The 72,089-nt window shown below is 45.8% G+C and overlaps 1 long non-coding RNA gene and 1 pseudogene across 2 annotated transcripts; one reads left to right on the top strand and one right to left on the bottom strand.

Moving 5' to 3' along the window:
- Positions 1-38,816: 38,816 nt before the first annotated feature.
- Positions 38,817-42,631, bottom strand: LOC141097979 (uncharacterized). 2 transcript variants are annotated; one of them, XR_012234104.1, is made up of 2 exons: positions 42,575-42,631; positions 38,817-39,676 (listed from the first exon to the last, which is right to left on the bottom strand). It is a non-coding gene; the product is annotated as an uncharacterized lncRNA (long non-coding RNA). The 2 variants fall into 2 exon arrangements; XR_012234103.1 differs by lacking the exon at positions 42,575-42,631 and adding an exon at positions 40,207-40,804.
- A 23,873-nt stretch (positions 42,632-66,504) lies between these two features.
- Positions 66,505-68,333, top strand: LOC141098118 (olfactory receptor 5A2-like; annotated as a pseudogene).
- Positions 68,334-72,089: the final 3,756 nt, after the last annotated feature.

Here is a 72,089-nt window from a genome sequence, read left to right as displayed (position 1 = left end):
ACCATGCTTACCAGGATAGGGATGAGGGGTACCATGCATACCAGGATAGGGATGAGGGGTACCATGCATACCAGGATTGGGGGGTGAGAGGACCATGCATACCAGGATAGGGATGAGGGGGCCATGCATACCAGGATAGGGATGAGGGGTACCATGCATACCATTATATGGATGAGGGGGCCATGCATACCATTATAGGGATGAGGGAGCCATGCATACCAGGATAGGGATGAGGGGGCCATGCATACCATTATAGGGATGAGGGATAACATGCATACCAGGATAGAGATGAGGTGTACCATGCATACCAGGATAGGAATGAGGGGTGCCATGCACACCAGGATAGGGATGAGGGTTACCATGCATACCAGGATAGGGATGAGGGGTGCCATGCATACCATTATAGGGATGAGGGGGCCATGAATACCAGGATAGGGATGAGGGGTACCATGCATACCAGGATAGGGATGAGGGGGCAATGCATACCAGGATAGGGATGGAGGGGTACCATGCATACCAGGATAGGGATGAGGGGTACCATGCATACCATTATAGGAATGAGGGGGGCATGCATACCAGGATAGGGATGAGGGGGCCATGCATACCAGGATAGGGATGAGGGGGCCATGCACACCAGGATAGGGATGAGGGGTAACAAGCATACCAGGATAGGGATATGGGGTGCCATGCATACCATTATAGGGATGAGCGGGCCATGAACACCAGGATAGGGATGAGGGGTACATGCATGCCATTATGCGGATGAGGGGGCCATGCATACCAGGATAGGGGTGAGAGCTACCGTGCATACCATTATAGTGATGAGGGGTACCATGCATACCATTATAGGGATGAGGGGGGCATGCATACCAGGATAGCGATGAGGGGTACTATGCATACCATTATAGGGATGTGGGGGCCATGCATATAAGATAGGGATGAGGGGGCCATGCATATCATTATAGGGATGAGGGGGGCATGCATACCAGGATAGGACGGGGGCAGCACATACCAGGATGGGAGAACATATAACAATAAAAATTCTCCCCACCCGGGCGTAGAACGGGTTCATAGCTAGTATAATATAATAGGATTTCACTATTTTTATATTGAAGACGTATTACACTAGCTCATAAGAGGATGTTCCACAGATAGGAAAAACGGAAAATATAAGAATAAATGGGAAGAATGTAAGTACATCTCATTTTTATGAGATTTCCCCCTGGGTGAGTAACATTTGTTTTGGTTTCAAATTAGTAATGGGCATCATAAAAACACCCTTGCCAAAAAGTGGACTGCCTGTAGCAGCATAGAACACGTTAACCCTGGTGATCTTGTGGCGGAGAATGAGGAGACATTGATGAAGGCCTCATTAAAAACTAGGCCCAATGCTAAGGAGCGGGTCTCCTAGACTTGTAATGCCCATACACGCAGTTCATGGGCTGAAAAACATTTCCCCATGGGGGGTACATTTTATAAAAATTAGTTATGGGGATCATAGACACCCTTTGCCAAAAATGGAATGGCTGTAGCAGCACATAACCCGTTAACCCTGGTGATCTAGTGGTGGAGAATGAGGAGACATAATGATAAATCATACTGAAATCACACAAATAAATAAAAAATGTGAATCCACCTATGAAAGAAAATAACAAAAGGGAGGGGTGAACACAGGTTCATAGATATGAAGCCTGAATGTGTCCAGCGAGATATGTTTGTCCCTAGCAACAGCTCAGACACAGGGATATAAATTAAAATTTAATAGTATTTCAATATTTTTCTATTGTAGAGGTATACACTATGTCCTAAAAGGATGGTCCAGAGATAGTAAAACTGGAAAATTTAAGAATAAATGGGAAGAATATACGTACGTCTCATTTTTATGACAGTTCCCCCTGGGGGAGTAACATTTGTTTTGGTTTCAGATTAGTAACGGGTATCATAAAATCACCCTTGCACAAAAAGTGAGTGACTTTTGCATCAAGGAATATGTTCACCCTGATGTTCTACAGGTTGTTGATGATGAGGATGAGGATAAGGAGGAGGATAACACCAAATAGACCAAATCAGGAAGCGGATACCCATGTGTGGTTATGAAGAGGTGCATGAAAATACACCTCCACAAAAAAGACAATGTATTTGAGGTTATGTTTCGCTGTTTCCATTCGGTCGTGGACAGAAGTCTTGCCCAATCCAGCCCTTGTTTATTTTTATAAGAGTCAGCCTGTCAGAGTTGTCAGTTGACAGGCGGATGCACTAATCTGTTATAATTCTACCAGCGGCACTAAAAACCCGCTCTGACAGAACACTAGCAGCATGGCAGGCCAGGACCTACAAGGCATAGAGAGCCAGTTCATGCCACGTGTCCAGCTTTAATACCCACTAATAGAGTTGAGCGATACCGTCCGATACTTCAAAGTATCGGATCGGAATGGATCGGCCGATCTTAAAAAAAAGTATCGGTATCGCCGATTCCGATACCGGAAGTCCCATTCAAGTCTATGGGACTTCCGGTATCGGAATAAGAAAAATCCTGTTTTTCCCTTGTACAGCCTCTCTGGGGTCTGTACGGGCCTTTCGGGGGGCTGTGCCGGCCTGCCAGGGGGTCTGTGCAGGCTCCGGTGGTCTGTGCCGGCCTGCCGGGGGGCTGTGCAGGCTCCGGTGGGCTGTGCCGGCCTGCCGGAGGGCTGTGCCGGCCTGCCGGGGGGCTGTGCAGGCTCCGGGGGGCTGTGCCGGCCTGCCGGGGGGCTGTGCAGGCTTCGGGGGTCTGTGCAGGCAACGTCCGATGGGACTACAAGTCCCATCGGGCGATGCCTGCTACCATGACAGTGATTGACACATTAGCCAATGATGGGACAGTAGTAGTCCTATCATCCGGCTAATGTGTTGAATGTAAAAAAAAAAAAAAAAAATTACATGCTACATACATACAACATGCATACTACATACATGCTACATTCATACTACATATATACTACATGCAACATACATACTACATACATACTACATGCAACATACATACTACATATATACTACATGCATGCAACATGCATACTACATACATGCTACATTCATACTACATATATACTACATGCTACATACATACTACATATATGCTACATACATACTACATATATACTACATGCATGCTACATACATACTACATACATACTACATATATGCTACATACATACTACATGCTACATACATACTACATATATACTACATGCATGCTACATACATACTACATATATACTACATACATACCACATACATACTACATACATACTACATGCTACATACATACTACATATATACTACATACATACTACATACATACTACATGCATGCTACATACATACTACATGCTACATACATACTACATATATACTACATGCATGCTACATACATACTACATGCTACATACATACTACATATATACTACATACATGCTACATACATACTACATGCATGCTACATACATACTACATGCTACATACATACTGCATATATACTACATGCATGCTACATACATACTACATGCTACATACATACTACATATATACTACATGCATGCTACATACATACTACATGCTACATACATACTACATACATACTACATGCATGCTACATACATACTACATGCTACATACATACTACATATATACTACATGCATGCTACATACATACTGCATGCTACATGCATGCTACATACATACTACATACATACTACATGCTACATACATACCACATATATACTACATACATACTACATACAATACATTCATACAATACATACATAGACATACAGTACATATAACATAGAGTAACATACTTACCAATACTTGTCACATTGTTCCCCGAAGCCATTGTCTTTTTCGGAATAAATATTAACATAACAAACCACAAAAATACTCACCCACGATCCGAAGCAGTCCACGAGTGTGTCCCACGACGATCTTGGGTAGAGAACTGCAGCATCAGCTGTTGCTGCCGTTCTCTACGGGCTGCAGGAATCCAATGACGGAAGGTAGGTATCCTTCCGCACTGTATTCCTCCGCCACTTAAAAAAAAAAAAAGTCCCTAGTCTCACTTTATGCCATTGTTGTGTGGGAAATTCCCACGCAGCAATGGCATAAAGTGAGACTAGGGACTTTTTTTTTTTAAGTGGCGGAGGAATACAGTGCGGAAGGATACCTACCTTCCGTCATTGGATTCCTGCAGCCCGTAGAGAACGGCAGCAACAGCTGATGCTGCAGTTCTCTACCCAAGATCGTCGTGGGACACACTCGTGGACTGCTTCGGATCGTGGGTGAGTATTTTTGTGGTTTGTTATGTTAATATTTATTCCGAAAAAGACAATGGCTTCGGGGAACAATGTGACAAGTATTGGTAAGTATGTTACTCTATGTTATATGTACTGTATGTCTATGTATGTATTGTATGAATGTATTGTATGTAGTATGTATGTAGTATATATGTGGTATGTATGTAGCATGTAGTATGTATGTAGTATGTATGTAGCATGCATGTAGCATGCAGTATGTATGTAGCATGCATGTAGTATATATGTAGTATGTATGTAGCATGTAGTATGTATGTAGCATGCATGTAGTATATATGTAGTATGTATGTAGCATGTAGTATGTATGTAGCATGCATGTAGTATATATGTAGTATGTATGTAGCATGTAGTATGTATGTAGCATGCATGTAGTATGTATGTAGTATGTATGTAGTATATATGTAGTATGTATGTAGCATGTAGTATGTATGTAGCATGCATGTAGTATGTATGTAGTATGTATGTAGTATATATGTAGTATGTATGTAGCATGTAGCATGTATGTAGCATGCATGTAGTATATATGTAGTATGTATGTGGCATGTAGTATGTATGTAGCATGCATGTAGTATGTATGTAGTATGTATGTAGTATATATGTAGTATGTATGTAGCATGTAGTATGTATGTAGCATGCATGTAGTATATATGTAGTATGTATGTAGCATGTAGTATGTATGTAGCATGCATGTAGTATGTATGTAGTATGTATGTAGCATGTAGTATGTATGTAGCATGCATGTAGTATATATGTAGTATGTATGTAGTATGTATGTAGTATATATGTGTTATGTATGTAGTATGTATGTAGTATATAAGTGGTATGTATGTAGTATGTATGTAGTATGTATGTAGCATGTAGTATGTATGTAGTATTTTTTTTTCTTTTTTTTAACATTTAACACATTAGCCGGATGATGGGACTACTACTGTCCCATCATTGGCTAATGTGTCAATCACTGTCATGGTAGCAGGCATCGCCAGATGGGACTTGTAGTCCCATCGGACGATGCTTGCACAGACCCCCGGACATCAGCACAGCCCCCCGGCAGGCCGGCACAGCCCCCCGGCAGGCCGGTACAGACCCCCACAGGGTGCACAGACCACCGGCAGGCCGGCACAGCCCCCCGGCAGGCCGGTACAGACCCCCACAGGGTGCACAGACCACCGGCAGGCCGGCACAGCCCCCCGGCAGGCCGGTACAGACCCCGGGCAGTCCACACAGCCCCCCGGCAGGCCGGCACAGCCCCCCGGCAGGCCGGCAGAGACCCCCGGAAGGCCCGAAATGACGGCGCATCATGATGCGCACACACCGCGCATCATGATGACGTCAGGCTGTCAATCAACTTTGAACTTCCGATTCCGATGCCGACTTCCGATATTGAAAAAATATCGGAAGTCGGTATCGGAATTCCGATACAGCAAGTATCGGCCGATACCCGATACTTGCGGTATCGGAATGCTCAACACTACCCACTAATTAAAAGGCACTGAAGAATCCCAGAGGATGTTTGTACGATCTGCAAGGTACTCCCTCAGCATCTTCCCAAACATTGCATTTTTTGTGCCAGCACCCCTTGCCTCTGTAGCGGCACGATGGGAGGGTCTGAGAAAACTGTCCCAGAACTTTGCCATTGTTCTCCTGCCTGAGCTGGATTGTACTTCTCTCTCGCTTGGACTTCTTGGTTGTACAGCAAACTCTGATGTCTGCTGCCAGCATTCTCACATGGGATTTTTTTCAGTAATTCCTCTACAAGGGCCCTCTGGTACAGTAACATTTTTGTACACCTCTACCTCTGGAAGAAGACATTGAAAGTTCTCTTTGTAGCCTAGGTCTAGAAATGTCACCAACCAGTAATGAGTGTCACCAAAAATTTTTATAATGCAAGGGTCATGGGAAACGCAGTGCAACATAAAGTCAGCCATGCGTGCCAGACTACTAACAGGCAAGACTTTCGTGTCCTCACCAAGAGAACGTCTGAATATGCTGTCCTCCTCCTCCTCATCCTCCTCCTCCCAGTCCTCAGGCCATCCCCACTGAACAGATGGTATGACAGCTGTGCTTGTAGTGCAGTCTATGGCGAATGAAAGTAGCTCCTGTTCTTCCTTCTCCTCCTCCTCCGCATTGTCTACCTATCCACGTAGTGACGACATGAGGCTGGGCTGAGTGTTATCACCCTGTATGGTTCCTTGCTCCATGTCCTCATGCTCTGCCTGCAATGCATCCTCTTTAATTGTGAGCAGAGAGGTTTTCAGAATGCTGAGAAGCGGGATGGTGACGCTAATTATGGCATCATCGCCTCTCACCATCTTGGTGCAGTCCTCAAAGTTCTGGAGGATGGTACATATGTCTGACATCCATGTCACCTCCTGAGGTCTTATGTGTGGAGTCTAAACTGAATATTGTTGGCCTTGTTGATGCTGGTAGTCAACAACTGCCCTATTCTGCTCACAAATCCTTTCCAACATATGCAGTGTAGAGTTCCAACGCATGGGGACATCACACACCAGTCGGTGAGCTGGAAGCTACAAACGCTGCTGAAGCACGGCAAGGGTGGCTGAAGCTGTAGTTGACTTTTTAAATGGGCAGACAGATGTCGTACTTTCACTAGCAGATCCGGCAGCTCCAGGTAGCTTTTGAGAAAGCATTGAACCACGAGGCTCAGCACATGGGCAAGGCAAGGTACGTGTGTGAGCTCACCTTGCCTTAGAGCCACCACCAAGTTCCGGCCATTGTCACACACAACCAACCATGCCTACCTGTAGTTTTAGCGGTGTCATCCAAATATCTGATTGCTCTTTCAGCGCTGTCCACAACTCTTCTGCATTGTGTGGTTTGTCACCTATGCAGATTAGCTTCAGCACAGCCTTTTGCCGCTTGCTTGAGGCAGTGCTGCAGTGCTTCCAGCTTCTGACTGATGTGTTCATTTCAGAGATGGAGGCTGAAGAAGAGGATGAGGAGGAGGAGGTGCAGGAGCTGTAGACTGTGGGGGCAACCCTGATTGACTTAGGGCCCGCAATCCTCGGCGTGGGGAGGATGTGTTCCATCCCAAGGTCCGACTGGGTCCCGGCTTCCACTATGTTAACCCAGTGTGCCGTCAGTGATATGTACCATCCCTGCCCACAGGCACTTGTCCACGTGTCCATGGTTAGGTGGACTTTGCCAGTAACAGCATTGTTGAGGGCACGGGTAATGTTGTGGAACACATGCTGGTGTAATGCTGGTACTGCACAACGGGAGAAATAGTGGCGCCTGGGGACCGAGTACCTTGGGACGGCCGCTGCCATCAGGTTGCGGAAAGCTTCCATCTCAACAAGCCTATAAGGCAACATTTTGAGCATAAGCACACAAGAAATGTGCGAATTAAATACTGTGTCCTGTGGGGCATTGGCTGTGTATTTCTGCTTGCGTTCCAATGACTGGGGTATAGACAACTGAAGGCTGGGCTGTGACAAGGACGTGGACTGGCTTGATGATAGCGCTGGTTGACTGTGGGCAACAACAGGTGCAGGGCCCAAGGCATCTTCACAGGCATGGTGAACTGGGGATTGGCTTGTACGCAAAACAGTGGAAGGAGCAGTATTGTCACCTGCAGACAGTGTTTCTGGAGCCTGGGGTTCAGCCCAAAAAGTCGGGTGCTTGGCTGCCATGTGCTTAATCATTCTGGTGGTGGTCAGGCTGATAGTTTTGCTACCCCTGCTGATGCGGGCATGGCAAGTGCTGCAAATGTCCTGTTTGGGGTTATTGGCAGAGTCTTTTAAAAAATTACCAGACTCGGGAAGATCTAACAGTTGGAATGGGAACTTCGGTCATGTTGGTATTACAGGGAATGGATGCAAGCCTTCTGACTGCGGCCACACTGCTTCTTCCTGCCTGTTTGGGTGATATGCCTCCTTCCCCATGTGTGCTGCTGTCCTTGCTCTGCATGTCCTCCTGCCAGGTTGGGTCAGTCACTATGTCATCCACCACCTCGACTTCCACATCCGCACCCTGCTCCTCCTCCTGACTTTCTGTGAATTGTGTCTCATCATTGTCCACCTCTTGTGACTGTGGCTACTCAAAGATTTGTGCATCGCTACATGGAATATCATCTTGCCCTGCTTCAAGTGGAGCAGGCGAGAGGCATGAGTCTCCAAATGGAAAACTGAACTGCTCTTCGGAGTGTCCGAGTGAGGGATCAGTTGTCTCAGGGCACTCGGCATGGTGGGAGGAAGGAGGATTAGGGTGAGTAACATCCGGTCCACACTCACGGCTACTCAGACTTGACCGCGTGGAAGACATGGTGGTGGTGGCTAAGTTGCTGGAATTATTATCCACTATCCAACCAACAACCATTTCACTTTGCTCTGGCTTCAATAGTGGTGTGGTGCGGACCCCTAGAATCTGGGGCCGAAAGGTCGAGCGCAAAGATGTGGGTCTTTGCTGTGGCCCACTTTTAGCTTGGCCATGGCCTCGTCCTCTGCATGCACCATCAGCATCACGCCCACTTCCACATCCCTTGCCCCTTGCCTTGCCCATTTTAAATGGATTACTTAAATATTTGAAAAGCTCAATACAAATGGATTTATTTGGAGAAAAATTATATGTGATCAGTATGCCTGCAAAGCGAAGATTTTTCCACCACAGATGCACCAGGCCTCAGCCTAAGATAACAGTCTGTATTAATTTTTCTTTAGGTTTTGTGTTAATTTTTGAAAACACAAGATAATGAGTAGAACAAAGCTAGCAGACGGAACTATGCAATGTATGCCTGCAAAGCAAAGATTTTTACACCACAGATGCAACAAGCCTCAGCCTGAGATAACAGGCTGTATACATTTTTTTTTAATTTTGGATAAAAAAGACTGCTGGATATAACGAGAGAGACAGACTACCCAAAAAAGGGAAGTTAGGCCTAAAATGCCTCAATTTTTGTCACACGGATGTATGAGGCGTGTCACAGATAGACCCCACTGCAAAATGTGTGCCCTTTTTTTTCATTTTTGGGCTAACTAGTGCTCCACCACGAAAAAAAAGAAAACTGTCGTAATCTGGCAAAACTTTGAGCACACACAGATATGATCTGCATGGAGATATCACTATGACAAATGTGTGGCCTGTATTTTTTTTTGGCTAAATACTGCTGTATTTAACTACAGTGACAGCCAGGCCAAAAAAAGAAAACTGCCGTAAACTGGCCAAACTTTGAGCAGGCACAGATATGATCCTCCACGGACATACCACAACGACAAATGTGTGCTCTGTTTTTTTTTCTTTTTGAGCTTACCAGTGCTGTATATAAGTACAGTTTCATCCAGGCCAAAAAAAGAAAACTGCCATAAACTGGCCAAACTTTGAGCAGGCACAGATATGATCCTCCACGGACATACCACAACGACAAATGTGTGCTCTGTTTTTTTTTCTTTTTGAGCTTACCAGTGCTGTATATAAGTACAGTTTCATCCAGGCCAAAAAAAGAAAACTGCCATAAACTGGCAAAACTTTGAGTACACACAGATATGAGCTGCACGGAAATACCACTACGACAAATGTGTGGCCTGTATTTTTTTTTGGCTAAATACTGTTGTATTTAACTACAGTGACAGCCAGGCCACCGTAAACTGGCCAAACTTTGAGCATGCCCATATATAAGCTGACACAGAGATACCACACCAAAAACTGTGTGGTCTGTATTCCAATTACACCTGGGGCTAGCTATATACGGCTAATATATTCTACAGGTAGCAGCAGCAGCACCAGAACACAGGAAGGGAATGGACCTTTTCTTGATGTATGCAATGATCTATATACACATACAGTGCCTGCAGGCCTTGCACTGATGTGTATACAGTGATGTACACTACCCTGCCTACCTAACACTGGAACCTATATACTCCAGAATTAGTCCGTAGAAGGACTGTTGCTTTTGCTGGATTTCAATTATTTAGGATGGTAGGCCCCACACTCACTAATAAATCCCCAATTCTGACCCTATCAAGGTAGCCGCTCTCCCTACACTCTCTCAATCCAGAGCTGAATGCGCCGAGCAGGGCGGTGTCCAGTCTCTTATACCCCTGATGATGCTGTGCGGCCAGCCAATCACTGCACGACCCCAACAAAGATGGCTGTGGAGTTTCATTGCCTGGCAGACAATCCCTGCAGCATGATTTGGTCTCTAAAGTCCGCCAAAAATGTTGGGTGGAGACCCGAGTTCCCACCAAGCAATCCTGGAAATGCTCGTTGCTCGCCGAGTACACCGGGTACCGTGATACTTGGGTGAGTAACGAGTAGTGGCGAGTATGTTCGCTCATCACTAGTAATGTTAATACACCATGAAGATTTATACCGTGTTTCCCCGATAGTAAGACACCCCCGATTGTAAGACGTATCGGGGGTTTCAGGGGGGTCGGCTAATATAAGCCGTACCCCGAAAGTAAGACATATGTCTTACTTTCGGGGAAACACGGGGGTATTGCCGCCTCCCTCTCATCTAGCTGCGCGCCGCCTCCTGCCCATGTCCGCACAGTCCCTCACCCCAGACGTCGCCGCGTCTGCCACCTCCCTCTGATCTTAATGAGCTCCGCCTCCAGCCCACTTCCGCGCCGCCCCCCCTCCATACGTCACCGCGCCGTCCCCTGCATTTGTCACTGCCGCCTCCTGCTTAAAATACGGTAATGCACACAGTATTAATCATACATCAGTAAAACATACACACTGGAATACTGGGGTATGATGATATTCCTGAGGATGATGACATGGTTGTCATGGAATAAATCTGTTTTATCTTCCAGTATTCCACTGTTCGTTCTTACCATTTTTCATTGTTTTACATGTTATGCAATGTTGTAACAAGACATTCTTGGCACTTCCTTTTATAAAACTGTTTTGTGGTGAATACAATACTGTTCAGGTTGTTAATAAATGTTAATTTTATGGTTAAAACAAAAAAAATCGACAATTTTTTTTCCAATATAAGACATACCCCGAAAGTAAGACATAGTGGGGCTTTTGGGGATAAAAAGAAAGTAAGACACTGTCTTACTTTCGGGGAAACACGGTAGTTGGTAAATAATATTGTGACATTATTGTTAGTCATGCAAATATCTCTTCCACCCTAATGGTGTGCTATTTAAGCATGACTAAGTGATATAGGGTCCTATATATTTTCTCTATCTGTAGCCACTTGGATGTTTATAAGGATAGGTATTTACCATCCAGCCTGTACTTATTGGATATATTTATAATGATGTATTTGCTATGATGTTTTATATTTTCTATATATAAATAAATTTAAACCTTTTTGATCAGTTTGTTCCTTCATTTTCTCAAATGGCCTCAATGTCAGGACTTTGCCTGTGGTTACTTGGATGACATTGTCATTTTTCGTACAACCTGGGAGGAACATCTTAAACAGTTGGGCAGAGTGCTGGACTGTATCCTTACTGCAGGACTGATCATTTGCCCTGATAAATGCCATTTGGGGATGGCTGAGGTGCAGTACCTCAGGCATAGAGTAGGGTGTGGGACCCTAAGGCCCGAGCCTGCCAATGTGGAAGCCATTAGCAACTGGTGTAGACCCCAGACTAAGAAGCAGGTACTTGCATTTTTAGGAACTGCTGGTTACTAAAGAAATTTTTCTTCTAATATCAGCACCTTGACCAATATCAGCACCTTTACCAAGCCCCTAACCCAAGTGATTCGCAAGAACATGCCTAGGTCTGTGACATGGACGATCGAATGCGAGGATGCCTTTTCAGCATTAAACCCCTTTCTCCCAGATGAAATACAATCCCATCTATGTGCCCTGGGACTTAATTCCCCAGGACAGGATTGTATGTCATCATCGATCAGCTGCGCTCCCAGGGGGAGCGCAGCTGATAGCAGCCAGGTGTCAGTTGTTCTGAGGACCTCCTCCCTGCAGGACCCCAGATCCAAGATGGCCACGGGGTCCTTCTGGGTCCTACAGAGAGGTGGCTTGTCAGTGCCTGCTGAGAGTAGGAATCGGCAAGCCACCTGCAGTGCCTGTCAGATCACTGATCTGATACAGTGCTCTGCAAAGTAACATAGTAACATAGTAACATAGTTATTAAGGTTGAAGGGAGACTTTAAGTCCATCTAGTTCAACCCATATCCTATCCTAACTTGCCCTAACATGTTGATCCAGAGGAAGGCAAAAAAAACCCATGTGGCAAACAGTAAGCTTCACATTGGGGAAAAAAATTCCTTCCTGACTCCACATACGGCAATCAGACTAGCTCCCTGGATCAACGCAATATTAAGGAAACTAGTGTATATACCGTGTAATATTATACTTTTCAAGAAAGGCATCCAGTCCCTTCTTAAATTTTAGTAGGGAATCACTCATTACAACATCATATGGCAGAGAGTTCCATAGTCTCACTGCTCTTACAGTAAAGAATCCGCGTCTGTCAGTATGCTTAAACCTTCTTTCCTCCAGACGTAGAGGATGCCCCCTTGTCCCCGTCACAGGTCTAAGAGTAAAAAGATCATTAGAAAGCTCTTGGTATTGTCCCTGCATATATTTATACATTGTAATAAGATCACCCCTAAGCATTCGATTCTCCAAACTAAATAACCCCAAATGTAATAACCTGTCTTGGTATTGCAGACCCCCTAGTTCCCTAATAACCTTGGTCGCTCTTCTCTGCACCCGCTCCAGTTCAGCTATGTCTTTCTTATACACCGGAGACCAAAACTGTACACATTATTCCAAGTGTGGTCGCACTAGTGACTTATATAGAGGTAAAATTATGTTCTCCTCATGAGCATCTATGCCTCTTTTAATGCATCCCATTATTTTATTTGCCTTTGCAGCAGCTGCCTGACACTGGCCACTAAATGTGAGTTTGTCGTCCACCCATACACCCAGGTCTTTTTCAGTGACTGTTTTGCCCAGTGTTTTACAATTAAGCACATAATTATACATCTTGTTCATTCTACCCAAGTGCATGACCTTACATTTATCCCCATTAAAGCTCATTTGCCATTTATCAGCCCAAGCTTCTAGTTTACATAAATCCTCCTGTAATATAAAATTGTCCTCCTCTGTATTGATTACCCTGCAGAGTTTAGTGTCATCTGCAAATATTGCAATTCTACTCTCTATGCCCCCTACAAGGTCATTAATAAGGCCGGTTTCACACTAGCGCATTTTCAACGCGCGCACGGCCGGGGGTAGCTCCGCCCCCGATCCGGCTCTCTGCCCGGCGTGCCCGCCCCTTCCTTGTAGCGCCGCCTCCTAGCGGACAGCGGCGCCTGCGATCGGCGCACCCTATCTTTAGCATAGGGTGCGCCGATCGTGCGCAGGCCATGCGCTAGTTGCGCTTTGACCTGCGCTGCGCACTTTTGACGGTGCGCCGTGCGCGCCAAAATCCGAAAAGTTTGATTTTGGCGCGCACGGCGCACCGTCAAAAGTGCGCAGCGCAGGTCAAAGCGCAACTAGCGCACGGCCTGCGCACGATCGGCGCACCCTATGCTAAAGATAGGGTGCGCCGATCGCAGGCGCCGCTGTCCGCTAGGAGGCGGCGCTACAAGGAAGGGGCGGGCACGCCGGGCAGAGAGCCGGATCGGGGGCGGAGCTACCCCCGGCCGTGCGCGCGTTGAAAATGCGCTAGTGTGAAACCGGCCTAAATATGTTAAAAAGAAGCGGGCCCAAAACTGACCCCTGTGGTACCCCACTGCTAACTGTGACCCAGTCTGAGTGTGCTCCATTAATAACCACCCTTTGTTTCCTATCCCTGAGCCAGCTCTTAACCCACCTACACATATTTCCCCTATCCCCATTGTTCTAATTTTATGTATCAACCTTTTGTGTGGCACCGTATCAAAAGCTTTTGAAAAGTCCATGTACACCACGTCCACTGCATTCCCTTGGTCCAGTCTGGAACTTACCTCTTCATAAAAGCTTATCAGATTAGTCTGACAGGAACGGTCCCTTGTAAACCCATGTTGATATTGGGTCATGAGGTTATTCTTCTCCAGATACTCCAGTATAGTATCTCTTAGAAAACCCTCCAGGATTTTACCCACAGTTGAGGTTAATCTTACTGGCCTATAATTTCCAAGTTCAGTTTTTGTCCCCTTTTTGAATATTGGCACCACATTTGCTATACGCCAGTCCTGTGGTACAGACCCTGTTATTATGGAATCTTTAAAGATTAAAAATAATGGTCTATCTATGACTGTGCTTAATTCCTGCAGTACTCGGGGGTGTATCCCATCTGGGCCCGGGGATTTGTCAATTTTAGTGATTTTTAGACGCCGCCGTACTTCCTGCTGGGTTAAGCAGGTGACATTTAACAGAGAATTTTTATCCCTGATCATGTTATCCGTCATGGGATTTTCTTGTGTAAACACTGTTGAAAAAAAGTCATTTAGCATATTGGCTTTTTCCTCATCCTCATCCACCATTTCACCCAGACTATGTTTCTTACTATTTATGTAGTTAAAGAATATTTTGGGATTATTTTTACTTTCTCTGGCAATGAGTCTCTCTGTCTCAATCTTTGCTGTCTTGATTTGCTTTTTACAGAATTTATTTAATCTTCTGTATTTAGTTAATGCCTCATCACTACCTACTTGCTTTAATTCGCTAAATGCTTTATTTTTGTCCCTTATTGCGCCCCTTACAGCTCTATTTAGCCATAGTGGTTTCTTCCTATTTCTCGCATGTTTATTCCCATACGGTATATATTGTGCACAGCTCCTATTCAGGATGCTAATAAACGTCTCCCATTTTCTTTGTGTATTTTTATGTCTCAGGATATCGTCCCAGTTAATTGCACCAAGATCATCTCTCATCCGTTGGAAATTTGCTTTCCTGAAGTTTAGTGTCCTTGTAACCCCTCTACTACACATCTTATTAAAGGATACATGAAAACTTATTAATTTGTGATCACTGTTACCCAAGTGACCCCCAACCCTTACATTTGATATTCGGTCTGGCCTGTTGGTTAATATTAGGTCTATCAGTGCCCCCCCTCTTGTTGGGTCCTGAACCAGTTGTGAAAGGTAATTGTCTCTCATAGTAGTCAAAAACCTATTACCTTTGCTGGAACTGCAGGTTTCTGTTCCCCAATGTATTTCAGGGTAGTTGAAGTCCTCCATAATAATGACTTCTCCTTGAGTCGCAGCTTCATCTATTTGCTTTATGAGGATATTCTCTGTTGCTTCCATTATTTTTGGAGACTTATAACAAACCCCTATCAGTAATTTATTATTTTTCCCCCCTCCCCTTATCTCTACCCACAGGGACTCTACATTTTCATTGGATTCATATATATTATCACGAAGGATGGGTTTTAAGGATGATTTTACATATAAACACACGCCTCTCCCTCGCTTATTTGTTCGGTCATTTCTGAACAGACTATAGCCCTGTAAATTAACCGCCCAGTCGTGGCTCTCGTTCAGCCATGTCTCAGATATCCCCACCATGTCATAATTATGTTCCAACAACATTAACTCCAATTCCTCCATTTTGTTGGCAAGGCTTCTGGCATTAGTATACATGCACTTTATGTATCTCTCTGTACCTCTATTCTTTCTTAAATTATTAACTGTTCTAACCCCACCCCCCATGCCACCCCCACCCCCAATTTCATTATTTGTGCCCAGGTCTCTAGCTGCACTGTCTTCCCCTCCTATAAAAGGAATACCCTCCCCCCCGTCCCTAGTTTAAACACTCCTCCAACCTTCTAGCCATTTTCTCCCCCAGCACAGCTGCACCCTCCCCATTGAGGTGCAGCCCGTCCCTAGCGTAGAGCCTGTAGCCAACTGAGAAGTCGGCCCAGTTCTGCAGGAACCCAAACCCCTCCTTCCTACACCAATTCCTGAGCCACTTATTAACCTCCCTAATCTCCCGTTGCCTCTCTGGCGTGGCACGTGGTACAGGAAGTATTTCCGAAAATACCACCTTGGAGGTCCTTGCTTTAAGCTTACAGCCTAATTCCCTGAAATCATCTTTAAGGACCTTCCACCTACCTCTAACTTTGTCATTTGTGCCAATGTGCACCATGACCGCTGGATCCTCACCAGCCCCTCCCAGTAATCTGTCAACCCGATCAGCGATGTGTCGGACTCGAGCGCCAGGTAGGCAGCACACCGTTCGACGATCCCTGTCTTTGTGACAGATTGCCCTATCTGTTCCCCTAATAATTGAGTCTCCCACTACCAAACACTTTTCCTGACAATGACATTCTGGTCAAAGAGCGCAATGACATCACGTCTGTACGCCCTCTGCCTAAACAGTCCAAGTGCAGAGAGATGGAAGATGGGGACGACGACGAGTCCAGAGTACAGGGATTCCTTAGCGAGGAGACTTATTTAATTGTTTTAAAGGTTGGGGGCATTTTTTGGGGAGCACAATACTCTGGAGAATGATATCTGGGGCCCACCATACACTGGAGCATTCCAAAGGTGGACATCAGTCACTGGAGCAGCATTTACAGGGCCCATTATATATGGAGCATTATTTGGGCCCATAAGACACTGGAGCTTCATCCATGGTGAACAACATATACTGTAGCATTATGTGGAGCTCATCATATACTGTATTGAACATTATATGGGATCAATGATTCTGTATGGAGAAATATATGGGCCTCATTACTCTGTATAGCGCACTATGCAGTGGCCATAATACTGTATGGAGGAATATACTGTGTGTTTTTGCTATTGGAGAATTTAAAATGGATGTCTGTCATGTGATGTAAGAATTGAAGTATTTTTCATTGTACTGTACCGCTATTTCTCTGCCGTATCAAAGGATCATGAATTGTGTCATGTGTTAAAGGAGCCCAGTGACACTCTTTGGCCCTGGGCCCACGAAAATCTGGAGCCAGCACTACCCCCCCAAAACTTTAGCCAAATAACCCCCAATTTTCAATGCCTAACTATTATTATAAAGTAAATTAAGGTTGAAAAGCTTAAGGAATAAGAATTGATGTTTTTGGCACTAAAATGGGCACTGTTGGTGTGTTTCCTGTCCTCTACTCACTGCCGACTTTTCTTCCCCATTGACAAACATTGGGTTTCGTGTATCAGTCGGACTTCGACTTTTCACAATAATCGGCCGATTTCGTTCCACCCGACTTTTGCGAAAGTCGGGTTTCGTGAAACCCGACTCGACCCGAAAAAAGGCAAAGTCTCTCATCTCAAGTGGTGATGTGGTGGGCGGGATTATGTGTGGTGATGTGGTGGGGGGCGGGATTATGTGTGGTGGGGGTGGAATTATGTGTGGTGATGTGGTGGGGGGCGGGATTATGTGTGGCTATGTGGTGGGTGGCGGGACTATGTGTGGTGATGTAGTGGGGGGGGCGGGACTATATGTCTAACGACTAACGACTTACTGACCGCCAAGAGCAAGCGACACTACTCTGTCCTCCTTCTCCTGGACCTGTCCTCTGCCTTTGACACCGTAGACCATTCCCTCCTGCTACAGACTCTCTTCTCTTGGCATCACAGATCTGGCCCTATCCTGGATCTCATCATACCTAACAGACCGAACATTTAGTGTCTCCCTCTCACACACCACCTCCTCACCTCGCCCCCTGTCTGTCGGTGTTCCCCAAGGCTCTGTCCTATGACCCCTACTATTCTCCATCTATACCTTCGGCTTGGGACAGCTCATAGAATCCCACGGTTTGCAGTATCACCTGTATGCTGATGACACGCAGATCTACCTATCTGGACCCGACCTCGCCTCCTTACTGACTGAAATCCCACAATGTCTGTCTGCTATCTCAGCCTTCTTCTCTGCTCGCTTTCTCAAACTGAACATGGACAAAACAGAATTCATCATCTTTCCCCCATCTCACTCTACCCCTCCACCAGACCTATCCATCAATGTCAACGGCTGCTCTCTTTCCCCAGTCCCGTACGCTCGGTGCCTTGGGGTGATCCTCGACTCTGCGCTCTCTTTCAAACCACATATCCAAGCCCTCGCCTCCTCCTGCCGCCTCAAACTCAAAAATATTTCCCGGATCCGCTCATTCCTCAACCATGAAACCACAAAAACACTAGTGCATGCTCTTATCATCTCCCGCCTCGACTACTGCAACCTCTTACTCTCTGGCCTCCCCTCTAGCACTCTGGCTCCACTCCAGTTCATCCTACACTCTGCTGCCCGACCTGTCTCCCCGCTATTTCCCAGCCTCCCCCCTATGACAGGCCCTTCACTGGCTACCTATCGCCCAGAGGCTCCAATTCAAAACCCTAACCATGACATAAAAAGCCATCCACAACCTGTCTCCTCCATACATCTGTGACATGGTCTCTAGGTACCTACCCACACGCAACCTTCAATCATCTCAAGATCTCCTTCTCTACTCCCCCTTATCTCTTCTTCCCACAACCGCATACAAGACTTCTCCCGTGCTGCCCCCATACTCTGGAGCTCCCTGCGGCAACACATCAGACTCTCACCATCAACAGAAACCTTCAAGAAGAACCTGAAGACCCACCTGTTCCGACAAGCCTACAGCCTGCAATGGTCCTCGGTCTACTGAACCACAGCATGACCTGCTCTACCTTCTCCTACTGTATCCTCACCCATCCCTGTAGACTGTGAGCCCTCACGGGCAGGGTCCCCTCTCTTTATGTACTTGTGTGTCCCTTGTCTTACACATGTTTACTATACTTGTCTATATTTCCCTTTTTCACATGTAAAGCTCCATGGAATAAATGGCGCTATATAAATGCATAATAATAATATGTGGTGATGTGGTTGGGGGCGGGATTATGTGTGTTGATGTGGTGAGGGGCGGGATTATGTGTGGTGATGTGGTGTAGTGTGGAATTATGTGTGGTGATGTGGTGGGGGGCGGAATTATGTGTGGTGATGTGGTGGGGGGGCAGGATTATGTGTGGTAATGTGGTGAGGGGCGGGATTATTTGTGGTGATGTGTTGGGGCGGGATTACGTGTGGTGATGTGGTGGGGGGGATTGTGTGTGGTAATGTGGTGGTGGGGCGGGATTGTGTGTGGTAATGTGGTGGGGGGGCGGGATTGTGTGTGGTAATGTGGTGGGGGCGGGATTGTGTGTGGCAATGGGGTGGGGGGGCGAGATTGTGTGTGGTAATGGGGTGGGGGGCAGGATTGTGTGTGGTAATGTGGTGGGGGCAGGACTGTGTGTGGTAATGGGGTGGGGGGCGGGATTGTGTGTGGTAATGGGGTGGGGGGGCAGGATTGTGTGTGGTAATGGGGTGGGGGGGCGAGATTGTGTGTGGTAATGGGGTGGGGGGGCGGGATTGTGTGTGGTAATGGGGTGGGGGGGCGGGATTGTGTGTGGTAATGGGGTGAGGGGGCGGGATTGTGTGTGGCAATGTGGTGGGGGCGGGATTGTGTGTGGTAATGTGGTGGGGGGCGGGATTGTGTGTGTTAATGGGGTGGGGGGGCGAGATTGTGTCTGGTAATGGGGTGGGGGGGCGGTTTTTGTGTGTGGTAATGTGGTGGGGGCGGGATTGTGTGTGGTAATGGGGTGGGGGCGGGATATTGCGTGGTGATTAGTGTTGAGCGATACCATCCGATATCGTGAAATATCGGATCGGATTGGATCGGACCAATACCCAAAAAGTATCGTTTATCGCCGATTCTGATACCAGAAACCAATGCAAGTCAATGGGACAGAAATATGGGAATTAAAAAAAAAACTTTCTTTCCTTGTAGGTTAATTCTACATGAAGAAAAACAACTAATAATAATGTAGAATGTATTGGGGGAGGTGGAGGAGACATTAAAGGCATAGAGGTTTAGCCCAATCAAATGGAATAGCAGGAATAAAAAAAATTTTTTAAAGACGTTCGGAGTTACAAAGATATTGACTATGTTAACTTTTTTATATTTTGTCAGATATGTATGTTTCACTACTTCCATGCTCTTCACCTTCTTTTTTACTTCTCCCACACTTTCTCCTTCATGATCCTCAGCAGCAGCATCTTTTTCATCAACTTGTTCTTCACCTTATTCATCTTCTTCTTCTTCACCTTCTTCCTATTATTCTTTTTCTTACATTCTTCATATTCTTCTTATTCAACTATTCTTCTTCTTCATATTCTACTTCTTCATCTTCTTCCTATTCTTCTTCTTCATCATATTCTTATTTGTGACAGGCATTCTTGAAGTTGTTATCTATAAAAGTTTGAAGATTACACCTTCCGTTCTGCCTGTCACAAAAGATTTACAACAGGATTTGTCCGTGTTCAGTTTGGCCTGCAGCAGCAGGCATTTTCCATGGGCACCACGAGGAGAAACGGACTCACTCCCATACACTGCTTAGTCTTCTGCTTATAATTTAGATAATATCTTTTGCTCTGATTTTTAGTCTTATGCTTAATGTTCTTCTGCTTTTTGTTCTTCTGCTTCTTGGTCTCCTGCTTCATGGTCTTCTGTCTCTTGTTGTTCTGTATCTTGGTGGTTGCCTTCATGTTCTTTGTTCTCTTGGTCATCTTCTTCAGGGTCATCTTTTTGGCCTTCTTCGGGGTGGTCTTCCGGGTAGTCGTCTTCAGGGTCACCATTTTCGTGGACGTCGTCTTCTTCGGGGTGGTCTTCAGGGTCGTCGTCAGGTAGATCCAGAGTGATAAACAAAAACCATTTCCAAAACTTTGAACTTTGAAATGTAGCAGAAGGTACAAGAAGGCTGAGGAACTGCCAAGAACCAGCTGACGGTACTGGAACCCGGATGGGTAGCATAAGGAACAAGAGCCAATGGCACTAACGAGGACCAGCTGACGGTGCTGGAACCAGGAGGGGCAGCAGTCGGGACAAGAGCCAATGGCACTACTGAGGACCAGCTGATGGTGCTGGAACCTGGTTACTAAGCAGGAGGTACCTGTGTTGGAAAGCACTACCAAGGACCAACAGAAGTTGCTGGATCTTGGATACCGAGAAGGAGGCACCTAAACCAAAGGCACTGCCGAGAACCAGCTGACAGTGCTGGAACCCGGATGGGTAGCAGAAGCTGAAAGAGCGAATGGAACTAGCGAGGACCAGCTGATGGTGCTGGAATCCGGAGGGGCAGCAGAAGGAACAAGAGACAATAGCACTACCGAGGACAAGCTGACGGTGCTGGAGCCTGGTTACTAAGCAGGTGGTACCTGTGCTAGAAAGTTCTACCAAGGACCAGCAGACGTTGCTGGAACTCGGATGCCGAGAAGGAGGCACCTAAGCCAAAGGCACTGCCGAGAACTAGCTGATGGTACTGGAACCAGGATGGATAGCAGAAGGTACCCACGAAAAGCAAAGTTGCAAGGCCGCGAGCCGGCCGCAGTTACCGAAACCCACAGTCCTACAAGGGGTGCTTGTCATATTGGCACTACGGAACCAGCCTTTGTTGCCAGATCCCGCAGCCCACATAACAAGCCCATAAACTGCAGGCACCATAGACTCGGCTAAACCGACCGCAACACAACAGGAAAACTATTAGTTGCAAAGTGACGTTGACACTGCCCAGAAACAGCAGGCGTGCTGGAACCAGGCTGGGCAGGAGGGAGTAGCCGTGCCAAAGACACTGCCGAGAACCAGCTGACGGTGCTGGAACCCGGAGGGGCAGCAGAAGGAACAAGAGCCAATGGCACTACCGAGGACCAGCTGACGGTGCTGGAACCTGGTTACTAAGCAGGAGGTACCTGTGCTAGAAAGCACTACCAAGGACCAGCAGACGTTGCTGGAACTCGGATACCAAGAAGGAGGCACCTAAGCCAAAGGCACTGCCGAGAGCAAGCTGACGGTCCTGGAACCCAGATGGGTAGCAGAAGCTGCAAGAGCCAGTGGAACTAGCGAGGACCAGCTGATGGTGCTGGAACCCGGAGGGGCAGCAGAAGGAACAAGAGCCAATGGCACTACCGAGGACCAGCTGACGGTGCTGGAACCTGGTTACTAAGCAGGAGGTACCTGTGCTAGAAATCACTACCAAGGACAAGCAGACATTGCTGGAACTTGGATACCGAGAAGGAGGCACCTAAGCCAAAGGCACGACCAAGAACCAGCTGACGGTGCTGGAACCCGGATGGGTAGCAGAAGCTGCAAAAGCCAATGGAACTAGCGAAGACCAGCTGACGGTGCTGGAACCCAGAGGGGCAGCAGAAGGAACAAGAGCCAATGGCACTACCAAGGACCAGCTGATGGTACTGGAACCCGGTTACTAAGCAGGAGGTACCTGTGCTAGAAAGCACTACCAAGGACCAGCAGACGTTGCAGGAACTCGGATACCGAGAAGGAGGCACCTAAGCCAAAGGCACTGCCGAGAACCAGTTGATGGTACTGGAACCCAGATGGGTAGCAGAATGTACCCATGAAAAACAAAGTTGCAAGGCCGCGAGCCGGCCGCAGTTACCGAAACCCACAGTCCTACAGGGGGTGCTTGTCCTATTGGCACTACGGAGCCAGCCTTTGTTGCCAGATCCCGCACCAAACATAGGAAGCCCATAAACTGCAGGCACCATAGACTCGGCTAACCCGACCGCAACACGACAGGACAACGTATTGGTGGCAAAGTGACATTGACACTACCCAGAAACAGGAGGCGTGCTGGAACCAGGCTGGGCAGGAGGGAGTACCTGTGCCAAAGACAATGCCGGGAAACAGCTGGCGGTGCTAGAACCCAGGGAAAATACTACAAACAGAGTGGAAACAGAGGCCTAATTGGAGCAAGTTTAAAATCTGTTGTTGTGTGAGTTTGGACAGAGCAGGAGAAATTGCCGGACACACAGCTGGGGATCAGATGACATTTCAGAACCCCAATAACACTGGAGCATATGTTGACTGTGCAGACGGCACTTCTGAGCAGCAACTGGCGATGTTGGAGCCCAGGGTCTATCAGGGTGTAGGCTGAGGCCTAATTTCATCAAGTTTAATATCTGTTGTAGACTACTACTGATTTTAAACGTGCTCCAAATTGGCCTCTGGCTCCACTCTGTCTCTAGTATTTACCCTGGCCTCCAACACCGCCAGTTGCTGCTCAGAAGTGCCGTCTGCATAATCAACACTTGTTCGTGTGTTACTAGGGTTCAGTAACGTCAGCTGATCCCCTGATGTGTGTCCGGCAATGTCTCCTGCTCTGTCCACATTCTACTAGTAGTGGGAATGTGGACAGTGCAGGAGACATTGCCGGACACACATCAGGGGATCAGCTGATGTTACTCAACCCCAGTAACACAGGAACAAGTGTTGATTGTGCAGATGGCACTTCTGAGCAGCAACTGGCAGTGTTGGAGGCCAGGGTAAATACTAGAGACAGAGCGGAGCCAAAGGCCTAATTGGAGCAAGTTTGAAGTCAGTAGTAGTGTGAATGTGGAGGCAGCAGTAGACATTGCCGGACACACAGCAGGGGAGCAGAGGGCATTACTGAACCCCACTAACACTGGAGCATGTGTTTTTCTCTGTGCAGACGGCACTTCTGAGCAGCAACTGGTGATGTTGGAGCTCAGGATCATTCATGGAGTAGGTTGAGGCCCACTTGGAGCAAGTGAAAATCTGATGTAGTTTGAATGTGGAGGGAGCAGGAGATATTGACTGACACACAGCAGGGGAGCAGCTGGCGTTACTGAACCACACTAAAGCCCCCATTACACACTGCGATATCGCTAGCAATATCGCTGTAAGGTCACCGATTTTGTGACGTTGCAGCGATATTGCTAGCGATATCGCTGCAAGTGATACTTTCCTCTGACCGGCTCCCCCGCTGGTAATCGCTGATCGCGCGAGAAGCTCCTGGACCCTTTCTCGTCAGTCACTTCCTGCGGCACTTCCTGCTGTGACGACAAGCGAAGCGTGGAGCCGGGCGGGAGTACGTCAGGATCGCCTCGTCTGACAGGTAAGTAGCGACCCCCGTCCCCAGCGATGTCGCTGGTGAGATCTGCCTGTGTGGCAGCTCACTAGCGACCACTTAGCGATGCACCAGCGATCCTGACCGCGTCATATCGCTAGTCGGGATCGCTGGTGCATCGCTAGGAGTAACGGTACCCTAACACAGGAGCTAATGTTTTTCTCTGCAGATGGCACTTCTGAGCAGCAACTGGCGGTGTTGGAGCCCAGGTTCAATCAGGGTTTAGGCTGAGGCCTACTTGGAGCAAGTTTTATATCCGATATAGTTTGAATGTGGAGGGAGCAGGAGATATTGCCGGACACAAAGTAGGGGAGCAGCTGGCGAAACTGAACCCCACTAACACAGGAGCTAGTGTTTTTCTCTGTGCAGACGGCACTTCTGAGCAGCAACTGGCGGTGTTGAAGCCCAGGTTCTATCAGGGTTTAGGCTGAGGCCTACTTGGAGCAAGTTTTATATCTGATGTAGTTTGAATGTGGAGGCAGCAGGAATCTTTGCCGGACACACAGCAGGGGAGCAGCTGGCGTTACTAAACCCCACTAACACAGGAGCTAGTGTTTTTTTCTGTGCAGACGGCACTTCTGAGCAGCAACTGGCGGTGTTGGTGCCCAGGGTCAATCATGGAATAGGCAGAGGCCTACTTGGAGCAAGTGTGAAATCTGATGTAGTTTGAAAGTGGAGGGAGCAGGAGATATTGCCGGACGCACAGCAGGGGAGCAGCTGGCGTTAGTGAACCCCACTAACACAGGAGCTAGTGTTTTTCTCTGTTCAGACAGTACTTCTGAGCAGCAACTGGCAGTGTTGGAGTCCAGGTTCAATCAGGGTTTAGGCTGAGGCCTACTTGGAGCAAGTTTTATATCTGATGTAGTTTAAATGTGGAGGCAGCAGGAGACTTTGCTGGACGCACAGAAGGGGTGCAGCTAGCGTTACTGAACCCCACTAACACAGGAGCTAGTGTTTTTCTCTGTGCAGACGGCTCTTTTGAGCAACAACTGGCAGTGTTGGAGCCCACGTTCAATCAGGGTTTAGGCTGAGGCCTACTTGGAGCAAGTTTTATATCTGATGTAGTTTGAATGTGGAGGCAGCAGGAGACTTTGCCGGACACACAGCAGGGGAGCAGCTGGCGTTACTGAACCCCACTAACACAGGAGCTAGTGTTTTCCTCTGTGCAGACGGCACTTCTGAGCAGCAACTGGCAGTGTTGGAGCCCAGGGTCAATCATCTAGGAGGCTGAGGCCTACTTGGAGCAAGTGTAAAATCTGATGAAGTTTGAATGTGGAGGGAGCAGGAGATATTGCCGGACACACAGCAGGGGAGCAGCTGGCGTTACTGAACCTCACTAACACAGGAGCTAGTTTTTTTCTCTGTTCAGACGGCACTTCTGAGCAACAACTGGCGGTGCTGGAGCCCAGGGTCTTTCATGGAGTAGGCTGAGGCTTACTTGGAGCAAGTGTAAAATCTGATGTTGTTTGAATGTGGAGGGAGCAGGAGATATTGACGGACACACAGCAGGGGAGCAGCTGGCGTTACTGAACCCCACTAACACAGGAGCTAGTGTTTTTCTCTGTGCAGACGGCACTTCTTAGCAACAGCAGGCGGTGTTGGAGCCCAGGGTCATTCATGTAGTAGGCTGAGGCCTACTTGGAGCAATTGTAAAATCTGATGTAGTTTGAATATGGAGGGAGCAGGAGATATTGCCGAACACACAGCAGGGGAGCAGCTGGCGTTACTGAACCCCACTAACACAGGAGCTAATGTTTTTCTCTGTGCAGACTGCACTTCTGAGCAACAACTGGCGGTGCTGGAGCCCAGGGTCTTTCATGGAGAAGGCTGAGGCCTACTTGGAGCAAGTGTAAAATCTGATGTAGTTTGAATGTGGAGGGAGCAGGAGATATTGACGGACACACAGCAGGGGAGCAGCTGGCGTTACTGAACCCCACTAACACAGGAGCTAGTGTTTTTCTCTGTGCAGACGGCACTTCTTAGCAACAGCAGGCGGTGTTGGAGCCCAGGGTCATTCATGTAGTAGGCTGAGGCCTACTTGGAGCAATTGGAAAATCTGATGTAGTTTGAATGTGGAGGGAGCAGGACATATTGCCGGACACATAGCAGGGGATCAGCTGGCGTTACTGAACCCCACTAACACAGGTGCTAATGTTTTTCTCTGTGCAGACTGCACTTCTGAGCAGGAACTGGCGGTGTTGGAGCCCAGGTTCAATCAGGGTTTAGGCTGAGGCCTACTTGGAGCAAGTTTTATATCTGATGTAGTTTGAATGCGGAGGCAGCAGGACACTTTGCCGGACACACAGCATGGGAGCAGCTGGCATTACTGAACCCCACTAACACAGGAGCTAGTGATTTTCTCTGTGCAGATGGCACTTCTGAGCAACAACTGGCAGTGTTGGAGCCCACGGTCATTCATGGAGTAGGCTGAGGCCTACTTGGAGCAAGTGTAAAATCTGATGTAGCTTGAATGTGGAGGGAGCAGGAGATATTGCCGGACACACAGCAGGGGAGCAGCTGGCGTTACTGAACTCACTAACACAGGAGCTAGTGTTTTTCTCTGTGCAGACGGCACTTCTGAGCAGCAACTGGCGGTGTTGGAGCCCAGGTTCAATCAGGGTTTAGGCTCAGACCTGCTTGGAGCAAGTTTTATATCTGATGTAGTTTGAATGTGGAGGCAGCAGGAGACTTTGCCAGACACACAGCAGGGGAGCAGCTTGCGTTGCTGAACCCCAATAACACAGGAGCTAGTGTTTTTCTCTGTGCAGATGGGTCGCCCTCCCAGGGCTGTGGGGGACTCGGTGCCAGGCCGGTGTCAGGGGATGTGTCACAGCAGCGGTGACCCGGTCCGTGGCCCTGGGCGCCCAAGCAATGGGGAGATGTAGTTAATGGTGGAATAGTTCGTGACGCCACCCGTGGTGTTTGGCAAGTATGGTGTTAGGCCATCGCTGCATACAGATCCGCTGGGACTGATGGTAGGGTGCAGCAAAGATGTAAAAGCTCCCCACAGGTGGAGTTGTAGTCCCAGGGCAGTGTAGATGTAACCAGCACGGGGATGTAGCAGTGCTGGAAGTGTAGGGAACAGACAAGACACAGTGGTTGCAGGTTCTGTACCTATACTTAGTATATGCAGTCCAGGGTCCTGATCACAGATGGTATTGGGCAGGTTAGCCTGGAAGCAGATCAGGATTCTCTCTCAGCAGAAGGGCTGTGCAGTCTCCTTCCTAGCGCCTTGTGATGTGAAACACTCCAGTACTTAGTTACTTTGAAATGACTCTCTTCAGATGTTCCTAGAACTATACTTGTATGACAGACAGCTGTAGCCTCTCTCGGGGACTCCTCTCTTGAGTCCTGGCTCTCTATTCAATTGCTGTTGTGTCCCAAGTCTTTGCTGGGAGCAGGGCATTTACAGCCTCCTACTCCTCTGGTATCTGTGGCAGGACCGTCAGTATCCGTACCACCGTGGAGACCAGGCTCCAGTTCTGTGTGCTCTCAAGCTGAAGAAGCTCACCTTCTGCAGCTCACCCTCCAGCTTTGCACTCCACGTCTGCACACTTCACCCTCCACAGACTCTCTGACCCTTCTTCCTCCTGGCCCTCAGAGGACACTCCTCTCCAGAATCCTGGTTCAGAGTTCCCCCTGCTGGCCTGGAGTGGAACTGTGTTGCATGCATTAGGTTAACTGCTGGAGAGACCCATCACTGCTTCCAAGTCTGGCATTTACCCTCCCCTGGAGGAAGGCAAAGCCAGTGTGGCGACCATACCCATGGGGGCACCACATTCCCTGCTAGTGCAAGTCAGCACTCCTGGGCTGAACAAGAAGCATGAAAAATAACATATATAACATATAAACAACAATAATTGTACAAGATTTGAAAAAGGTAAAAATGTACAAAAACCAAGTGTTCAAAAATGGTCCTATGATGACAAGTCCAACATCAATGTCCATGGTCCATTCCTGGCAAATGGTAAACTATTTATAAATAAAGTTTTTGACCACACACAAGTCCTGTGGTTCAGTGTCCATGAAACAAAACTGGTAACTTTCAAAGGGAATTCTTACAGGTTACCTGTAGGCACAAAACTTGAAAAACAGTTACATATTTACATTCAATTTCAATATTCACATTTACTTTATATGCGGAACCTAACTGGTAGTATTTCCTGTGTGGTACGAGTGGATCTGCGTAACCCTAGTGTAGGCAAACTAGGTAGCATTCTCCTACCGACTCTTAGATTCACCAGGGGCATAACAGGTTCACCACTGGCAGGGCGAGGGTTCTCTGGCTCCACTGCTGGTGTGGCTTCTGCTACCTGATTTTCCTGATTCTCTTGAGTCACGCCCTCCTGTGCTTCCACTTGGGGGAATAACAACAATGGCACCACTATTGCATCATTAATACTAGTCCAATTCGCAGGGAACTCCCCAAGCACTGTGCTGACCTTCTCTTCTGCCTCTACAGGTTGGATGTCATCTGACTCTTCGGCTCTTGCTTTCAACTGGTCAGGGCATAACTTCAAATGGTCCCTGGATACCAATGCTGCGGTCTCTCCTCCATCTTTACTTACAAGGCATACTTTAGTATTATCAAAGTTTGAGGGCAGAATGGTATAAGGTTCAGTCTCCCATTGATCATCCAGCTTGTGCAACCTCCTCTTCCTTTTGAGGACATATTCTCCTGGCAAAAAGGGAACAGCAGGTGCTTTCTGATTGTAAAGCTTCTCCTGCTTTTGTCTTGCCTTTGCCAGACTCTTCTCCACACACTCCTGTACTCTTCTGTACTGCTGCTGCCTCTCCTTGTCCCAGTCAGCATCTGGCGATGTTACTTCAGGCGTCAGGACTCCCATGTCCAAATCCACAGGCAGCTTACCCGGTCTTGCTCTCATCAGGTATGCTGGAGTACAGTTGGTAGAGTTCACTGGAATATGGTTGTAGAGATCTACCAGGTCCAGCAACTTTTCTGGCCACAGATTCCTCTCCTCCAAGGGCAGCATCTTCAGTAGATCAATCACTACCTGGTTCATCTTCTCGCACATGCCATTGGTCTGTGGGTGATAAGGCGTTGTCCGAATCTTCTTACAACCATACAAGTTGCAGAATTCATGGAACACTTCTGACTCAAAAGCTGGACCTTGATCTGTGAGTACTCTTTCAGGATACCCATGTGGCTTACAGAAGTGCTGTTGGAAGGCTCTGGCTGCTGTCCTGACAGTTAGATCTTTGACAGGCACAACTACCAGGAATCTTGAGTAGTGGTCCACAATGGTAAGAGCATAGATGTAGCCCGACCGGCTTGGAGCCAGCTTCACATGGTCCAAGGCTACCAACTCCAGTGGCTGTTTGGTGATGATTGGTTGCAGGGGAGCTCTCTGGCTGTCTCGATCCTTTCTGCGCAGGTTACATCGTCCATACTCCCGGCACCATCTCTCAATGGCTTTCCTCATACCAGCCCAGTAGATCCTCTCTCGGAGCAATGCTTCCAACTTCTTCCATCCGAAGTGTCCAGCTCCATTGTGGTATGCTTCCAGGATCATCGATGCCTCTCTCCTTGGGACTCCTACCTGCCAGACCAGTTCATGTGTGTGGGCATTGATACTCCTCCGACACAGCTTCCCTTCATAGATAAACAACCGGCCTCTCTCCTTCCACAACTGCTGTGTTTCTTCAGGAGCATCCGTCTCTGGACGTGAGTCAGCTCGTGTCAACAGCTCCTTCACCAGGCGGACTGCAGGGTCACTATCTTGCGTTTCTGCCCAGTCATGATGGGGCAAAGGATTCAGGGTGACCTCCTTCAAACCAGACCGTCTGTCTCTTACTCCTTGAGCACATTGGGCCGCAAGTGGCCGTGGAAGGGAGGTAGCTCTATCTCTTCAAGAGCCTCAGGGTCTTCTCCTGCATCTGGTAGGTTCGGCATTCTGGACAGCGCAGCAGCATTAGCATTCTTGTGCCCTGCCCGGTACTTGATGGTAAACTCATAGTTAGATAGCCGAGCCATCCATCACTGCTCCAGTGCGCCTAGCTTTGCAGTGTCCAAGTGGGTCAACGGATTGTTGTCCATGAAGATAGTAAACTTGGCGGAGGCTAGGTAATGTTTGAACCTTTCGGTGACAGCCCAGACTATCGCCAGGAACTCAAACTTGAAAGAACTGTAGTTATAAGGGTTCCTTTCAGTGGGACACAACTTCCTGCTGGTGTAGGAGATCACTCTTTCTTTTCCATTCTGTACCTGCGACAGTACCGCTCCTAATCCCACGTTGCTGGCATCCATGTACAGTACAAAGGGTTTGTAATAATCTGGGTAAGCCAGAACTTCGTCACCTGTGAGGACCATCTTCAGTCTAGTGAAGGATCTTTCCAACTCTTCAGTCCATTGAAAGGTGGAATTTTTCTGCTTGTTCTTCTTGGACTGCCCCACCAGAAGGTTTTGCATAGGGGTGGCTATTTCAGTAAAGCCCTTGATGAATCTTCGGTAGTAGCCTACCAGTCCAAGGAATTGGCAGACTTCATGAAGGTTGCTGGGCTTCGGCCAGTCCCGGATGACTGTAACCTTAACAGGATCTAGTGCCACACCTTCTGCACTGACCACATGACCGAGGTACTGTACATTGGGCTTCAGGAGGTGGCATTTGGAGGGCTTCATCTTCAGGCCAAAATTGGACAACGCTTCAAACACTTCAGCCAGGTGTTCCAGGTGATCTTCATAGGTTTTGGAGAAAACAATGACATCATCCTGGTACAACAGGACTGTTTCAAAGTTCATGTGTCCCAGGCAGCACTCCATCAGCCGTTGAAATGTTCCTGGGACAGTGCAGAGCCCAAATGGCTTATAATTGAACTCACAGATACCCATTGGAGTGGTGAATGCGGTTTTCTCCTTATCTGCCTCTGCCACGAGAACCTGCCAATACCCATTGGTGAGATCCAAGGTGGAAAAGTAATTAGCAGTTTTAAGTGCAGCTAAGGATTCCTCAATCCTAGGTAATGGGTAGTGGGTAGGCATCTTTATGTGTAATGCTGTTAATTTTCCTGTAATCAACACACGTTCTCATGGTACCATCCTTTTTCTTTACAAAAACTATTGGAGCTGCCCAGGGGCTACAACTCTCTCTGATAACCGCAGCCTCCTTCATCTCCTTCAACATACTCTTAGCACACTGGTACTGTGTTGGGGGTATAGGTCTGTACCTCTCCTTTATGGGTGGATGGTCTCCAGTGGGGATATGATGTTGAACCCCTTTTGCCTGCCCAAAATCTAGTGGGTGTTTGCTGAATACCTGCTCATACTCTTGTGTCACTCTGTAAACCCCATTTCTCTGGTATAAAGGTGTAGAGTCAGTTCCCACCTGCAGTTGCTGGTACCACTCTTCTAGCTGTGTCACAGGGCCATTGTCCTCCACCGGATCGGATGAGACCAAAGGCTCTGCTGCCTGCAATTAGTTATTATTAACAGTGAGCAGCTTAGCAACTGTGGCATACCGAGGTATTGTGGCTTCCTCCTCCCCACAATTCAAAAGGCTCACAGGTACTCTCCCTTTTTTTACATCAACCACCCCTCGGGCTGTCAGGACAGTGGACCTGCTTTCGGAGTATACTGGTTCCACCAATGCCTGGAAATCCCTCCCTCTAAGGCCTATAGCTGCCCGACACCATATCAACATTTCACTCCTGGGGGGTATTACAATGGGAAAAGCATCACTCACTCTGACGCTGCCAATCTCTCCGCCAGAGAGTTCTACCTGTTGCCTTTGCATCAGGGCTCGGATCTCCTTCTGCAGGACTCGTTGTTCTCTGGAACCAGCAGTCTCAGCCACCTGTTGCAACAAGACAATAACCTCGGACGGACAGTTTTCAATTACATTTGTACCAAGAGTCATCATGGGATTGCATTCACGTCGATCAATATCAACAATTATCAGACCTTGTGATTTTAGCTCTACCCGTCCCACTTTAACAGTAATTTCCTTGCATCCAATCTGCGGCAAGGTATGACCATTACTAGCAACTACTGTTAGTTCATCAGTTGGGCCACGGGTGAGTTCAGAATCAGCCCAGTACCTCTTGTACAGAATATACGGCATAGTGGTCACCTGGGAGCCAGTGTCCAGCAAAGCGTTCATGGGGATGCCGTCAATCACCACAGGAAGGATCGGTCTCCCTCCCACATACTTGGCTCTCCAGTTCCTTGGGCCTGGTGATCCTACTCCTGGGGGTTGACCCTCTGCCCCAGGGGTTGCTCGTTTAAAGGACAGTACCTTGCCAGATGACCTGCCTTGTAGCAGCGGCGACAGATGGGACGTCTGTCCTGGTCATAGCGATCGTTGTTCCTTCCTCGAAGTGGCGGGGTTCTCCTCCTCCGGAGCCACGGGATATCCTCTGGACTGGAAGCAAGTTGGACCTTTTCTTTGGAGGACTCCTGCAGGGACTGCACGGTTCTGGTGAGTGCAGCCATCCCTTTGGTCAGCTCCTGGACCTGAAGATGCAGCTCCTCTGTTGGATCTTTATCCAAGGCCTGAGCATCAGCCTCCACAGGGATGGAAGAAAATGGCATCGTTTCCTGGTGGTAGGTGATCGCTAGGCGCCTCTGGGGCGCTGGACAGCTGTCAGTGGATTCCTGCAGTACCCAAATACCCCTGTCCTTGAAATTAGCAAAGTTCAGATCAGAGTCTTGCAGGGTTAGAATACGTAACTGCCCTCTGTGGGTACTGGACAGGAGTCCCTCAATGAACTGCTCCTTTAACAGTTTATCTTCTTCCTTTACACTGTCAGGGTCAACTTGTTTAACTGCTCGCAGCGCCTCCTGCAGGTTGAGAGCATAGTCTCTGATACTGTCTTGTGCCCTCTTACAGCCAAAGAACCTCATCTTGATTTCAACTGTAGTGCGGGTGTCAAAAGTGCTCTTCAGCTTGGTCAGGATCTTGGCAACAGTCTCTTTATCGGTGTCCTGCCAGACCTTCACCTCCCTCAGTCCTGCGCCCGTTAGCTGTCCAATCAGGATATTCACTTTCTGGCTTTCAGACAGGGGGTAAACTTTAATCAAGCTGCACAGTCTCTCTTTTAATTCACTCAGGGTATGTGACTCACCCGAGTACTGCGGTAGCCAGGCCGCTCCCGGTATGTAGGGCATGGACAGTGGCATGATGGGGACCACTGTGGTGGGTGCTCCTACTGGCGGTACTGCGGGGTTGGCGGCGGCTTCCGCCACTGCATCGTTGCTCAGCACGGACATCCTCTTCCCCCCTAGTTAACGTTAGCTAGGGCTGGGGGCTGCGTGAGCTCACCGGCGGTCGCTTCACAGGCCCGACGCTCAGGGCTGTAGGCCGCAGCTCCTCCTCCTCTCACGCGCTGTCCTCTCTTCCCGCGTGGCACTTCTCTTCTTCGCACTCTGCGGCAGGCTCCGCCCATGAAGGCCGTCCTTCTTTCTTCCCACGCGTGCCAAGCAGCGCGGCAATGGCGGCAACTGGCGTCAAATTCACACAGTTCACAATCACAGTCTATGGCACAAAGGACTCGGGGATACCGGGCTCCGTAATCCTGTCTGTGACAACAAATTGGGTTGCCCTCCCAGGGCTGTGGGGTACTCGGTACCGGACCGGTGTCAGGGGAGGTGTCACAGCAGCGGTGACCCGGTCTGTGGCCCTGGGCGCCCAAGCAATGGGGAGATGTAGTTAATGGTGGAATAGTTCGTGACGCCACCCGTGGTGTTTGTCAAGTATGGTGTTAGGCCAAAGCTGCATACAGATCCACTGGGCTGATGGTAGGGTGCAGCAAAGATGTAAAAGCTCCCCACAGGTGGAGCTGTAGTCCCAGGGCAGTGTAGATGTAGCCAGCACGGGGATGTAGCAGTGCTGGAAGCGTAGGGACCAGACAAGACACAGCGGTTGCAGTTTCTGTACCTTTACTTAGTATATGCAGTCCAGGGTCCTGATCACAGATGGTATTGGGCAGGTTAGCCTGGAAGCAGATCAGGATTCTCTCTCAGCAGAAGGGCTGTGCAGTCTCCTTCCTAGCGCCTTGTGATGTGAAACACTCCAGTACTTAGTTACTCTGAAATGCCTCTCTTCAGATGTTCCTAGAACTATACTTGTATGACAGACAGCTGTAGCCTCTCTCGGGGACTCCTCTCTTGAGTCCTGGCTCTCTATTCAATTGCTGTTGTGTCCCAAGTCTTTGCTGGGAGCAGGGCATTTACAGCCTCCTACTCCTCTGGTATCTGTGGCAGGATTGTCAGTATCCGTACCACCGTGGAGACCAGGCTCCAGTTCTGTGTGCTCTCAAGCTGAGAGAGCTCGCCTTCTGCAGCTCTCCCCTCCCTCCAGCTTCGCACTCCACGTCTGCACACTTCACCCTCTGCAGACTCTCTGACCCTTCTTCCTCCTGGCTCTCAGAGGACACTCCTCTCCAGAATCCTGGTTCAGAATTCCCCCTGCTGGCCCAGAGTGGAACTGTGTTGCATGCATTAGGTTAACTGCTGGAGAGACCCATCACTGCTTCCAAGCCTGGCATTTACCCTCCCCTGGAGGAAGGCAAAGCCAGTGTGGTGACCATATCCCTGGGGGCGCCACACAGATGGCACTTCTGAGCAGCAACTGGTGGTGTTGGAGCCAAGGTTCAATCAGGGTTTAGGTTGAGGCCTACTTGGAGAAAGTTTTATATCTGATGTAGTTTGAATGTGGAGGAAGCAGGAGACTTTGCCGGACACACAGCAGGGGAGTAGCTGGCGAAACTGAACCCCACTAACACAGGAGCTAGTGTTTTTCTCTGTGCAGACGCACTTCTGAGCAGCATCTGGCGGTGTTGGAGCCCAGGTTCAATCAGGGTTTAGGCCGAGGCCTACTTGGAGCAAGTTTTATATCTGATGTAGTTTGAATGTGGAGGCAGCAGGAGACTTTTCCGGACACACAGCAGGGGAGCAGCTGGCGTTACTGAACCCCACTAACACAGGAGCTAGTGTTTTTCTCTGTGCAGATGGCACTTCTGAGCAGCAACTGGCAGTGTTGGAGCCCAGGGTCAATCAGGGTTTAGGCTGAGGCCTACTTGGAGCAAGTTTTATATCTGATATAGTTTGAATGTGGAGGCAGCAGGAGATTTTGCCAGACACACAGCGGGGGAGCAGCTGGTGTTACTGAACCCCACTAACACAGGAGCTAGTGTTTTTCTCAATGCAGACGGCACTTCTGAGCAGCAATTGGCAGTGTTGGAGCCCAGGGTCAATCATGGAGTAGGCTGAGGCCTACTTGGAGAAAGTGTAAAATCTGATGTAGTTTGAATGTGGAGGGAGCAGGAGATATTGACGGACACACAGCAGGGGAGTAGCTGGCGTTACTGAACCCCAATAACCCAGGAGCTATAGTTTTTCTCTGTGCAGACGGCACTTCTAAGCAGCAACTGGCGGTGTTGGAGCCCAGGTTCAATCAGAATTTAGGCTGAGGCCTACTTGGAGCAAGTTTTATATCTGATGTAGTTTGAATGTGGAGGCAGCAGGAGACTTTGCCGGACACAGAGCAGGGGAGCAGCTGGCGTTACTGAACCCCACTAACACAGGAGCTAGAGTTTTTCTCTGTGCAGACGGCACTTCTGAGCAACAGCAGGCGGTTTTGGAGACCAGGTTCAATCAGGGTTTTAGCTGAGGCCTACTTGGAGCAAGTTTTATATCTGATGTACTTTGAATGTGTAGGCAGCAGGAGACTTTGCCGGACACACAGCAGGGGAGCAGCTGGCGTTACTGAACCCCACTAACACAGTAGCTAGTGTTTTTCTCTGTGCAGACAGCACTTCTAAGCAGCAACTTGCAGTGTTGGAGCCCAGGTTCAATCAGGGTTTAGGCTGAGGCCTACTTGGAGCAAGTTTTATATCTGATGAAGTTTGAATGTGGAGGCAGCAGGAGACTTTGCCGGACACACAGCAGGGGAGCAGCTGGCATTAATGAACCCCACTAACACAGGAGCTAGTGTTTTTCTCTGTGCAGACGGCACTTCTGAGCAATAACTGGTGGTATTGGAGCCCAGGGTCATTCATGGAGAAGGCTGAGGCCTACTTGGAGCAAGTGTAAAATCTGATGTAGTTTGAATGTGGAGGGAGCAGGAGATATTGCCGGACACAAAGCAGGGGAGCAGCTGGCGAAACTGAACCCCACTAACACAGGAGCTAGTGTTATTCTCTGTGCAGACGGCACTTCTGTGCAGCAACTGGCGGTGTTGGAGCCCAGGTTCAATCAGGGTTTAGGCTGAGGCCTACTTGGAGCAAGTTTTATATCTGATGAAGTTTGAATGTGGAGGCAGCAGGAGACTTTGCCGGACACACAGCAGGGGAGCAGCTGGCATTACTGAACCCCACTAACACAGGAGCTAGTGTTTTTCTCTGTGCAGACGGCACTTCTGAGGAGCAACTGGCAGTGTTGGAGCCCAGGGTCAATCATGGAGTAGGCTGAGGCCTACTTGGAGCAAGTGTAAAATCTGATGTAGTTTGAATGTGGAGGGAGCAGGAGATATTGCCGGACACACAGCAGGGGAGCAGCTGGTGTTACTGAACCCCACTAACACAGGAGCAAGTGTTTTTCTCTGTGCAGATGGCACTTCTGAGCAACAATTGGCGGTGTTGGAGCCCAGGGTCATTCATGGAGAAGGCTGAGGCCTACTTGGAGCAAGTGTAAAATCTGATGTAGTTTGAATGTGGATGGAGCAGGAGATATTGCCGGACACAAAGCAGGGGAGCAGCTGGCGAAACTAAACCCCACTAACACAGGAGCTAGTGTTTTTCTCTGTGCAGACGGCACTTCTGTGCAGCAACTGGCGGTGTTGGAGCCCAGGTTCAATCAGGGTTTAGGCTGAGGCCCACTTGGAGCAAGTTTTATATCTGATGTAGTTCGAATGTGGAGGCAACAGGAGACTTTGCCGGACACACAGCAGGGGAGCAGCTGGCATTACTGAACCCCACTAACACAGGAGCTAGTGTTTTTCTCTGTGCAGACGGCACTTCTGAGGAGCAACTGGCAGTGTTGGCGCCCAGGGTCAATCATGGAGTAGGCTGAGGCCTACTTGGAGCAAGTGTAAAATCTGATGTAGTTTGAATGTGGAGGGAGCTGGAGATATTGCTGGACACACAGCAGGAGAGCAGCTGGAATTACTGAACCCCACTAACACAGGAGCTAGTGTTTTTCTCTGTGCAGACGGCACTTCTGAGCAACAACTGGTGGTGTTGGAGACCAGGTTCAATCAGGGTTTAGGCTGAGGCCTACTTGGAGCAAGTTTTATATCTGATGTAGTTTGAATGTGGAGGCAGCAGGAGACTTTGCAGAACACACAGCAGGGGAGCAGCTGGCGTTACTGAAACCCACTAACACAGGAGCTAGTGTTTTTCTCTGTGCAGACGGCACTTCTGAGCAACAACTGGCCGTGTTGGAGCCCAGGGATTACAGTTCAGGTGGTAGAGACATGAACAGAACAGGAGACCTGGATACTGTTGCCAACCAATTATTTATTCTGGTAGAGGACTGGCAAATTCCGGCAAGATCCAGGCCTTGTTCATTTTCAGAAAAGTAAGCCGGTCAATGTTATCGGAGCACAGTCACGGCACTAAAGACGCGTTCCGATAATGCACTAGCAGCAGAGCAAGCCAGCACCTCCAATGCATACTGGCTAAGCTCTGGCCATGTATCCAGCTTAGAGACCAAAAACTTGAAGGGGGAAGAGCCGTCTGGGAGTACACTGACAGGGCAAGACATGTAGTCTGTCACCATCTGACGGAAACGTTGCCTCCTGCTGACTGGAGCCGTCTGTGATGGTGTAGACATTTGTGGCGGGCACATAAAACTTTGCCACATTTGGGCCATACTTGTCTTGCCTTGTGCTGAGGCACTGCCTTTGCTCCCTCTTTGTGCAGAGCTTCTTCCACTGCCTCGACGCACAGAGCTGCTTTGTAAAGCACTAGCAGCGCTGCTCTCAGGTGGAATGGAGAACATGATGGAATGCACCAGTGTGTCTTGGTACTTGTCTTGCTAAATTTTCTCCCAAATTAGGTTATTTACCTTAACTTATGTAGCGCTCACTGGCATCCCAACCAGGCAAAGATTATTGACAATCTTTTATTTTAGCAAGCAATCATTTTGTTTTACATAGCACATGAATAGTCTCATTGATTTAAAAACGACAGTTATGACATGAAAGATTTCAGCATCAATAATAATTACCGAGTTATTGTAGCATCACCCTTCACATCAGGGGACCTCGATCAGCGGGAAGGGGTTTTCCTCGGTAAGCATCACAGACTAAGTGCGTCCACTTGAATCGTCTGGAAAGTCCCCACCCGCTGAGGAGGTCAGTACTTTTTATAATATTAATTGGAATGATCACGCACTGACATGCGCAGTGAATCAGGTTTTTTTTCACATTCCTCCTTTATCTCAGTTGGTTTGGTTCTCACATTCCTCCCTTTCGACTCCCACAACAATGCCTGGGCAGGTGGTTGTTTTTTTCACATTCCTGAGTGTGTGCTCTCCTCATGGCAGAAAAAGTTCAGATTCCGGTCACAATCCATAGTATCCAAATGGATGTTTCAATGTACTGCAATCACTACCTTATTGACTGGATGCCTATCTATACCAGTCTCTCACTCATGCATATCCCATTTGTATCACAATCGGTCCTTGATTGCAGTCTTTTAAACACCATCTTTATAGGACACCATGAGCACTTGTGGTTTCTTGCAACACATTTTGTAAGCTATATATGGACCATTAAATCGAGGCATTCAATAATACAAATTTTCTGGTACCTCCAATATCAATGGGGCCACTACATATCTACACATTACATCTGATTTGGTAACATTACATACATAAATTACTCCAGTACAATATATATCATTGCAAACCATTTTGGAGGATTGTATTGATCACGGTCCTCCACGCTTGTTCATTAAATTAAATTTGTTAGTAACATTCTGTAAATTCAGCATAATAGTGTCTATTCCAACCTGCATGCTAACTGGCTGCCATATTGTAGGCATCTGCTTATCTTGCAAAGTCAAAACATCTTCAACATCATTTATTTCAACCTTTCCAGTATTCTTGTGCACCGCATGTATAGATCGGTATCTCCTTTGATTTCAGGGCTCCAGCTCAGAAAGTTCCATCAAATGCAATATTTAGAAAGTAACACCTTTGATTTGCTTCACAAATAAAATTATCTTGATTCCTGGATTTGGTCGAATTGACCCATCCCCATCCCATCATTCCTTTTCTGGTATTCGTCACCTTTTTCCCCGACGTCCGAGCGTCACTTTAAGGAACTGCCAAATTCACGATACCAAGGATTCCAAGGGTTGTCAACAGTTTTTGATTCTAAAATAAAACTAAAACAGTATTATTCCCGCAAATCACACTTCCACTCCTGGCCTCGGAACGTATTCCTTCCTGAATTTTGTAGTCAGACAGATTCCAGGAGTCCAGGCACCGATGCTGTCCAAACACGCGAGCCCAAGGATTCCACTTAACCATATTTGAAGATTTGGAATCTATAAAATCAATAATCAACATTATTCTCTCAAATAACATTTTTCTTGTGGGATATATTCCCATTTTTCTACTCCTGGCCTCATAATTAACAGGGTATGGTCTTTGCCTATTGCTATCACTTCAGCCTCTGAAGGCGGTCCTTGGGTATTTTGAACCCAGATTTTGGCTCCCACATTAGTGATGTTAGAAGAACCAAAACCTTTTGAGCCTCTGATCGTTAATTCTGAAGGGGCTGTTCCCTCTTGCACATCTGACAAATTTATTGGAATCAAAAGCATTTGTGCAATACGCTGTCCTTTCTCCAAAATTAGAGGCTCATTCCCCAAATTTATCATTAATACTTTGATTTCTCCTTGATAATCTGCATCTATGACTCCTCCCACCACCATGGCCCCCTTTAATGCCAAACTAGACCTAGTGGCTATCTGTCCATAGTGGTCCTTTGGAATCTGACACCCCAATCCTGTAGCTATTGGTTTTACTTTCCCCTGTGGGATCACAACAGTTTCCAATGCACTCAAATCCAAACCTGCTGAATGTGGAGTCGCTCGTTCCGGTATTCGTGCTTCTTGATCAGTTTTCCACCATACGACGGACTTTACCAGGTGTGCCTCATGTATGGTGAGATTGGGTGTAAGCATCCTCATGAGAGGAGTCATAGAGTCTGTGATAGGCCTGTTGTTAATTATCTGTAAAGCCTCACTCAAATTGTCTCTCCATTGTCCATACTGTGTATCAGATTGATTAAGTTTTCTCAATGTGGATTTTAATAATCCATTCATTCTTTCCACCAAACCTGCTGCTTGTGGATAGTAAGGTATATGATATACCCATTGTATATTGTTGTCCTGAGCATATTTCTTAATGGCATCCCCAGTGAAATGAGATCCATTATCAGTTTGAATTTGTAAGGGGACCCCATAATACTGTGTTATTATCTCTAAGGTCCGCTCTGTGCTCCATTGGGTGGCTGCTTTACACGGAAAGCCCACCATCAGTCCTGAATATGTATCTACCGCAGTACAGACATACTTACACCCCCTACTCTCTGACAAAGGGCCGATGAAATCCATTTGCCATATCTGAGCAGGTAACTGGCCTCTGCCTATGTGTCCCATTACGGTGTGTGGTACCTCACGTTTTTGTGAATGTTGACATATTGGGCAATGTTGTATAGTTTGTTTTATTATGTCAAGTGTCAGAGGCACACCTCTCTCCTGGGCCCACCTGTAAGTGGCTTTTTCTCCAAGATGTCCGCTTTTCTGATGAGCCCAAACGGCTGTACCTTGCAGCCATGCTTCTTTTTCTCCAGCATCAATCTCAGTAGTATTTTGTCGAATAGCAGCTGCTTTATCTGCTTCAGAGTTAAACAAACGTTCAAGTGAGTCAATTGGCATATGAGCATCAACATAAAAAACAGCACTTTTAGTAACCTGAATTATTTCCTCAATACTCTGCCAAATCTCCTTAGCCCACACCTCTTTTCCATGAATCTGCCAATCATGTTTTTTATCCCATGATCCAAGTAGCTAATCCATTAGCCACTGACCATGAATCAGTGTACAGATAACATTCTGAAACTTGTTCATGTTTCAAAGCCAAAAAAAAAAACCCATATAATTCAGCATATTGACTGCTTTTCCATTTTCTTTTCCAGTATTCCAGGAACTTTTACTGCAGTTTTTTTTTTCCAGCTACATTCTGATAATGTTCTCACTTGTCTTTTTACAACCAGGTGTTACATTCTAACACCACTTTCTGCCCTCCTACTTCTGTTATCTTTTGTTCCAATTGAGAGCACTTCCTCTGCATTTGTAGATTCCGCTCATGCATCGCGCGATATGCACTGAGCAGAATCCAAGTTCGTCGCCCAAGCGACACAACATCACCCGCCTTGGCGGGGACACCCATGAGTACATTAACAACATCATGGGTTAACTGCATCACCTGCCTTTGCAGGGAAAACCTCGAGTAACTAAACAACATCGAGGGGTTATCTGCCTCACCTGCCTTTGCAGGGATCCCCATGAGTAAACCAACAACATCATGGGTTAACTGCATCACCTGCCTTTGCAGGGAAAACCTCGAGTAACTAAACAACATCGAGGGGTTATCTGCCTCACCTGCCTTTGCAGGGATCCCCATGAGTAAACCAACAACATCATGGGTTAACTGCATCACCTGCCTTTGCAGGGAAAACCTCGAGTAACTAAACAACATCGAGGGGTTATCTGCATCACCTGCCTTTGCAGGGATCCCCATGAGTACACTAACAACATCATGGGGCTCTGAGCCCTTGAGCTTATTATCCTATGCCTCTGCAAGTCCACTACTCCCCAATTCATGCGCTATTATATCATACAGAGCTTCGGTCCAGCCAGGAACCTCCGGTTTTTCCTCAACTTTTCTTTATTACTTCGCCTGAACATTGTAACAAAAATTTGGCAAAATGCCAAATGCTGATTTTTTGCACAAAGAAACCTTAACTAATATTCCGTATTTTGACAAAAATAGAATTTCAAAATTATATTCAGGCAAAAAGTTATTTAGGATTTTCCAAAATTGGCTTTCTGCCAAATAGACGCAACCTATCACAACTTTACAATTAACATACCAAAAACCTTCCTAGTTACAACTACAAAAATCTTTTTACTCAAAAGCCTGAAATTTGAAAAATCCTGCCGACTACGCCAATTTATGTCTTGCTAAATTTTCTCCCAAATTAGGTTATTTACCTTAACTTACGTAGCGCTCACTGGCATCCCAACCAGGCAAAGATTATTGACAATCTTTTATTTTAGCAAGCAATCATTTTGTTTTACATAGCACATGAATAGTCTCATTGATTTAAAAACGACAGTTATGACATGAAAGATTTCAGCATCAATAATAATTACCGAGTTATTGTAGCATCACCCTTCACATCGGGGGACCTCGATCAGCGGGAAGGGGTTTTGCCTCGGTAAGCATCACAGACTAAGTGCGTCCACTTGAATCGTCTGGAAAGTCCCCACCCGCTGAGGAGGTCAGTACTTTTTATAATATTAATTCGAATGATCACGCACTGACATGCGCAGTGAATCAGGTTTTTTTTCACATTCCTCCTTTATCTCAGTTGGTTTGGTTCTCACATTCCTCCCTTTCGACTCCCACAACAATGCCTGGGCAGGTGGTTATTTTTTTCACATTCCTGAGTGTGTGCTCTCCTCATGGCAGAAAAAGTTCAGATTCCGGTCACAATCCATAGTATCCAAATGGATGTTTCAATGTACTGCAATCACTACCTTATTGACTGGATGCCTATCTCTACCAGTCTCTCACTCATGCATATCCCATTTGTATCACAGTACTCCCGCATTTTACGCTCCCGGTTCAACGGTGTTATGAGGCTTTGTAAGTTGTCCCGGTAGCGAGGATCTAGGAGGGTGTACACCAAATAATCAGACGTGTTGAGAATGTGGGCGATGCGGCGATCGTTTCTCAGGCACTGCAGCATGAAATCAACCATGTGCTGCAGACTCCCAACTGCCCAAGAAATGCTGTCCCCTGCATGAGGAGTCATCTCTGCCTGCTCTGCATCACCCCACCCTCGCTGTACATACTGACTACTAGAGCATTGTGTACCTTCCTCCTCTGGAGAGATGTCTTCCTCCTCCATTGACTCCTCCTCATCCTCCTCACAAAGTATCCCCTGCCTAGGCCTTTGTGAGGAACCACGTTGTGCAGATTGTCCAGAAGCAGATGGCATTTGTGACTCCTCATCCTCCACCTCTTCCAAAACCTCCTCCCTTAGTGCTTGCAGTGTTTTTTGAAGCAGGCAGATAAGGGGGACAGTCATGCTGACTAGTGCATCATTTGCACTCGCCATCGGCGTGAAATCATCGAAGGCACACAAAACGTGGCAGATGTCCTTCATAGAGGCCCAATCAGTGGTGCTGAAGTGTGACCGGTGCACAGTGTGACTTGTTTGCGCCTGATGTAGCTGGTACTCCATTACTGCTGCCTGCTGCTCACACAACCGCTCCAACATAAGTAACGTTGAATTCCACCTGGTGGGTAGGTCACATATGATGCGATGTTCTGGAAGGCGGAATCGGTGCTGCAGAGCTGCAATGCGCGATCTTGCCATGCTGGAACACCGCAAGTGAGCGCAATGTATGCGGACCTTGTGCAGCAGTGCATCAAGATCTGGATAGTCCCTCAGAAAGCTCTGCATGACCAAGTTGACCACATGCGCCAGACATGGAATGTGAGTGAGGTTGCCCAGGCCCAGAGCTGCAACCAGATTTTGGCCATTGTCACACACTACCAAGCCTGGCTGGAGATTCGCTGGCACAAACCACACGTCGCTCTCCTGCTTGATGGCATTCCAGAGCTCCTGCGCTGTGTGGCTTCGATTCCCCAAAGAAATTAATTTCAGTACGGCCTGTTGACGTTTGGCCACGGCTGTGCTCATATCAGTCGTAACAGGCTCCTGCAGTGCTGATTCAGAGGAACTGGAGTATGAGGAGTAGTCAATGTGTACAGACTGGATTCCTGCAATCCTTGGAGTTGGCAGAACACGTACAGCACCACTCTCAAGATCTGTACCCGGCTCCACAACATTGACCCAATGGGCAGTGAGGGAAAGGTATCGTCCCTGTCCATGGTTTCTGGTCCACGCATCGGTGGTCAGGTGGACCTTGCTACTGACGGCGTTTAGTAGCACGTTTAATTTTTCCCTCCACATGCTTTTGCAGGGCAGGGATGGCTTGCCTGCTGAAATAAAAGTGGCTGGGCATGTTGTATTGTGGGACTGCCAATGCCACGAAGTTACGGAAGGTGTCAGTCTCCGCCAGCCTGAATGAGAGCATTTCAAGGGCCAGTAGTTTTGCAATGCCAGCATTCAGAGCCTGTGCTTGGGGATGGTTTGCAGAGTATGGCCGCCTTTTCTCCCATGGCTGTGCTACCGATGGCTGTAGAGTGGCCTGGGAGTGTGAGGATGACAGGGAACGTGGTGCTGTCGGTGGAATGTCACTGGGTCTCTGGACAACAGTGCCAGAGGTTCTTCCATGGCGATCCTGTGAGGAAGCTGAACCAGCTGTGTGTGAGCTGGAGGAAGAGGCTACAACACGAGCTGAAGAGGTGGTAAGTGGTGCTGTAGGTTGGCCTACGTCTGCAGTGTGTCTTTGTAACTCCACCACGTGCTTGGTCCGCACATATTTCCACATATTTGTGGTATTCAGGTTGCTGACCCTTTTCCCTCTTTTGACTTTATGATTACACAGCTTGCATTTGACAAAGCAAATGTCATCTGCAACTGTGTCAAAAAAGGACCACGCACTGCAAGTCCTGGGAGCACCTGTTTTGGGTTTTGGAAGAGGAATGCTCCTAACGGGTGCCGAAGTGGAGGCTACAGGCAACCAAGTCTGCCCCCTCCCACTCCCTCATGTTTTGGCCATTCGGGGAATCTCTTCCTCAGAGCTGCTCCCACCACCTTCCTGTTCCTCACACCATGATGGGTCAAGGACCTCATCATCTACACTCCCCTCTTCAAACACCTGCTTCTCCTGGGTAGTCTCGCCAGCACAGTATGCACCAGAAAGTGGCACCTGAGTCTCATCATCTGATGCGTACTGAGGTGTGCTGACCATAGGCACTGGCCCACCCGCCTCTTCAGATTCAGAGGGACAAAGCAGTTGCGCATCACTGCATACTCCCTCTTCTTCACATTTTAGAATGCTGCTTGGCTGACCCCCTGTTTCCAAGCCAAGAGATTCAGAGAACAGAAGTAGAGATGGCTCCTGTCCAGGGCTCTCTGACTGCCTGGGCAATTTGGCAGGTGGTGAAGAGACAGATGGTTGCTCTTCAGTGCTCTGGCCCTGAGAGGACATGGAAGTCATTGAAGTCGATGCGTTAGCTGCCATCCATCCGACAACGGCTTCAATTTGGTCGTCCCGCAGCAGTGGGGTACGGCGAGGCCCTACAAAGCTGCGCATAAAGGACTGCTGCCTGGTAAAACTGGGGGATGCCGAGTCACTGGTGCCCGCAGCAGGCACAGAATCCCCACGTCCTCTCCCTGCTAAAACTCCACGCCCACGACCACGTGCCTTACTCCCTGCCTTGTTCATCTTGGTAGACTGATAAAGATAGGCAGAAAAGTGCAAAGGGGGGGCTTAGTGTGCTTATTCCTGAACAGCTGCTAACAGGTATAAGAAACACTAATTTTATAAAGTATGTGGACTACACTTTAATATGAGCTAATGCGGCCTATACAACTGTCAAGTGGAGTGTTTTGTGAACTTTATTTATGTGTTTTTTTTTCAAAAAAACAAAGAGGATGTGACCAAAGATGTGAAAGCGATAGTATCACAAACTTTTGGAGCTATTACAATGCAGGAAGGTAACCTACAATGCAATAGATGAGGCTCCAAAAAATAGGCTAATACTAATCTGGCTGCAGCTGCAGGGCACAAGCCAGCAAAAAGGCTCCTCTATCTACTCATATATAGTGTTTGCAACCAACCAATGTAGATGGATACGGATGGAAGCACACTAATAGGAGAAAAAATCAGGAAAAATGAGCTGCAATAAAACAAAAAAAGGACTATGTATGAGGCACTGACGCATGCTGAACAGACTACAACCAGAGGTGGCTGCAGAACACACTACAACGTGAGCTGCACTCACACACACAGACCTCACAGACAGCCGTGAACAGTGCAGAGAACTGGGCACTAGCACTGAAAGGCTGCAGAAAGGGTCCGGTGTCTACTCCTATAGTGTTTGCAACCAATGTAGATGGATACGGATGGATGCACACTAATAGGAGAATTAATGAAAAATGAGCAGCAATAAAACAAAAATAAATATGTATGAGGCAGTGACGCACGCTGAGCGGCCTACAACCAGAGGTGGCTGCAGGACACACTACAGCGTAAGTTGCACTCACACAGACCTTGCAGAAAGCTGCGAACAGCGCTGCAAGGCAAAAGAAAGCTGCAGTGATTGATAATGTAGCCTGGGTAAAGCACAATATTATATAGCAAATCGCTATCTCTAACTGTCCCTCAGAGTCTTGAACAGCAGCCTGTCCCTAACTGAATTCACAGCAGAGTGAACCCTAAATGGCGGCGGCTTTTATAGTGCATCATGACATCATTGCAGCAGCCAATCACAGCCATGCCATTAGTTAACATGCCTACATGCCTAACAGGATGTGCCCACACTTCTGAGGATTCCTCATTGGCTGAATCAAATCAAACTGGCTCATAACATTACGGGAACTTCCGATTCCGGTATTCGATATGCAAAAAGTATCGCAACAATGTAAAAATGTAAATGAAAAAAAAATTAACATGTGTAAAAATATTTTTTTTAAAAATCCCTAAAAAAAAAAAATATTTCAACAATAAACACATTATTATGTAAATAAAAAAAGTACACATATTTATAGTATTGCTGCGTCTGTAATGTCCCGCCCTATAAAACTGTCCCACTAGTTAACCCCTTTAGTGAACCCCTTAAAAAAAAACAAGGCAAAAAAACTATGCTTTATCATCATACCGCAGAACAAAAAGTGGAATAACACGTGATCAAAAAGACAGATATAAATAAACATGGCACTGCTGAAAATGTAATTTTGTCCTGCAAAAAACAAGCCACTATACAATGTCATCAGCGAAAAAATTAAAAAGTTAAAGGTCGCAGAATAAAGCGATGCAAAAATATTTTTTTTTCATATAAAATTGTTTTTATTGTATAAAAGCTCGAAAACATAACAAAATGATATAAATGAGGTATTGCTTTAATCGTAATTACCTGAAGAATAAAATTGCTTTATCAATTTTACCACACGCAGAACTGTATAAACGCCCCCCCAAAAGAAATTCATGAATTACTGATTTTTGTTCATTCTGCCTCCCAAAAATGAATAAGCGATTAAAAAATGTTATGTGCCGAAAAATTGTACCAATAAAAGCATCAACTCGTCCTGCAAAAAATAAGACCTCATATGACTCTGTGGGGAAAAATATGGAAAAATTATAGGTCTCAAAATGTGGTGATGCAAAAACTATTTTTACAATAAAAAGCGTCTATTAACATGTGACAGCTGCCAAACATAAAAACCCACTATAAATAGTAAATAAAACCCCTTTATGACCCCCTTAGCTAGGGAAAAATAATACATTTTTTAAATTTTATTTATTTCCATTTTCCCATCTGGGTTAGGGTTGGGACTAAAGTTCGGGTTAGGGTTTGGGGCTAAAGTTAGGGTTAGGGTTGCAGCTAAAGTTCGGGTTTGGGTTGGGGCCAAAGGTAGGGTTAGGGTTGGGGCTAAAGTTAGAGTAAGGGTTGCAGCTTAAGTTAGTGTTAGGATTACGGCTAGGCTTAGGGTTGGGGTTAAAGTTAGGGTTAGGGTTGGGATTAGGGTTAGTGGTGTGTTAGGGTTAGGTCTGTGGTTAGGGTTAAGGTTAGGGTTGGGATTAGGGTTAGGGGTGTGTTGGGGTTAGGGTTAAAGTTAGAATTGGGGGTCTTCCACTGTTTAGTCACATCAGGGGCTCTCCAAATGTGACATGGTGTCTGATCTCAATTCCAGCCAATTCTGCATTGAAAAAGTCAAACGGTGCTCCTTACCTTCCGAGCTCTGCCATGTCCCCAAACATAAAAAAACGCTATAAATAGTTTATAAAAAAACCCTTTATTTCCACTGTTTAGACACATCTGGGGCTCTCCAAATATGACATGACGCCCACAGACCATCCCATCAAAGTCTGCATTGAAAAACGTCACTACTTCCCTTCCGAGCCCCGATGTGTGCCCATACAGTAGTTTTCTCCCACATATAGGCTATCAGCGTACTCAGGACAAATTGGACAACAACTTTTGGGGTCCAATTTCTCCTGTTACCCTTGGGAAAAATTGGGGACTAAAAGATCATGTATGTGGAAAAAATATTTTTTTATTGTCATGCTCGGGTGTTACAAACTTTAGTGAAACACCTGGGGGTTGAAAGTTCTCACCACACATCTAGACAAGTTCCTTGGGGGGTCTAGTTTCCAAAATGGGGTCACTTGTGGGGGTTTTCACTGTTCAGGCACATCAGGGGCTCTCCAAATTCGACATGGCATCAGATCTCAATTCCAGCCAATTTTGCGTTGAAAAAGTCAAACGGCGCTCCTTCCCTTCCATGCTCTGCCATGCACCCAAATAGTGGTTTACCCTCACATATGGGTATCAGCGTACTCAGGACAAATTGCACAATTGCTTTTGGGGTCTTGTTACCCTTGGGAAAATAAAAATTGGGGGTGAAAAGATCATTTTTGTGGAAAAAATATGATTTTTTCAATTTACAGCTCTACGTTATAAACTTCTGTGAAGCCCTTGGAGGCTTAAAGTGTTCACCACACATCTAGATAAGTTCCTTGAGGGGTCTATTTTCCAAAATGGTGTCATTTGTGGGGGATTTCCACTGTTCAGGCACATCAGGGGCTCTCCAAACATGACATAGTGTCCAGCAAATTCTGCGTAGAAAAAGTCAAATGGCGCTCCTTCCCTTCCGAGCTCTGCCATGCGCTCAAACAGTGGTTTACCCCTACATATGGGATATTGAACAATAACATTTGGGATCCTGTTACCCTTGGAAAAATAAAAATTGGGGGTGAAAAGATCATTTCTTTGGAAACAATATGATTTTTTTAATTTTGCGGCTGTATGTTATAAACTTCTGTGAAGCCCTTGGGAGCTTTTGGGGTCTAGTTTCCAAAATGGTGTCACTTGTGGGGGGTTTCCACTGTTTAGGCAAATCATGGGCTCTCCAAACACGACATGGCGTTCGATCTCAATTCCAGCCAATTTTGAGTTGAAAAAGTCAAGCGGCGCTCCTTCCCTTCTATGCTCTGCCATGCGCCGAAACAGTGGTTCCCCCCACATATGGGGTATCAGCGTACTCAGGACAAATTGCACAATAACCTTTGGGGTCCAATTTCTCCTGTTACCTTGATAAAAAAATGGACCTGAATAATGTTTTGTGAAAAAAAGTTAAATGTTCATTTTTTTAAACATTCAAAAAATTCCTGTGAAGCACCTGAAGTTAATAAACTTCTTGAATGTGGTTTTAAGCTCCTTGAGGGGTGCAGTTTTTAAAATTGTGTCACTTTTGAGTATTTTCTATCATATAGACCCATCAAAGTGACTTCAAATGTGATGTGGTCCCTAAAAAAATGGTATTGTAAAAATGAGAAATCGCTGGTCAACTTTTAACCCTTATAACTTCCTAAAAAATAAAAATGTTGCTTCCAAAATTGTGCTGATGTAAAGTAAACATGTGGGAAACGTTACTTATTAAGTATTTTACGTGCCATAGCTCTGTGATTTAAGGGCATGAAAATTCAAAGTTGGAAAATTGCTAAATTTTCAAAATTTTTGCGAAATTTCTGTTTATTTTACAAATAAACGCAAGTCTTATCAAAGAAATTTTACCATTTTCATGAAGTGCAGAATGTCATGAGAAAGCAGTTTCAGAATCACCAGGATCCATGGAAGCGTTCCAGAGTTATTACCTCATAAATGGACAGCGGTCAGAATTGTAAAAATTGGCCCAGTCATTAATGTGCAAACCACCCTTGGGCGTTAAGGGGTAAAAGACCGCCCTCATCACTGCTCCTGTCTTGGCTGCCCTGACTAAAAGTCCAGGTTCCTCGTGCAGACAGATACACCAACCTTCAGGATTGGGGCAGTACTTAGCCAAGTGAACGCCGCCGGAGAAGAGCATCCTGTTGCTTTTGCTTGCCAGTTGGAAACTACTGGATCAGGAAGTTGCATATGCCAGCATTGAAAAGGAGTGCCTTGCCATCTTATGGGCACTAAAAATGGCAGAGACTTTACAATTGTCACAGACCACAATCCCCTCACATGGCTGCACCGTGTATGAGTGGACAATGGAAGATTGCTGTGGTGGAGCTTGTCTTTACAACCCTTCAGCTTCTCCATCCAATACAACTGGGGAAGCCAATGTGAGGAGACTGCAGACACCTAGGATGCAGTAATGGACCGTACACAGACAAAGAGTGATAGAGGTTTATTTTTACAACAGAAAACTCCACGCAGGGAGAAAACGGAGGGATATTATTCTCTAATACAGCGAATGACTATTGGGGATAACTTAAGGCACAAGAATAAGTAAGGCAGACAGTACATTTAAATACTACTTATTCCTCAGGTGTCAGTCATGTTTAAACTCCTGACCGTGACTGGAGCCGCTTAGGATGTGTCGCAGAGGAGGTCTGACACAGTCCTGTGGAAGCTGGTATAGTATATCCTGATGTTGGCGGTGTCCTCTCGTGGTCCTGACAACGGCGGCGACTCCTCGGTATCCTGATGCAGGTCTTGGGTCCAGGAGATGAAGCGATGAAGAGGGAAACATCTTTTTCCTCAGTGGTGAGTGTCCCAACACTATGAAGACTTGCAGCACTGCCCAAACACAGTTTACAACGAGCAGCCCGGTTCGCTGTGTCGACTCGACACACGCCTAAGTCCAGTTCACAGACCTTGCCTCTCATGGTCAGTGCTGTTAGCAGGGGCAGCTGTGGCAGAGTTTTCAGCTGTGTAAGCAGAGATGTCAGCGGGGACAGCGATGTCTAAGCGGTACTCAGTCGGTAGTCTCCTGTCAAAGTGCTCTGCTGTCCCAGGCTCTGCTCTACTCTGCCCAGTTGCCTCTCTGCTGATTTTACCTCACAGGTCTCTTGCGTGCTCGATGTTCCCGCCCAAACTGTTTGAATCCTCGCGTGTGAACCTTCTCTCAGCTTGGCCGCGCCCCTTCGCTTGAGTACAGGGAGCCGTCTCGCACATTAAGCTTTTCTCCCTGCGACTTAGATGAGAGCCTCGACAGTTTTGGTCTCATCACGGAGGAGACATGCCTAACAATTTCCTTCCCCTTACACAAACACCAGAACGCCGATGGACCGACTTGACAAGAGGAACCATAGACTCCCTCAGGCTGCCCTACCTCTGCCACAGTACAAGGAACTATAAACAGTTGAACAATGTGGACTAAAGTGAGCAGGCAAGAAGTCTGTGCAGACCTCATGGCGAGCTCACTTATTAAGAAAGGGGAGAGGTTGTGATGGTGGGTTATAGTATGTGGGTATCATTTTGTTTGTATTAATATTTTACTGATTTTCATGGTGTTCTCTTGTAGGATGAGGTATTTGCTAATTGATGAATGGCTGTTGTTGCCATCTGATATCAGCCCTCACAATACTATACTGTTATCTTTCCACAGGGTCTGTGAATAATCCTGTTTTCTCATATGCTAATGACATATTTACCTAACTTGTTGAAACAATGAGCCCCTGGGACTAACCCCCCTGACTTGTGAGTGAGGAGGGGGACTTTTAAAATATCAGGGAGGTGAGACACAAATCAGATCCTGTGTGGAACTATGATGTGAACACAGCACCTCAGAGAGAAAGAAGAGCATATGGACTATGTTATCCTCTGTCTGCTGGATCGTTAGACTTTTATCCTTTGTGTGGTGGATTGTATATGGACCTTTCATATTTTTGCCTAAATAAAGGTCTTGGAATTGTTCACTGTTCTCTTGCTCTGTTGATTGTGTAATTGTAAGGGTCGGCCAGGACCGTAGTCGTGGCCGAGGACTCCGAGGCAAAGGTGTCCTGGCCTCCCCTCGCAAAGGTGTCCTGGCCTTCTCCAGGTGGCAGTATATTTCCTCCAGGTTTTGTGGTACAAACGGAGACACAGTCCAGCTCAACTTTAACAACAACAGTTTTACTCATTTTTGTACGCATCACATCCATTTTCTTTACAGCAGTTACCTCAGATTCCACAGTGCACAATTCTGTCACTTTCCCTATGCTCTCACTGTCTTCCTTCAGCATATCTCTGCGATGTCCCGTTCAACATCACAGCATCCTCTCTGTCCCGCTTCACCATTTTGGGGAGTTCCCCTGTCTAGTTCACCCCAGACAAAAGTGCATCTGTCCACGTAGCAAGCTGCCTCATAATGAGCGATGTTATGATGAGTCACCGAAGGAGGAAAAAAACAAAATACCAGCTAAGTCCAGAAAAACCAGAGAGGTTGGCAGCTATCGGATTGCAGACCCCTGAACCTATCCACAACAACTAGCAGTAGCCGTGGGGGGTTCCTACGGTGCCCTAGACCCCTCGATCACAGCCGGAGAACTAAATAGCCTAAAGACAGAAAGGGGAAAAACTAAACTGCCCCAGAGCAGACCCCAAAGCAATAGGCAGCCCCCAACATATAATGACGGTGAAGCAAGATGAAAACACTAACACAGATAGAAAGATAGGTGAGCAAATGATGGGGCCCAAGCTGACTACATAGGACAGGATAGGAAAGCTGCTGTCTGCCATCCGCAAAACCCCTATCAAAATGAGCCAACCAACTGATAGGAAAAACAGGCCCTGAAGACGCTAGGCTTCAAAAGACTATATCAGCACTCAGGTATATTCTGAAGACAGAGCAAAAGATCAACAGATCAGAGGCAACAATGGAATTCAGCTCACCCCCGGCCGGGGATGGCAGAACTCCCAAAAAACAAGGCAAAACAAAAACAAAACTGAAGAGTACAAAGCAGAGCAGAAAAACTTAGCTTTGAGATGCAGGAAAAAGACTGGTCTCCAAGAATCCAGTAGGAAAATCACCAGCCAGGAAGAAGGGCGTCGGCAGCCTTATATCCAGTCCTCAATTCCAGCCACCCAGTCATCATCTAGCTGCCCATGTGTTTGGTAATCAGCCTCATTACCTTCCTTCACCAGAGGAGGGAGTTCATCAGACCTCAATGGTGAAGGGAAAAATGAACTCACAACAGTACCTCCCCCTTGAGAAGGGGTCACCGAACCCTCATCCATGCCACCAGGGCGATCCGGGTGAGCCCGATGAAAGGCACGCACCAATCTTTCGGCATGAATATCAGAGGCAGAGACCCAGGAATTATCCTCCTGACCATAACCCTTCCACTTAACCAAATACTGGAGTTTCTGACTAGCCAGACGGGAATCCAGTATCTTCTCTACCTCATATTCCATGTTACCTTCAACCAATATAGGGTCAGGAGGTGCCACCACAGGAACTACTGGTTCAACAAACCTCTTCAACAAGGACTTATGAAACACATTATGAATTTTAAATGTGATAGGAAGAGCCAACCGAAAAGAGACCGGATTAATAATCTCCAAAATCTTGTAAGGTCCAATAAATCTAGGCTTAAACTTAGGAGAAGCCACCTTCATAGCGATATTTTTTGATGACAACCAAACCATATCACCCACCTTAAACTGGGGACCAACGGTCCTACGCCGGTTGGAAAACTGCTGGGCCTTTTCCTGGGAGAGAGACAACTTATCCACTACTTGGTCCCAGATTTGGTGCATTCTCTCCACCACAGTGTCAACACCTGGGCAGGCAGAAGGCTCCACCTGCCCTGAAGAAAATCGAGGGTGAAAACCAAAGTTACAAAAAAAAGGTGACATCAAAGTGGCAGAACTAGCTCTATTATTTAAAGCAAATTCAGCCAAGGGCAAAAATGAAACCCAATCATCCTGATCGGCAGAAATAAAACATCTCAAATACGACTCCAAAGTCTGGTTTGTTCTCTCCGTCTGCCCATTGGTCTGAGGGTGAAACACAGAGGAGAAGGACAACTGAATTCCCAGCTTGGAACAGAAAGTCCTCCAAAATCTAGACACAAACTGAACTCCTCTGTCAGATACAATGTTCTCAGGAATCCCGTGCAAGCGAACCACCTGTTGCAAAAACAAGGGCACCAACTAAGAGGAAGATGGCAACTTAGGGAGTGGTACAAGATGGACCATCTTAGAGAATCTATCACAAATCACCCAAATAACAGTCATTCTCTGAGAGACAGGCATATCAGAGATAAAATCCATTGAAATATGGGTCCATGGCCTCCTGGGGACCGGCAAAGGCATCAACAAGCCACTAGAGCGAGAACAAGGTTTAGACCGGGAGCAAGTCCCACAGGACTGCACAAAATTCCTGACATCATGAGACAAGGCGGGCCACCAAAAAGACCGACTCACCAGATCTCTAGTACCAAAAATACCTGGATGACCAGCCAATGCAGAGCAATGAACTTCAGACATCACTCTCTTCCTCCACTGGTCAGGAACATACAACTTTCCACTGGGACAACGCTCAGGTTTGTCCTCCTCAAACTCTTCCAGAGCACGTCTCAAATCGGGCGATATGGCAGAAAGAACTACCCCCTCGCCTAAGATGGTAGCAGGCTTAGTCACAACAGGAGAATCAGCAAGGAAACTCCTAGAGAGGGCGTCTGCCTTGACATTCTTAGTGCCCGGAAGAAAAGAGACCACAAAATCAAAACGTGTGAAAAACAAGGCCCACCTAGCCTGTCTAGGATTCAAGCGCCTGGCCGACTCCAGGTAAATCAAATTCTTTTGGTCAGTAAGGACCACGACTTGGTGTTTGGCTCCCTCCAACCAATGTCTCCACTCCTCAAATGCCCATTTCATGGCCAACAGTTCCCGATTCCCCACATCATAGTTACGTTCGGATGGGGAGAACTTTCGGGAAAAGAAAGCACAAGGATTAATTTTAGATGTCACAGGATCTTTTTGGGACAACACCGCTCCTGCACCAATCTCAGAAGCGTCCACCTCCACCTGAAACGGGTGTGAGACATCAGGTTGCCGCAAAACCAGAGCAGAAGTGAATCTTCGCTTCAGCTCCTGAAAGGAAGAAACCGCCTCCGGAGACCAATTCAGCACATCAGCACCCTTCCTAGTCAAATCCGTCAATGGCTTGGCAATACCAGAAAAATTAGCTATAAATTTCCGATAAAAATTAGCAAAACCCAAAAACTTCTGGAGGGCCTTCAAAGAAGTGGGCTGAACCCAATCATAAATGGCCTGTACCTTGGCCGGGTCCATTTCAATAGTTGACGGAGACAAAATAAATCCCAAAAATGAAATCCTCTGTACCCCAAAAAGGCATTTCGATCCCTTGACATACAGGGAATTCTCCCTCAAAATCCGGAACACAGTCCGAACATGTTCCACATGAGAGTCCCAATTCTTGGAGAAGATCAAAATATCATCCAGATAGATAATCAAAAATTTATCCACAAAGTATCGGAATATATCGTTCATGAAGCACTGGAAGACAGAAGGGGCATTAGTGAGCCCAAAAGGCATCACCAGGTACTCAAAATGTCCCTCCGGAGTATTAAACGCCGTCTTCCATTCATCCCCATGCTTAATGCGAATAAGATTATACGCCCCCTGAGGTCAAGCTTGGTAAACCAGCAAGCACCTTTAACTCTGGAGAATAGATCAGAAATCAAGGGTAACGGATACTGATATTTAACAGTAATTTTGTTGAGGGCATGATAGTCAATACAAGGCCTTAATGAACCATCCTTTTTAGCCACGAAAAAAACCAGCACATAAGGGTGAAGAGGATGGTCTAATATGACCCTTCTCCAATGCCTCCTTAATATAGGATCGCATAGCCTCGTGCTCGGGTACAGATAAATTAAAAAGCCGACCCTTGGGGAATTTACACCCCGGGTTCAGCTCAATTGCACAGTCATAACTCCTATGAGGAGGCAAAGACGCAGACTCATTCTCACTAAATACATCATAAAAGTCAGCCAAATAGTCAGGAACATCATGCGACTGGGGAGAGGTGGAGAAAACAGGAGCATCACTAAGGGCACACCGACAACCCAAACTCACCACAGACAAAGATTTCCAATCCAGAACTGGATTATGAATTTGCAACCAGGGAAACCCCAGAACAATGATATCATGCAAATTATGCAACACCAAAAATCTGCAATTTTCTTGATGGTCTGGGGCGACCCGCATTACCACCTGGGTCCAAAACTGAGGTTTATTCTTCGCCAAAGGAGTAGCATTAATACCCCTCAAAGGGATAGGCGTCCGCAGAGGTGTCATAGGAAATCCACAACGTTTAGCAAAATCCAAGTCCATCAGGTTAAGAGCTGCTCCTGAATCCACAAAAGCCTTCACGGAAAATGTGGACAGGGAGCAGATCAGAGTAATTGCCAGAAGAAACTTGGGTTGAACACCACCCACAGAAAACGTGTGTGCACAACGTTTCTCTCGTTTAGGGCAGACAGAAATAATATGCGAGGCATCTCCACAAAAAAAACACAGCTCATTACGCCTTCTGAACTCCTGACGTTGCGCCCTAGACAAAACTCTATCACATTGCATAGGTTCAGACATTTGTTCAACAGGTGGCAACATCTCTCGTGTAGTTTTGCGTTCACGTAAACGACGATCCACCTGAATGGCTAATGACATAGAATCGTCAAGACCAGAGGGAACAGGAAATCCCACCATAGTATCTTTTACAGTTTCTGACAAACCCTTCCGAAAGAGGGCTGCCAAGGCACCATCATTCCAGGTAGTAAGGACCGCCCACTTTCGGAATTTTTGACAGTACAACTCTGCCGAATCCCGACCCTGGCTTAATGCCAACAGGGTCTTTTCAGCCTGATCAATAGCATTAGGTTCATCATACAACAACCCCAAGGCTTGAAAACATGCGTTCACATTATTCAGAATAGGATCATCAGGTTTCAAAGAAAACGCCCAATCCTGGGGATCGCCGCGCAGCAAAGAGATGACAATTTTAACCTGCTGCGCGGAGTTCCCCGACGAGTTAGGCTTCAAGGCAAAAAATAATTTACAATTATTCTTGAAATTCAAGAATTTAGACCGATCCCCCAAAAATACATCAGGAGTAGGAATCTTTGGTTCAGCAGCATGTGAATGAGCAAGATAGGCGGAAATTCCCCGCACTTCAGCAGTGAGCTGCTCCACACGATCAGACAATTGCTTCATCTCCATTGAGAGAAAAATTCCCCCTACGGCCTCAGAGATATAGAGGAAAAAATATGCACACACAAAAAAAAAAAAAATTCTGACACTTTTTTTTTTTTTTTTTTACAATTCTCTCCTGCTATTGAGTACCCTAGGAGCTGCGGTATGGCTGGTGATTCTGTTATGATGAGTCACCGAAAGAGGAAAAAAACAAAATACCAGCTAAGTCCAGAAAAACCAGAGAGGTTGGCAGCTATCGGATTGCAGACCCCTGAACCTATCCACAACAACTAGCAGTAGCCGTGGGGGGTTCCTACGGTGCCCTAGACCCCTCGATCACAGCCGGAGAACTAAATAGCCTAAAGACAGAAAGGGGAAAAACTAAACTGCCCCAGAGCATACCCCAAAGCAATAGGCAGCCCCCAACATATAATGATGGTGAAGCAAGATGAAAACACTAACACAGATAGAAAGATAGATGAGCAAATGATGGGGCCCAAGCTAACTACATAGGACAGGATAGGAAAGCTGCTGTCTGCCATCCGCAAAACCCCTATCAAAATGAGCCAACCGACTGATAGGAAAAACAGGCCCTGAAAACGCTAGGCTTCAAAAGACTATATCAGCACTCAGGTATATTCTGAAGACAGAGCAAAAGATCAACAGATCAGAGGCAACAATGGAATTCAGCTCACCCCCGGCCGGGGATGGCAGAACTCCCAAAAAACAAGGCAAAACAAAAACAAAACTGAAGAGTACAAAGCAGAGCAGAAAAACTTAGCTTTGAGATGCAGGAAACAGACTGGTCTCCAAGAATCCAGCAGGAAAATCACCAGCCAGGAAGAAGGGCTTCGGCAGCCTTATATCCAGTCCTCAATTCCAGCCACCCAGTCATCATCTAGCTGCCCATGTGTTTGGTAATCAGCCTCACTACCTTCCTTCACCAGAGGAGGGAGTTCATCAGACCTCAATGGTGAAGGGAAAAATGAACTCACAACAGAGCGATCTGTGCTGCCGTACCGTTGCCAACTGTCTCACTACCATCTGTAGTGTAGTCATCTGCACTTCTATGTTCTGCACTGCTGTGATCTGTGTGGCTGTGATCTGTACTGCTGTGTTCTGCAAGGTTGTTATCTGTGGCCCTCAGGCTCTAAACAGCTGGGCCCATGTCCTTAACGTTACAGAGCTGACTGCCCTGTCAGGGTGCTCCCGTCCAACTGATTCAATTCTCAGCTGTTCCCCAGCATAACAGCCATTAGCTCTTCCTACTTTAACTATTTACTGGCTGAGTATGTGCTCCACCCCCATCTAGGGGCCTAACTGAGGTACTATGCTTTCCCTACAACTATAACAGTAGTTATACATAGCATTAACATAAATATGCATTACACTTTTATCCCTTAAGGTAATACACAGAATAGTGTAGCAGTACATTTGTGACATACACATAATGGTAATACACATGAACATGTAGCAGTACCAGTAAAATACGAGAAAGAGATAAAAGATAGATCAATAACATCTTCCATTCCCTTACATGATACTGGAGAAGGACCCCATGACAGGAGAGTTAGCAGAAAGTGACAGGTTATAGGGGAGAGAGTGAAAACAATCAGAAACATTGCTTACAGTGACTATCCAGTTACGTTCAGTTCCCTTCTGGATCACTTCTGGATTAATTCTTTTATAGGTACACTTATATGATGCACTGGGCAGACTGACGACTTGGCAGACTTATGCTTTGCAATATTTTTGCTAGAAAGTGCATTCAGTTGTGAAGCAGAGGGGAGTGGTCTGTGCTCATCTTGGTCAGATAATGAAGAGTGAGCCAGAGCCATATGATCAAGGCCGAGTAAACTAGGTCATAAATAACATTGGGGGTATTGCACGGGTTAGTTGAAAAGCATACCAAGTTTTTGCAAGAAGCTGAAGTATGGGAAAGTCAGTGCGGAAAGTTGGGTCACGTACCAAGTTTTTGCAAGAGACTGAGGTATGGGAAAGTTAGTGTGGAAAGTTGGGTCATGTACCTGTAGGAAGAATAGATAAATGGACATGTTGATTAGAGTGCGATGGTGGCAGATGGCAGGGTACAGTCTGTATTTATTGTAAGGTAGCGCTAACTGAGTGTATTGCGGGACACGCACTTGGCAGCATATTAACAAGGTCCGGCATGGGTTTTTCTCATAAATCAGTCCATGTGGTTTATTATCAGATGGCAAAAACCATAAACAGCAACAGTCTTATATCACAACAGAAGAATGTTCATGTAGAGCTCCACTCTCTCAGCCCTGTGGTCACACAGGCTGTGCTTTGTCCAGCAATCAGGCTCTATAGCCTCACAGTTATTTTCCCCTGTCTGGATTTATCTCTTAGTTGCTTCTTATTCAGGACGTCCATTCCCTCCTGGGGACTGTCCCACACACACAGGCCAAAATACACAGGCCTCACCCGGTCAGCGGCCTCCGCATGTGCGGCAGCACACCTTCTAGCACGTTGGCCTTCCGGGACCTTCCACACAGACCAATCAGATCCAGGCCCTCTCTCCATGTGACCTACCCTGATCACCTTATATGGTCCGTAGCCATGCCCACTGGATCACATGGCTATGACCTCATTGCAGGACCTATCTCAGACACCCGGCCATACACACATATATACAGGCTTACTATGGGTGTTTAGACACATGCCTCTGGGTGGGTTTGTAGTTGACTAGTCCCACCCATCTCACCAGCCACCTGGAAACTCTCCCTGATACACTGTAACAAAACCTCAGCAGTACCTCTGCTGATTAGCACATGTTCCAGCTTCCATCCCAGGGCCACCCACCCTGGGATACATTACGGTCATTTACCTTCCTGGCATTGATCTATATCCATTACCACAATGGATGTGCCTGTGTGCATGACCCATACAGCGCCCCCTAGCTGTCACAGCGGCCACTGCCTCACAATATGTATTAGTACTATATTACATTTTACATTTATGCATACATAATGACTGTCATTAAAACAAATATAGGTGGATCGATTTCATAATATACAGTAGATCATATTTACACTAGAAATTCTGTAGCACGAGGGACATAGCGGGCGACAAAGATTTAGATCATTACTTTTCTGTTTCTATCTTTGTACTGATGACTCTGTTTGTCTAATTAGAGGAAAATATACTTTTGCTATAATTGTCCCTGACTGACAAATTAGCAACACACAAGTGTCTATCAAATGTAACCATGGATCTACAGGGATTTTATACCCAGGGGTACACAAATGATATATTAACCTGGTGTATACTGTATAAGTCAGGAGATTTCAATTTTCTTGCAGAAAATGAATCTTGTAAGTCTTTATAATATTTTTGTACTTCTAAAAATTCTTTGTATTGTGTTTTATCAGTTCTTAATAGTATATGTTGGGGGTTTTTATACCATATCAGTATGTTGCTAAGATAATGTGCACACTAAAGAGTCTATTAACATCATATTTGGGGCATGTAGGTAAATAAAAATGTTCTTACTAAAAGTGAACTAAATACAAATAACATATGTACCTGGGCGCTCATAGAGCTATGTATATCTGCCATTATGTCATTATAAAAATACATATTTAAAAGGAATTTGTAGTCAGATATTTCAATACAAACTACACACAGTATTACTTTGTTCTTGAGTACACACGTCTAAGAGGTCTGAGGGAATTTTTATTTTATGACACCTAAGTTACTGGCCACCCTGCAGTCCAAATATGGCTGCCTACCTAGGCAAGTAGCGCATGGGGTGAGCAGGCTCTCTATTTTACAGCCTGATCACACTGCTGGATCACTAGATCCGACCAGCCTCAATACTCCTTCACTTCTACCATGGTGTAGAAGCAAAGCTACTACTGCTAAGCTACTACTGCTAACAGCCTGTGGGATAGCCCGGTTTGGACCATGCTGTTGGTATACACTATCAGTCATCTTTAGTGCATCATCATAAGAAGCGGTGCTCTACTGAAGCTACGTGTTGAAAAAATCCCTTTAAGCATCACACCATACTCATTTACGTCAATGGCTTGCTTGACTTGGTTGAAAAGATCCTCCGGATGTTCCCTCCACTCCTTTCTGGTCCCTCTCCTCTCTGGTCAATTGATTAGGAGCCTAGCATTACGACCCTCTCCCCATTTCCCTTCGACCATTTTCCCATTATCCCTGAATTTCACAATAGAGAATTATAATAGATGTAATTGTAAAATCTACAGGGTGGGCCATTTATATGGATACACCTGGGTGGGCCATTTATAAAGATACAATCCAAAATGGCCAACTTCAAAATGGCTGCCATGGTCACCACCCATCTTGAAAAGTTTTCCCCCTCCCATATACTAATGTGCCACAAACAGGAAGTTGATATCACCAACCATTCCCATTTTATTTAGGTTTATCCATATAAATGGCCCACCTTGTAAAAGCCATTTCATAGCTGATAGTGAATATTGAAGCAAGGCTATGACCTCAAGATGACCCCAGTGCAAGGGGACTTCCCTGATGAGAATAGATAATTAAAGAGGATTAGCTGATGGATCCCAGACCAGGCAAGACTAACAGAGGAATTTTAGGAGGTGAGAGATTTATGGCTTTAGGTTCAGCGTGACCAGAAAAGCAAGCAAACTACTTTGTGACTTCCTTGCTCTATTCCAGTTATGAATAGAGTTGAGCGATACCGTCCGATACTTCAAAGTATCGTATCGGATGGTATCGGCCGATCTTTAAAAAAAGTATCGGTATCGCCGATTCCGATACCGGAAGTCCCATTCAAGTCTATGGGACTTCCGGTATCGGAATAAGAAAAACCCTTTCCTGCCCTTGTACAGCCTCTCTGGGGTCTGTACGGGCCTTTCGGGGGGCTGTGCCGGCCTGCCAGGGGGTCTGTGCAGGCTCCGGTGGTCTGTGCTGGCTTGCCGGTGGTCTGTGCAGGCTCCGGGGGGCTGTGCCGGCCTGCCGGGGGGCTGTGCCGGCCTGCCGGGGGGCTGTGCAGGCTCCGGGGGGCTGTGCCGGCCTGCCGGGGGGCTGTGCCGGCCTGCCGGTGGTCTGTGCAGGCTCCGGGGGTCTGTGCAGGCATCGTCCGATGGGACTACAAGTCCCATCGGGCGATGCCTGCTACCATGACAGTGATTGACACATTAGCCAATGATGGGACAGTAGTAGTCCCATCATCCGGCTAATGTGTTAAATGTAAAAAAAAAAAAAAAAAAAATTACATGCTACATACATACAACATGCATACTACATACATGCTACATTCATACTACATACTACATACATGCTACATTCATACTACATAAATACTACATGCAACATACATACTACATATATACTACATGCATGCTACATACATACTGCATGCTACATACATACCACATATATACTACATACATACTACATGCATGCTACATGCATGCTACATGCTACATACATAACACATATATACTACATGCATGCTACATACATACTACATGCTACATACTACATATATACTACATGCATGCTACATACTACATGCTACATACATACTACATATATACTACATGCATGCTACATACATACTGCATGCTACATGCATGCTACATACATACTACATACATACTACATGCTACATACATACTACATATATACTACATACATACTACATACATACTACATGCATGCTACATGCATGCTACATACATACCACATACATAACACATATATACTACATGCATGCTACATACATACTACATGCTACATACATACCATATACATACTACATGCATGCTACATACATACTACATGCATGCTACATACATACTACATGCTACATACATACTACATATATACTACATGCATGCTACATACATACTACATGCTACATACATACTACATATATACTACATGCATGCTACATACTACATGCTACATACATACTACATATATACTACATGCATGCTACATACATACTACATGCTACATACATACCACATACATACTACATATATACTACATGCATGCTACATACATACTGCATGCTACATGCATGCTACATACATACTACATACATACTACATGCTACATACATACCACATATATACTACATACATACAATACATTCATACAATACATACATAGACATACAGTACATATAACATAGAGTAACATACTTACCAATACTTGTCACATTGTTCCCCGAAGCCATTGTCTTTTCCGGAATAAATATTAACATAACAAACCACAAAAATTCTCACCCACGATCCGAAGCAGTCCACGAGTGTGTCCCACGACGATCTTGGGTAGAGAACTGCAGCATCAGATGATGCTGCCGTTCTCTACGGGCTGCAGGAATCCAATGACGGAAGGTAGGTATCCTTCCGCACTGTATTCCTCCGCCACTTAAAAAAAAAAAAAGTCCCTAGTCTCACTTTATGCCATTGCTGTGTGGGAATTTCCCACACAGCAATGGCATAAAGTGAGACTAGGGACTTTTTTTTTTTTTAAGTGGCGGAGGAATACAGTGCGGAAGGATACCTACCTTCCGTCATTGGATTCCTGCAGCCCGTAGAGAACGGCAGCATCATCTGATGCTGCAGTTCTCTACCCAAGATCGTCGTGGGACACACTCGTGGACTGCTTCGGATCGTGGGTGAGTATTTTTGTGGTTTGTTATGTTAATATTTATTCCGGAAAAGACAATGGCTTCGGGGAACAATGTGACAAGTATTGGTAAGTATGTTACTCTATGTTATATGTACTGTATGTCTATGTATGTATTGTATGAATGTATTGTATGTATGTAGTATATATGTGGTATGTATGTAGCATGTAGTATGTATGTAGTATGTATGTAGCATGCATGTAGCATGTAGTATGTATGTAGCATGCATGTAGTATATATGTAGTATGTATGTAGCATGCATGTAGTATATATGTAGCATGTATGTAGTATGTATGTGGTATGTATGTAGCATGTAGTATGTATGTAGCATGCATGTAGTATATATGTAGTATGTATGTAGCATGTAGTATGTATGTAGTATGTATGTAGTATGTATGTGGTATGTATGTAGCATGTAGTATGTATGTAGCATGCATGTAGTATATATGTAGTATGTATGTAGCATGTAGTATGTATGTAGTATGTATGTAGTATGTATGTAGTATGTATGTAGCATGCAGTATGTATGTAGCATGTATGTAGTATGTATGTAGTATATATGTAGTATGTATGTAGCATGTAGTATGTATGTAGCATGCATGTAGTATATATGTAGTATGTATGTAGCATGCATGTAGTATGTATGTAGTATGTATGTAGTATGTATGTAGCATGCAGTATGTATGTAGCATGTATGTAGTATGTATGTAGTATATATGTAGTATGTATGTAGCATGTAGTATGTATGTAGCATGCATGTAGTATATATGTAGTATGTATGTAGCATGCATGTAGTATGTATGTAGTATGTATGTAGTATGTATGTAGCATGCAGTATGTATGTAGCATGTATGTAGTATGTATGTAGTATATATGTAGTATGTATGTAGCATGCATGTAGTATGTATGTAGCATGTAGTATGTATGTAGCATGCATGTAGTATGTATGTAGCATGTATGTAGTATGTATGTAGCATGTATGTAGTATGTATGTAGCATGTAGTATGTATGTAGCATGCATGTAGTATGTATGTAGTATGTATGTAGCATGCATGTAGTATGTATGTAGTATGTATGTAGTATGTATGTAGCATGCAGTATGTATGTAGCATGTATGTAGTATGTATGTAGTATATATGTAGTATGTATGTAGCATGCATGTAGTATGTATGTAGCATGTAGTATGTATGTAGCATGCATGTAGTATGTATGTAGCATGTATGTAGTATGTATGTAGCATGTATGTAGTATGTATGTAGCATGTAGTATGTATGTAGCATGCATGTAGTATGTATGTAGTATTTTTTTTTTTTTTTTTTAACATTTAACACATTAGCCGGATGATGGGACTACTACTGTCCCATCATTGGCTAATGTGTCAATCACTGTCATGGTAGCAGGCATCGCCCGATGGGACTTGTAGTCCCATCGGACGATGCTTGCACAGACCCCCGGACATCAGCACAGCCCCCCGGCAGGCCGGTACAGACCCCCACAGGGTGCACAGACCACCGGCAGGCCGGCACAGCCCCCCGGCAGGCCGGTACAGACCCCGGGCAGTCCACACAGCCCCCCGGCAGGCCGGCACAGCCCCCCGGCAGGCCGGCAGAGACCCCCGGAAGGCCCGAAATGACGGCGCATCATGATGCGCACACACCGCGCATCATGATGACGTCAGGCCGTCAATCAACTGAACTTCCGATTCCGATGCCGAATTCCGATATTGAAAAAATATCGGAAGTCGGTATCGGAATTCCGATACAGCAAGTATCGGCCGATACCCGATACTTGCGGTATCGGAATGCTCAACACTAGTTATGAATATTGAGGTTTTATGAACAGCATAGATATGACAAGGATATAAAAGTGTTTTTTTCTAAACCTATCAAATATCTAGATACTTTTTTTACCAAAAATTTGGCCCATAGAAACCTTTGTGTACATAACTTTTAGATAGAATTTTCCTAGCCATATACTTTTGACATTGCCCATAAAGAGTGTGTGGTTGGATGCTAAAAATGGGCCCATGTATTCTCAGTTCCTGATGTTGAACATAATAAATTTTAGGTGAGCAACCAGTCAATTGCCTCTTGTCATCCCACTTCAGTACCAATTCTTCCTTCTGATACATACTCCCTCCAGCACTGAGCCAGCTGACTGCCTTACCATGTACAGTATCTGCCATCAGGACCACAGGTCCCAAAACTTGGCAGCCACCTTCTCCAATTTTTATTTTTATAATAGCTGTTTAAAGTAGCATATTTTTATTCACAGATCATAATGGAAAATATATTCGTAAAACTGTAAATGGATCGTAGAAATTTTACAAGAGTATCAGAATTCATTATTACTGGCCTTTCCGATGTTCCCGAGTTCCAGCTTTTAACTTTCACAGTGTTTTTAATCATCTATATTATTACCATACTTGGAAACCCGTCTATAACTTGTGCTTACATGCTAAGAGCAAACCTTTATACACGTATGCATTTTTTTCTTGGACACTTCATTTCTTGAGATATGCTACATCTCTATCAATATTCGGAAAATGTTGGCCAACTCATTGGCTGAACAGAAAACCATCTCCTTCCATGGTTGCATGGTACAAGTCTACACTTTTGATCTTTGTGGTGGGACTGAATGTTGCGTATTGTTACACCCGGTCCCGGTTCTGGCCCTGCACCCAGTTCTGGCGCTACCCCCAGTTCTGGTCCTTCACCTGCTCCTGCTTTCCACGCTGCCCCTGTACCTCAGCGAGGTCCCTGCGTGGATCCTCGTGCTCTGTCAGTCTCTCAGTGTCCTGCTGTTGCTTCTCTCTCCCCCACTTCCTGGTATGCTGCCAGTAGGCCTTCAGGGAGAGTGCTTAGGACACGAACGCGCTTCCCTCTGGTCTCCTAAAGGAACAACGTGCATTTTTTGAAAATAGCAATTATCCAATGGCAGCGCACTGATTACTATTTCTGGCCCCTCCTCCATAGGGAGCATGCCAGAGCAACAAGTATCTACTCTTGCTACATCCGGTTCATTTTCTGTTCTGTCTGCACTGCATAAGCAATCCGTTTGCACTTGCTCATTCTGTTTGTCTCCACAGAGTATCAGTGACCAGTGTTCAACTATCTCAGGCCACATCAGTATCCATCTATTCAAGTGCCATCCCATTCCGCCAATTGCCATCTGAACCCGAGGACTACGTCAAGGTTACTGGAGCCAGCTTCCTATCATCCACCTGGAACCTGAACTTCCTCACCAGGGCCAGCTTCACCACGGATACCCGGTATCTGCCAGTCAACATCATCAGATGTTATATCTGTTACCCGTTTGTCCCGCTGGGACAGCTGCCACGTGTCCGGGGTCTAACTGGAGGTAGCACCTGTGTCCCCCAGGTATTCCATTATGGTCCTGTTTGAGGAACTTTACTACGGGTGCCTGGGTTCACTAGTCACGCCCTCTTTGGAGCCCCCTGGACCGTGGTCCCGAGGTTCCACTCTAAAAATAAAAAATGAATGTGAACTTCACCATCTCTGCCTCCGCTTCCACTCGTCACACGTGATAGCAGCCATGGCCTATGATCGATATTTTTCCATAAGTCATCCGCTCTTGTAGAGCGTCATTATGAGGCGGACAGTTAATATTCGGCTGATAGTTGGATCCTACATTGTTGGGTCAACGAACTCTCTTATACACACAGTCATCACCTTTACGTTACCGTTCTTTGAACCTAATAGGATAAACCATATTTTCTGTAATATTCTGCCCATACTTCAACTGGCGCCGACACAAGGATGAATCAGATTGTTATATTTATGACTAGTGTTTGTGTGGTGGTCGTTTCATTCATATTCATAGTAATATCCTACAGCTATATCATAGCAGCTATCATAAGTCTTTATTCCACCTCTGGAAGAAGGAAGGCTTTTTCTACTTGTTCATCCCACTTCACAGTTGTTACAATATTTTATGGGTCTGTTATGTTCATGTATTTAAAACCTGAGTCCAGTTCCCCAAGCCAGGACGGCCTGGTTGCTGTTATGTATACAGTTATTGCCCCCTTGTTAAACCCTTTTATTTACAGTCTACGAAATAATTATGTTAAGAGGGCCCTGATCAAAATGTACCATAAACTAAACTTACCCAGCTAAAGGCAACATAAAATGGATGTGACTGATTAGAACAAGACAAGTACAATTGAATGGAATTAATGAAAATCTCAAGTTAAGAATTAACAAACATATAAAAAGAAGAACTTGTACTACTTTGAGGAAAGCAATGGTAAAAGGGAGAGGAGAAATACAGGGATAGGAAAGATACAACAGTGCAACACGATGTAGGGACAGAGACCCTGATTCCTGCAATGTATCACTAAATTTACTGTGTGCACCAATTGTGATAGAATCATAGCTTTCTCTAATGCAAAATCTCAAAATGCTGAGCTGTGTATATCCCTGCTCACAGCACAGATTACAACTTTCAGTGCAAAGCTATCAATCAGTGGTGGGGGTGGGATTGGACTGGGAGGCACTAGACAACTAGTCCTCTAGTGATAATCTACTGCTGATAAAACACTGATTTTATTGAAACAGCAAAACACAACCTAGTAAGTAACACATTGCTGGAATCAGGGGCTATGCCCCTATATCACGCTGACCTTAGATTACATAGCAAAAGGATTCTGACATATTCCCCTTAATATGAATGCTATAAGGCTGATTCTGAGAAAGGGTCTGTTACTAAAGTGATACCTTTTGCCATAGCTGCTGTCTGCAGCTGCCATTATGGAAAGCATCATGCATAAAGAATTATACAGTTTTCATTGAAGCAATTCCTAGTTATATAGAAAACTGAAGTCTTACTGCACAGATTTATTGTGAAATAACTTTTACGCAGAAGTGTTGACCTAAATGGTGGATATAATGATGTAGAGAGTGGGGGGCATTCTGATTTTGCATTTCTGGGTATACTCCTACTGACTACCTTTGTATTCCATTTACATGTTCCTAAAGTAAAAATTTTATCTTTGAAAAACGTAATATAACAAATGTCAATCTAATTTTTTTAATATATTTTCTATTACTTGTAGATTGTGAGTCCTCACGGTCAGAGTCTTCTCTCCTCCTGTACCAGTCACGACTTGTATTTTTTAATATTATTGTACTTGCTTTTTTATGTTTACCCCTCCTCACGTGTAAAGCAACATGGAAATAAATGGCGCTATAATAATAAGTAATAATAATAATAATATTACCATTTTTTGTTTATTTGAAGCCTTGGAGATTTATTTTATGTGGTGTTGAATAGTTTATAAATTTTATGCATTTAATTTATTTAACCCCTTCCTGCCATTTGACATACTAGCTAGTCCAAGTGACCTGGGCCCGTATGACCGTGGACGGGATAGTACGTCATCGCGATGTGCTCGCGTTGTTCCGAGGGCCTCCTTCCTGCAGGTCCCCAGGTCCAAGATGGCCGCGCGGACCTTCCGGGTCCTGCAGGGAGGAGGCTTTCTCAGTGCCTGCTGAGAGCAGGCTCTGAGAAGCCGGCTTCACTGCCTGTCAGATCACTGATCAGACACAGTGCTATGCAAAGTAAAAAAATAGAACAAGTGTAAAAATAATTTTTAAAAAATTACTAAAAAAATAATAAAAAAATACTCCCTAGTAAATTCTTTTTTTGTGTAAATAAAAAAAATAAAAGTACACATATTTAGTATCGCCGCATCCGTAACGACCTGCCCTATAAAACTGTCCCACTAGTTAACCCCTTTAGTGAACCCCTTAAAAAAAGGCAAAAAACAATGCTTTATCATCATACGGCCAATCAAAAAGTCCAATAACACAAGATCAAAAAGACGGATACAAATAAGCACGGTACCCTTGAAAACATCATTTTGTCCCACGAAAAACAAGCCACCATACAGCATCATCAGCAAAAAAATAAAAAAGTTATAGCTCGCAGAATAAAGCGATGCAAAAATAACTATTTTTTATATAAAAATGTTTTTATTGTATAAAAGCCCCAAAACATAAAAAATTATATAAATGAGGTATTGCTGTAATCGTACTGACCCGAAGAATAAAACCACTTTATTAATTTTATCACACGCGGAACGGTGTAAATACCCCCCCAAAAGAAATTCTTGAAATGCTGTTTTTTGTTCATTCTGCATCCCAAAAATCGGAATAAAAAGCGATCAAAAAATGTTATGTGCCCAAAAATGATACCAATAAAAACGTCAACTCGTCCCACAAAAAATGATACCTCACTTGACTCGGTGGGTCAAAATATGAAAAAATTATAGCTCTCAAAATGTGGTGATGGAAAAATGATTTTTTGCAATTAAAAGCGTCTTTTAGCGTGTGACAGCTGCCAAACTTAAAAACCCGCTATAAATAGTAATTCAAATCCCCCTTTACCACCCCCTTAGCTAGGGAAAAATAATAAAATTAAAAAAAGTATTTATTTCCATTTTCCCATTAGGGTTAGGGTTGGGGCTAAAGTTAGGGTAAGGATTGGGGCCAAAGTTAGGGCTAGGGCTAGGGTTAGGGCTGAGATTAGGGTAAGGGGTGTGTTGGGGTTAGGGTTTGCGTTAGAATTGGGAGGTTTACAATGTTTGAGCACATCAGGGGCCCTCTAAACGCGATATTGCATCTGATCTCAATTCCAACCAATTCTGCATTGAAAAGTCAAACCGTGCTCCTTCCCTTCCAAGCTCTGCTATGCACCCAAACAGTGGTTTACCCCCACATATAGAGTGTCAGCCTACTCAGGACAAATTGTACAACAACTATTGAGGGTCAATTTCTCATGTTACCCTTGGGAAAATAAAAGATTGGGGGCAAAAATATCATTTTTGGGAAAAAAAGATTATTTTTTTATTTTTATGGCTCTACGTTATAAACTTCTGTGAAGCACTTAGGGGTTCAAAGTGCTCACCACAGATCTAGATAAGTCCCTTTGGGGTCTAGTTTCCAAAATGGGGTCACTTGTGGGGAGTTTCCACAGTTTAGGCACATCAGGGGCTATCCAAACGAGATAGGACACCCGCAGACTCAAAGTCTGCATTCCAAAATGTCACTACTTCCCTTCTGAGCCCCAACGTGTGCCCATACAGTAGTTTCCTCCCACATATGGGGTATCAGCGTACAAATCAGGATAAATTGGACAACAACATTTGGGGTCCAATTTCTCCTGTTACCCTTGGAAAAATAAAAAATTGGGGGCAAAAATATCATGTTTGTGGAAAAAATATGATCTTTTTATTTTCACGCCCAGGCATTATAAACTTTTGTGAAGCTCTTGGGGGTTAAAAGTGCTCACCACACACCTAGATAAGTTACTTGGGGGGGTCTAGTTTCCAAAATGGGGTCACTTGTGGGGAGTTTCCTCTGTATTGGCACATCAGGGGGTCTCCAAACACAACATGGCGTCCGATCTCAATTCCAGCCAATTTTGCGTTGAAAAAGTCAAACGGTGCTCATTCCCTTCCGAGCTCTGCCAAGTGCCCAAGCAGTGGTTTACCCCCACATATGGGGTATCAGTATCAACGTACTCAGGACAAATTGCACAATAACTTTTGTAGTCCAATTTCTCCTGTTACCCTTGGTAAAATAAAAAAATTGGACCTGAAGTAATTTTTTTGTGAAAAAAGTTATATGTTCATTTTTTTAAACATTCAAAGAATTCCTGTGAAGCACCTGAATGGTTAATAAACTTCTTGAATGTGGTTTTGAGCACCTTGAGGGATGTAGTTTTTAGAATGGTGTCACTTTTGGGTATTTTCTATCATATAGACTCCTCAAAGTTACTTCAAATGGGATGTGGTCCCTAAAAAAAAATGGTGTTGTAAAAATGAGAAATCGCTAGTCAACTTTTAGCCCTTATAAATTCCTAACGAAAAA

The sequence above is a fragment of the Dendrobates tinctorius genome, unplaced genomic scaffold (assembly GCF_039654945.1).
Source record: "Dendrobates tinctorius isolate UK_male_01 unplaced genomic scaffold, ASM3965494v1 ptg000086l, whole genome shotgun sequence".
NCBI classification, from domain to species: domain Eukaryota; kingdom Metazoa; phylum Chordata; class Amphibia; order Anura; family Dendrobatidae; genus Dendrobates; species Dendrobates tinctorius.
Note: the sequence above shows the minus strand (reverse complement) of the source record. Positions and strands in the feature narration are given on the sequence as shown.